This window comes from Gossypium raimondii, chromosome 13 (genome assembly GCF_025698545.1).
Source record: "Gossypium raimondii isolate GPD5lz chromosome 13, ASM2569854v1, whole genome shotgun sequence".
NCBI classification, from domain to species: Eukaryota; Viridiplantae; Streptophyta; class Magnoliopsida; order Malvales; family Malvaceae; genus Gossypium; species Gossypium raimondii.
The window spans coordinates 53,092,170-53,163,735 of record NC_068577.1 but is presented as its reverse complement, the minus strand read 5'-3'; the positions used below and the strand labels follow the sequence as shown (position 1 = coordinate 53,163,735).

The following is a 71,566-nucleotide window of genomic DNA, read 5'->3' as shown; positions in this document are numbered from 1 at the left end:
AAGAATCAACGCCTTTATAAATGACATTTGATCGAGTATTCATTTCTCTAGACTTCTTCGCTTGAGACAGAAATGACTTGCCCATTGATCTTTTTCTTGCATCTTGCTTCACTTTCCACCTTTTTTTTCTCTTTGCTCAATTCTTCAGCCTTGATAGCTCTTTCAACTAGTACCACTAACTCTTTAATTTCAAGGATTCCCACTAACAATCGGATATCCTCGTTTAATCCATCTTCAAACCTTTTGCACAATGTAGCTTCATTAGTTACACACTCTTGGGCATACTTGCTTAATTTGACAAATTCTCGTTCATATTCGGCTACCGTCATGCGCCCTTGTTTCAATTCAAGAAACTCTTTTCTCCTTTGATCAATGAAACGCTAACTTACATACTTCTTTCGGAATTCTTCTTGAAAGAAATCCCATGTAACTTTTTCTTTAGGCACCACTGACACTAAAGTTTTCCACCAATTATAAGCCGAATCCCTCAGCAATGAGATAGCACATTTGAGACTTTCTTCTGGAGTACAAGATAATTAATCCAACACTCTGATGGTATTATCAAGCCAGAACTCTGCTCTTTCAGGATCATCATTTACATTAGCTCGGAACTCTTCGGCTCCATACTTTTGAATTTTGTCCACTGGAGGCTTTGACAATCTTAACACTTCAGTTTGTTGAGGAGCTATAGGAACAGCTTGAGGAATAGAAGGGGCGGAGGAGGTTAAGCATTAGGATTAGTTCTAACAAACTCAGTATACCAATTGCTCATCATATGGAGAAAAGCTTCCCTAGCCTCATCTCCTTAACCCTGAGTCTCAGGTCGGCTTTCAACAGGTACATTACTTTGAGCATCATTAGCTGTATCTTGATTAGGATCCATTACTATTAAAAAAACATTTTAAGATGTCAGGAGTCGTCACACTATCATTATTCAATTATGGCATGTATAGATAGTCTATTACACTCGCTACGTTAGTCCGAGAATTGACTAAACCGTAGATCTGATACCACTAAATGTAACACCCCTTACCCGAGACCATCGCTGGAATCGAGTACGAGATGTTATCCAACTTAACTTACCAATTCGGAGCATAAAAATTTGCTTTTAAAATTAAATTCACTGTTCACAACAAAACTGTCCACCTGCGCGACTGTCACTAATTTAATTATATCTTGAGTTACGAAACTCGAAATTTAAATCCGTAAATTTTTCCTGAAACTAGACACATATACCTTCTTACCATAAAATTTTTAGAATTTTTGGTGAAGTCAATTAGTACAGTTTATTCATTAAAGTCTCCCCTGTTTCACTACTTGACAGTTCTGACCACTTGGCACTTAAAATCAATTATCCCATAATATAAAATTCCTTTGCCTACATCGTTTCTTTTATGTAAAAATAGACTTGATAAGCTTTAATTATATATATCATTAACTCTCTAATTCCATTTCTATAATTTATGGTGATTTTTCACATTCACGTCACTGCTGCTGTCAAAGAAACAGCTTCTTTGTATTAGCTACCATTTACACATACATAACACCAAAACATAATCTTTACTAACCATTTCAATAACTAATCTTAGCCATATCATATGAACACGCTCAAAATGATTAAAACTCTATACATGCAATAGTTTTAAACATTTTGAAAAGCACATAATACCAAGATGATTATGATAGTGTGATACGAGCTCCGACGATCCCCAATTCGATCAAGTTCAAATCACTATAAAACAAAGGAAACGAGAAAATGTGTAAGCTACAAATAGCTTAGTAAGTTACATGTAAACAATAATTACTCATTTAATAATTAACACTTTTAACATATAACTAATCAAAACATTTCTTAGCAATTTCAATCACTTACACATGCACAATCTTACCAATTCACTTGCATATACATTTTCACACTTAACATTTATCACATATGCTCAATTCTTTCAATTGTACTTGCATACACACTTCATTTCATATTCACTTTAACTCATTATTAATCCCGTTGAACACTCGGAATATACACAGATACAACACTGGAAATGTCCACGGGCCTGCTCACACAAGCTGTCAGGTGTCTGCAACACATGCTAGATCACCCAGCACCCGGGACTCACTGTAACACTGTAACACTGATCTCTAGTGACATGTCACTTGTATCCACTTCTATTCCTAAGTTCAACCGGGGATTTACACTTAACACTTTATGTTCAACACTTTATCACTTGAATAATTCATGAACAATTTTCCTTCCACATTCAATATTAATTCACATATCAAATATAATTCACAATTTATAAAAATATAACTATTATTTACACGTAACTTACCTCAGATGCAAAACGACTAATTTTGTAATTTAGTCGATAACTTTCTCTTTTCCCCGATCACTTCCACTATTTCTTCTTTCTTGATCTATATTAACACAATTTAATGCATTTTATCAATATTCCATTCAAATACAACTCATACACAATATTTTGACGAACTTACATTTTTTTCCCATAACTTTTCAAAAATTCCACTTTTGTCCCAAAGCTCGTAAAAATAAAATTCACTAAATTCTTAAATTTCAAACTTCACTAAATCATATTTCATGCTCATAACAGCCCCCAATTTCACAAAATCACAACTTCATTCACACTTTACCATCTTTCACATTTTAGTCATTTTTCAACATTTTCATTGAAATTCATCTAGTAAAACTTGTAATTAACACTTCAAACATTCATTATCTAACATCACTAATCAATTTACAATTATATCATGAATGTGTCTATTTTTAAACTTTAATTTCATTTAAATTAAATTGTAGAAACATGAAATTCAAGCTTCAATAAGCATAAAAATACGAAAATAATTAAAAACAGGGCAAGAAATCACTTACAATTGAGCTTAGAAAAATCAAGAACCCTAGCTATGGTGACATGAATTTTTTTGGTAGCAAACGTCTGATTTTGAAGAAGATGGACACTTATTTTCACTTTATTTTGTCTTTTTCTCAATTTGGACAAAAATGCCCTTGACCCATTACTTAGATATTTTTCTAGAATTACCCTTTTGTGTCCATATTACTAATTTATGGTCTAATTGCCACATAAAAACTTCCAATTTCATGCAATAATTCAATTAAGTCATTTAATCACTAATTAGACACACTTTGCATTTTTCTCAATTTAGTCCTAAAAATTCAATTAGGCACTAAATCATTAAAATTTCCTATCCATATTTTCACACAATATTTCAATCAATCGGTAATTAATAAAAATTTATAAAATTAAACTATTTCACTTCAAATTTGTGGTTACGAAACTACTATTCCGATTAGGCCCTATTTCGGGCTATCACAAGGACTGTTGTTGACTTGCAAATGTTACCTTTTTACGGCCCGAACAACCAACTACAATCATGGAGAAAAATTTCCCACCAAATGTTTTTTGCATTTGATCCATGCATTTAGAAATTTTCCCATTAGAAGTCACTTGATGAGACTTAGCTGTACAGGAAATATACACAGATCCTCCTTATTACGGTTGCACAAGAAAAAAATTGAAATGTGCTGCTAATAGCATTCGCCATTGTGGAGTTGAAAAAACAGAATCATGATAATTTTTCCTAATGAACTTATGGAGGTATGTTGTTAGACAATACAACATTTTCATCATTTTTTATAGATAAAAGGAAAAAGTTGTTGCGATTAGTCGTTCCAGTGTTCCATGAAGATCCATCTATTGCATCCGCCACATTGCGATAAACTTCAAAAAGGATTTCAAGAATGCGGATTGACGCAAACAAGTCATGAACATGAATAATTCACAGTTTCATTTCTTTGAATATATTTACAAACTATATAATGAAACGTAACATGTTTTAACGAAATACATACACAAGATACGAGCTAAAACAACACTGTTTCAAACCCGTGACTGTCCGGTCACGTAAAATGTCATTTTTTTCTTTGAAACTGTTAAAAAAAAGCTTTAACAAAATAAAATATACAAATAACAGGTTTTTGGCAAGGTTTGGGTTATATATAACGCACGACGACAACATCGATTAAAAAATATTATCATTTTTTAAACTAAAAAAAAGTCTTGAAAATTAAAAAAAAGTTGGAAAGCAAAAAACAAAAAAACAAAAACCTGTGATTGTTCGATCACGTTCGTGGTAGGCTGGCAAATCGATGTCACTTGGTTGCGTGATCAAAAAATCAAATGTCACTATTTTTTTTAAAAATAGTTTTTTTTTCAATTTTTTTCAAAGTAAAATAAAATATTAAAAAATTTGATTGGTGCCATTAAGCACAACGATGACACCATTAAAAAATATTTTTTACCGCGATATACCTAAAGAAATACAAATCTTTTTCATAAAATACATAACAATGCCGCCTAACATCTAACACAATGACAGTACTAAATTTTTTTTATTAAACTAATGATGGCTGCATGATTAGAGGAAAAAAGTAGGGTGATGCCTTCTGTGCTGTTCGGTTTACTTATTTTCCTAATTAGTTTTTTAACTATCCTATTTTGGTAATTATTTGTTTTTTTATGTTATCTGTGTAAAAAATCCTGAATTTTAATATCACGTATATATATAAACCGTGGGGTTTCTCAGGGTGGAGGGTGATGCTTGCACGGTGATTTCAAAAGTCATGACAGAAACACGAAACAAATCAAGAATCAGCGCCTTTATAAATGACATTGAATCTCTTGCCAGTTCTTTTATAGAGATCAAATTCTTGCATGCAAATAGGGAATGTAACAAAGTGGCCCATTAAATAGGCAAAGAAGGATTCAAGATGGAGAATAGTACCTTCTGGGTGGAGGAGGTCCCGTTGGAAGCGGACCGTTGCTGGGTGGATCCACCAGATTGAAGATGAGATTTTTCTGAGAGACACTTGGGCCAACATTTTCTGGTAGAGCTGGAAATAAGTGATTCAATAAAATACTAAGATCGTAAATTTTGCAAATGCAAATAAATGGAAATAGATTTTACAAATGTAAATGAACGGTGATCCCAATATAGTTATCATGGTGATGTCAATGCTATACTAAGATTTTGCAAATGCAAATGAATGGTGGTTGTAATGCAATTACTAAGATTTTATAAATGAAGAGTGATTCAAAAGCAATGCAAAGTAAGATTTTGCCAATGAATGTTGACGATTCCAAAACACTGCATTTAGCCATCAAAAGTTTAGAACTTTTATGAAATGACACTTATAGTTGATTTACTCGCTGTTTTCATTAGCCTTTAGAGTTTTTTTCATTTAAAAAAAATTAAAATTATTTGTATATAATAATACATTATATGAAAGACAAAATAATAAGTTTTAGGATAACTATTTACTCCAAAATAATCTAGAAATGACTTACAATACAAAATTATTTGTATATAATAATAAGCATAGGTGATATCCTTCCAATAGACAATGAGCTCATGTTCAAGCTATACAAATGTGTTTTAAAAATTTTAAAATATTAAACTTTCTAATTTAAAAAAATAGTAAAAATAGTAATTTTTTTATGTTATATATATATATATATAATTTTATGCTTTTTCTATTTTTAAAGAGTTTTAGATTTTGTAATTTCTAAATAATCTTTGTAATTTTTTTCATTTTTAAAGATTTGAAGGTTTTGTTTGGATGATGTTGTTATCATATGACACGTGGCGGCATATGATTGGTTGGATATCTCAATATATACTTTAAATGTCTAAAGGACTGAACCGGGAACATCTGATAACATTAGAGATTGAAGTGAACTAAAAAAAACTTGAAAGACTAAAATGAGAGCTAAAGTGTGCATTAAATCTTTTATTTTGCATATAAAAAATTGGAATAGGAACCATAAAATTAAATTGGTTGATACAAGAGAGTTTGATGAAGGTTGACATGAAAACGGTTCTGAAAGTTTGAAAGAAGAAAAGAAAGTTTTTCATTGAGATTGAGGGGATAGAATCGGAATAGAGATCGTAGTAGATGAGGCATGGTACTTTGAATGAACAAAATAGCCCCTTTCAGTGATGATAATGGGATATAAAAACAATGACTTGCTTAGGATTATGCTATGTAACATACGCTTCAATTTTCCAAATCCGGCATGCTTGAAGTTAATAAACCCAACACGAACAGGTTCTATTTAATTCCTTTTTGTTCATGAATAATCCTTTAAAATTTGTTTTTTTGTTTATTTTTGTTCGAGTGCTTAGTTTATATATATTTATTGTTTTTATAATGCAATCATATCAGATATAGGAAATTGATGAAATCGTTAGTTTTGTCCCCAGTTGATGAAATGGTTATCTAATTAGCTTGCAAACTTAAATTTGGGTTTGCTTCATTATCATCATCACTACATACCTTAATTTGACAAGAATGATACAAAATCCGGCCTTAAATATTCCCAATCGAGGACGGGCACAACATTTTGTTGATTCACGTCTTTGAGTTTGAGAATGAGGTGCTGCTCTTCTAATCACACCACAATTTCCTTTTCTCATTTGTTACTCTTCTCCCTCATCATTCTTCTTTAACATTTAAAATTCTGCTTTAAATCTCAATAAATTTATTAATTTACCCTTTTAATTTAATTGTTGAAGTTCGATAATCTTAAAAATTAAGGTTTTTAGACACTAATAAAATTTTGTTTAAAGACATGAAATTATTATTATACACTTATCCACAGAGAAATTATTTTATGGACTCTTCCCACCACATTATTCATTGTCCCTTCTCAATTATTTAATTACATTTCAACAATTTTTTCTATGTTATTGACACATAATTTTGTTAAATTTTTTACCTTGAATTCCAAACCCAAAACCCTGAACCTTAAATATGGAATCATGAACCCAAAACATAGAATCCCAAACTAGGGGCGAAACCAGAAATTTTTTTTAGGGGGGCCGAAATTAAATTGTAATTTTTACGATGTTAAAAATGCAATTTTATCATTTTAATATCCTCTATCTTTTATAATTTTTAAAGGATTAAATCAAATTTTTATCATTTTAGGGGGCCAAAGTGCAATTTTACCTTTACTAATTTAAAATTTTAAAAATTTTAAAGGACCTAAATAAAAAAATTTTCCATTTTAGGGGGCGAAACCCCTGGCACCCCCTAGTTTCGCCTATGCCACAAACCCTAAACTCAAACCTCGAACCCTTGAACTCTAAACCCAAACCTGGAACTCCAAACTCGTAACCTGTAACCTCGAATCCTTGAACCTTGAACCTTAAATCTCAAATCCAAACCTTGAACATCGGGGTTCAAGGTTTAAAGTTCAAGGTTCGAGGTTCAGGTAAAAAAATTACTAAAATTACGTGTCAATGACATTGAAAAAATGCACAAAAATTACTATTTTTTTAAAAAATTGGTTGAACAAAATGATTAAAATTTGTAAAAGAAAAAAATATTTGTTTATAATTTAAAAATTAGTTAATTTAAGTATTTTAATTAAATTAAATTAAGTTGGAGAAGATATTAGATATATATGAGTGTATAATAATAACTTATTATCTTTCAAATTTAATGATATAACACTATTTTATTAGTGCCTAAAAACTATGCTTTTTTAGGATGATTCTAATCTAATTAATTCCCATCTTTTAAAATAAAACTTTGCTCGCATGACTAATATTGCAAGCGTGAAAAGTCAAGTAAACAAATAAAATATTGAATATGAGAATGCAGTTGGATTCTAAATTTGGAATATAAGTTTCTTCAATAATCTTTTAGGAAAGTAATGTGAAAATTGAGATATATATATTACATGGCTTTCTAATGTCTATGAAACCACACTAAAAATTCGACAACCTATCAATTAATAGTATAATTACAGTGAGTAAAGATACTGTTCCCACGAAGACTAAAAGTACTAGTAATTATTGTCTTTCTATTATTTAACCGACAAATTAGAGAGATTGATTAAGACTAAAATTAACTAAATTAATTAACTAAAGAACACGACAAAGAACGATTCAGGAAAACAAATGATTAACAACCAAGAAGCAAAGCAATACCCAGGAGAGAATCCACTAGATTTCATCTGTCATTATCAATCTGAATTAAACAATTTCTTCACTTAGTATATTGATCTATAGAAATCCCTAAATTATGCTAATATCTCTTTCAAAGGTTAATTTACATAAATAATATAAAAAATTAATTTTTGAAATGGGTTGTTAGTGGGATTAATTACGAAAATGGTATGTTTTTTGGATGGAGCCTTTCTCATAGGCGCCACCATTTTTTATAATATTTTTTGTTTTTATATAAAAATATTATTTTATTGGTGGTGCCTTTCTTATAGGCGGCACCACTTGTATTTTTTTCTCGGTATAGTACATGACCTATGTATTTGTACGGTGGTGGTACGGGATAGGTGGTGCCTATCTGATAGGCGCCATTAATGACTCCTATCTAGTGGGCGCCACTGGTCCCTAAACCCTAAATCTTTGCCTATTTAAACTCACTTGAATATGAAATGAGTAGGAGAATTCCAAAAAAATTAGCAGAACAGAAGTAAGAAGATAAGGAGAAGAAAGAAAAAAAAGGAAAAAAAAAGGATAAGGTATTTTAGTTTATTTCTTTTTAAATAGAATGGAGAGTTTTGTTAGTAATTTTGTTATTTGAAAGTTATTTTGTTAGGTTATTAATTTTGTTAGCTTCTGATTTAAAAATTTTACATATTGTTATAATTTTGGTCTCTTTTTATTCATTAAAATTTTTATGCAAGTAACTTTTTTGCTATTCGAATTTGTTTTGAGAATTTTGAATTTTTTTAACGGATCTAGTATTGAAGATGGAGAATCAATTTTTCGTATGTGTTTATTTCGATGGAGAAATTTTGACAACTGCGGGCTGTATATTTGAATGTTGCCAACAAATAGCAATGAGATTTAATAGAAACATCTCGTTTGATGATATGAAGGAAATGATTAGTGTAAAAATTGATAGACATTATGGGAGAAGGATCTTAAAACTTTTCTACAAGTTTCCAGTTTCGACGGATCCCATAAAATTCACCGAAATGGAACTTGTAGACGATGAAGACGTGGAGACAATGGTCGCTATTTATTGTGGGACTCGAAACAACCAAAATGCACCGATTTAGTTATTTGCTGAGTTAGCTAGTGTGGAGCCAATTGAAGATCCCACTCTATTAGGTGAAGAACATGGAGCTCAAGAACCGTGTATGGTGATTCCAATATCATATGTTGATAGTCAATCGACTATACGCGGGATTGACATCGATCTTAACCCTGCACCTGAGACTGATGTGATTGGTGATGATGTATACCATAGTAGTGATTCTTCTGATCACGAGGTTGACAGTGATAGTGATCCTGACGTAGACGAAGTCCCGAATGATATTGACGACAAAGGCGTGAATGATGATAGAAACGTTAATGCGTATTTAGTTAGGAACCAGATTTGTCGTATTGTGATACACAATAATCCTGCGGCACACATGTCACGGATAGACTCCGATGCGATGCATGCGGCCGAGTTCCCAGAGTACCCTGAAATACTACTTACTCACCGGTTGGTTGTGGATTCCGATCCTAAGGAGTTGTTCGTGGGCTAGAGATTTGAAAGTAAGGAAGATTGTGTATTTGCCATTAAGCGGTATAGCATGAATATATCAGTGGACTACAAAATCGCTATGTCTAAACCGACAATTATATATTAGGGAGTGTTAGAGGTCAGCGGAAAGCTGCAATTGACATGTACGAGCTACATTTATCTAGAAGTCACAGATGTAAGAGATACGAAAATTTGTTGGGCCTCACACATGTACTTCAACACGTATGACAGAAGATCATCAAAAACTTAATTTCAAAACTATCTGTACGTGCATCATGCCAATGGTGAAAGACATACCAACCATTAAAGTTTCTGTACTGATTGCCAAAATACAGACACGATTCTAGTATCGAGTATCATACCGGAAGGTATTGATAGCTAAACAGATAGCAATGGAGTAATTATACGAAGATTTTGATGCGTCGTACAATGAGTTACAGAGATGGATAGCTGCTACGTGGGAGTATGTGCCAGGAACTGTTATTAAGTTACAGACATGACCTTATTACGGCCCGGATGACCAACTACAATCGCGAAAAAGAATTTTGCAACAGATGTTCTGGACGTTTGATCTATGCGTGCGTGTATTTCCCTACTGCAAGTCATTTGTGCAAGTAGATGGGACATGGCTATACGATAAATATACACAGATCCTACTTCTTGCAGTTGCTGAAGACAAGAACAAGAATGTGCTCCCAATAGCGTTTGCCATCATAGATAAGGAGAACATGGAGTCGTGAGAGTTCTTTCTTATGAACCTACGGAAGTATATTATTAGTAACGATAATATTTGCATCATTTCTGATAGAGGGAAATGATTAATTGCCGCCATTAGGCGTTTCGGTGTGCCAAAGGATTAATTATCACCATTAGGAGTTTCGGTGTGCCATGGAGATCCGTTTATTGCATTCGGCACATCACTGCTAACTTTCAACGAGATTATAAGAATGCAGACTGATGGAGACAAGTTGTGAGAATGGGTAAAGAATAACTTTATCCTTTCAATATATAACCTAATGTTTTAGGGCGAGACTGTACTTATATTTTCTTAATACATATATAACGCACGAGCTAGAGCCACACATTTTTTAGTAAAGGATGACTCGACTTGAGAGTGACATAGAGGGTCACACGAACACATCTTTTCGACAATGGTTGGGTACCATGGAGCCATGACAATGGGCTCAAAGTTTCGACAAGGGCTTTTGCTATGGTCGTATGACCACTAATTTGGCGGAGGGGTTAACTTTGTGCTGTTGAAAACACGACATCTTTCAATTTCATCTGTCTTCTTAGCTACATTCTACAGGTTGGTTACCTTGATGCCAAGAATGAGGCAGCACCAAGTCAACCAGATGGAAGCGGGATACGTGTTTGTCGAATATTTCAGGAATGCAATGGTTGCAAATCAACGGATGGCGAGGTCAATGAATGTAGAAGTATATTCATGATGTAATGAAATATTTTGAGTTACAAAGACCATCGATCATCGACCCGGTATACCACCTAGGTCATACGGAGTTGATCTCTGAAACAGACAATATAATTGCGGGAGGTTCCAGACACTTCATTATCCCTGTGCACATGTCATGGCAGCTTGTGCTAAAGCCTCGCTCAATGTTGAACAATTTATCGATGAAGTGTACACCCTCAATTACACGTTGCATGTATGGGAGAACAAGTTCCCTGTGCTTCTTAACTTATTTACATAGGATGTGCCTCCGACGACTTTCGAGCTTGTCCTAGACAAAGGGTTGCGTAGGAATCCAAAAGGTCATTCGCAATCATCCAGAATCAATAACGAAATGGACATTAGGGAGAAATCTGACGGGAAGTTGTATGGCGTATACAGATTAGCCAGTTATAATCGAAGTAAATGCCTGCTCCGAAACTACCATATTGGACAATCGTCGCGACCGAGTAGAAATTGAGATATTGTTCAAGCCCTATTAATTACATTCACTGCATGTAGAGAGGATTGAATCTAAAATTTGTTTAAAATTTGTTACAATTAATCTAATTTGAATTATGAAATTAGTCTAAAGCTTGTTGCTTTTGTATTTTTGTTGAATTAAATAACGTTTTTACGTAAATAATACAAAGTTTATTATTTAAATTACAAAAACCCCAAAAATTAATAACTGAAATGACGAAAAAGTCATTACATAAATACAAAGTTGACTATTTAAATTGCAAAAAAAACCCTAAAATTAATAAATGAAATGCTGAAAAAGTCATTACCTAAATACAAAGCTGACTATTTAAATTGCAAAAAAACCCTAAAATTAATTACTGAATTAGTGAAAAGTCATTACATAAATACAAGGTTGACTATTTAAATTGCAAAAAAACCCCTAAAATTAAAAACTAAAATGGCAAAAAGTCATTTTTTAAATATAAAGTTATTTAAATTACAAAACCCCCTAAAATTGATGGTTTAATGGTGTGGTTCTAGGGGTATATTTTTGTAGAGCTCGATGTTTACGTTGTGGGTGATTGTGGCGAACAGCATTCTCTTCACCCGCACGTGGGGTGTACGAAACATAGATGAAAAATTATATGTCTCAAACGCCATCGATAAACTTGAGCCGTAAGTAGTGGAGTACGGTGGTGGATACGACCCGGGATGAGTGGAGTGCGGCGGTGGATACAGGCCTAGTGAAGTGGAGTACTGAGGTGGCCTAAAGATATCAAACTCTAAATGATATCCGTGGCCTGATGAGCCCGGGAAATAGTCATCGCGCCCAAATTTGGATGATAAGAATTATCCCCAGAGTGTAGCTCTGGCTCTGGTGCATGATGCGGATCTAGAAGGGGTTGCCCAAGTCGTGTCATATGCGGGGGGACTACCATCGACCGCCTTCCAAACAAAAATGGTTTCCCTATCTTAAATGTACTCTAACGAGGGCTGTAGATCCATAGCACAATGCATCTGAGGTACCCTCCCAAACCAGTTGTTCCATATTGTAATATATTCTTCATGCACTTCTGCCCAATCATTTCCATGTTTCCCCCTCTTGTTAATCCCATGGATCTCCCTCAATCATACTGGCAATATCGGGATATACTATATGCAACCGAACTGTCGGAGTACTCGATCATCATGATACCACTCCACTGTCTGAAAATTGATAACGGGTGTGCTAATGCACCATAGGTTTGAGTGGACGGGGCAGATGAGGGAATAATTGTCATAATTTCTAGAAAATAGAATACGACATCCAAATAAAATGCACAGTTATTAACATGGTTATATTAACGCAGGTCGAGTGAGATAAAATAATAAAATTAAGTTGATATTGAAAAAACTTACCCCCTCTCTAGCATGATTCTCGATCATCAGACGGTATATCAGAACCGTGTATGACCTCTCGATACGCAGATTAGTGCTCCATCTACGAAAATAAATTGTTAGAATAATATAATCCGAAAAAAAAGTCAACTAATTGTTATAACGAGTAAAAATTATCACATATTAACGAGTGGAAATACATATGATTGGTGACTAATGGATGCCAATAATGGCATTCGGTAAAGCGCTCACGACTGCAGCAATATGAGGCATCCGCCTATGTCCATCGCAGAAATATTTGTCCTCTGACAAAGTTCGCGATACAACATGGCTAACATTGCAGACCACCAACTGTACGAACGGGTGTTATGCAAATGGGATAATAGGGGTAAGTACATCAAGTGGACCCTGTTGCCGTTTGCATCCGGCATGAGTACACCCCCTATAATGTGCATAATGTAAGCTCAAACGACCTACATCACCTCCCATTCACTGGCAGTACTCGGTAAATGCTCAAAATTGGCCTTTAGCCATGAAAACTTCAAACCCGTAAATTTTCCCTCATTAGGCGAGCGTCCAAGTAAGTCATAGCAAAGGGCAGCCGACCTAGAGATCGAACTTATGCCCGTGACCGTATTCCCGTTGATGGGGAGCCTAAGTTGCAGTGCAACATCCAGTTGAACGATGGTGCACTCCACGCACGACAAATGAAATATGTGGGTCTCCGGACGCCATCGCTCGACTAAAGCGAAAATCAAGTCGTATCGGAGATCAAAAGTTCGGATCAATACCGCTGATCCTAATCTGGCTAACTCTAAGTATGACATTAGGCGTTCATCTGGTAGAAACCCTACACTATTAACACGTCCCCTCAATGTGCGGTACAGGCCCTGGCATTATTAAATTAGCAAAATAGTTAATACAATCTAATTTAATTCCGCAAATACGTGAGTATCAAATAACAATTTCATTACTATCTCATTAATAGTACTTGATATGTTATTATCATTCTTAATCAAAGAACTTATTTGTTGCAAATCTACAATTAAAAAATGAATTCATTTAATTTATTGCAAAAATACAAGTAAATAATTTGAAATTTTAGAAACAAAAGACACAAGAAATATCTCATAATTTCCCATAATTTACCTACAATAAAAAAATTATGTTAGTTTAAAATAATAATATAAATAAAATAAATATATACTATCTAAACATAAAAACATACGAATCAAATAAAATAAAAATAGAAACATACCTTTAGTTTCTTTCAAACAACCTATAAAATTATATAACAACAAATTTGATCAACACTTCAATAAATCAATAAAAATTGTAAAATAAATAAAATTAAATTATAAAAAATTAAATTAATAAAAATCACAAAACACTAAACTAAACACTAACAATTTATATAACCTAATCATAAATTACTAACAAAATAACTGTAAATTTTAAAAAAATTACATTACTAAAAATCACAAAACCCTAAACTAAACACTAACAATTTATAAACTAATCATAAATTACTAAAATAATAACTATAAAAATATATATTTTTAAATTTACATTACTAAAAATCACAAAGCACAAAATACTAACAAAATAATTAACAAAATAATTTTACATTAATAAAAAATCACAAAATATTAAACTAAACACAACAATTTATAACATAATCCTAAACTACTAACAAAACAATTTTAAAACAATTATAAGAAAAACCAAAAAATTACATTCATAAAAATTATTAAACCAAAACCATAAATACTAAACATAAACAATTTATATATAATAATTAATAACAAAATTTTTTACAACATATTAATCAAACTCTTTAAATTAAAAACAAATTATTTACTAAACTAATACTTACCTTTTTTTTCTCTTTCTTCTTATTCTTCTCATTCTTCTCCTTTCTTTCCCTCTTTTCTTCCCCGGTGCATTCATATTATGGGGGACCTTATAAGCCATTTGAAGGGACATAACACTACTTAGCAGTGTGCACAGCAAGCAGAGGGAAGGCTGTCGTTCGGTTCAACAACAGTGTAGGGGCGGATGGGACTGGTCAGCACCAGTGCCGCCTATCTAATAGGCGCGACTGGTGCCGCCAGTCCAGGTGGCGCCACATATCACGGATAATTTTAACCCGTATTTTGACTCATATAAATATATATTTTTTTTAAAAATTATTTTTTATAAAAACAAAAAAATTATTATAAAAAAAGGTGGTGACGCCTATGAGAAAGGCTCCACCCAAAAAACATGTCATTTTCGTAATCAATCTCACTGACAACCCATTTCAGAAATTATTATTTTATATTATTTATGTAAATTAACCCTCTTTCAAGACTAAGAGCAATTGACTCTAGGTTGATTAATTGAAATTTCTTTCCAATTAAAACCCATATTGTTGCATTAACTCAATCTATGGATCCCCTTATTAGATTTGACTCTAATCCGATAGATTTATGTTGTTCTATTTCTAGGATTGCATGCAACTCCACTCAATTATGGTAGATCAACTCTTAAATAGAGACTTTTCCTCCTCTATTCAAGCACATCAAATATGGATCAATAGTCCAGAAATATTAAACCAAGAACTAAGCATACAAAATTGAGAACAAGATCCAAGTATTTATTGCGTAAAACAGAAATCAAAAGACAGAATTCATCATAGGGTTCATCTCCCCTAGGTATTTAGAAAATTAGTTCATAATCGCAAATAAAAACATCTCAAAGATAGTATAACCACAAGAAATAAAAAAAAACTCATAATAAACTTTAAAGAAATAAAAATGAGATATTCAATCTTGATGGAAATCTACTTCAGAATTGGCTTCAATGGTGTTTCTTGAGTTGTTTTCGTGAGTATTCTATGACGGTTTACTCTACTCTTCTTGTATTTGGTATACATAGGTTTTAGAATGGCCGAAAAACTTAAAAATTATATTTTTCCACGTGTTTGGAATACGATTCATGAAATCTACACGGTTTGACACATGATTATGTGGCAGCCTGTGTGGCTCATGAAACTTGCTCTGATTTTTCGATTTTTGCTCGTTTTTCGCTCCTTTTGCTCCCAAATGCTCTCCTAAGCATAGAAACATGAATTTAAAGGATTAGGAGCATAAAATTCACCATTTTAAATCAAATAATCATCCAAAAATGCAATAAGAATGAGAGTAAAACATGTTACTTTTAGCATTTATCAAATATCCCCACACTTAAGCGTTTGCTTGTCCACAAGCAAAATCCTAAACCGACATTAAGTTAACTTTCTCAATTTGTCATTTTCATCAATAATGTTTCAAGATAATTCGCAAACAATCATGCATCGAACATTCAACCAAAAAGACACTAAAAATTCAAGCAGTCCAAGCCGAATTTTTAAAGCACCAAAAACGTAGGTGTCTCCCATTATCTAAATAATTACCTTAAGTTCAAAATCAACAAGAATTGACATCCTCACTAGGAATCACTCAAGCACTCAAAGTGTTTACGGTTCATGAAAAATGCACTTAATAGTCAAACGAGAAATGTCATTACCATATGCTTGCTTGAAAATCAAATCTCCACCACTATAAAATGAAAAGACACATCAATCAAGAGGTCTTTGAAAGGTTGTAATGGGGCTTAGATTAAGGGTATGGAAAAGGCCAGAAAATTTGGTTACAATCGAGAATTGAGTTGATATATTGTCAAACTAGAAAAAAATAAAATGCTGAATTAAAATAATAAACATCATCAAGAAATAAATAATAAAGATGAACTTTTCAACACAAAATGAAACTTACTATTCAAGCTCAATAAAAAATTTTGGTTTTTTTTTTCATTTTTTTAGAACAAAAATAAACTTCAGCAATTTTTAAAAAATTGAAACATAGTTAGGCAACTAACCAAATCAAATCTCGACAAAAAAGGAGTCAATAACAAGGAATATTTTACAAAAAACATATGGTTACGGATTAACAACAACGGGTTAGTAAACCAAAATGTGTTTGGATCAAAGGGGTTTACTAGGGGTTCATTCAAGAGGTAAGCTTTTTACAGGTTAAATGGGGTTAAATCCTAAATGCCTCTATCACCTCAGTATATCAAATCAATAATGTGGTCTTGACATGTATAATCGAAGTAAGTTCTAGAACAATAAATCAATATAACTAAAAATAAAATGAGCACGAAATATAATATATATTCTATAGGCTCAAAAGCACAAAAAAAGTTATGATTTTGATGTTAAACTTGCAATTTCAAATTTTCAAGATAATAATTCACTTCAGGGAGACAACCTAAAATATTTATTTCTGAAAATAAAAGAAATTATAATGCTTGACTCTCTCGTGTCTTAAAGTATAAATCAATCAATACATAAATATCCAAAAATGATCCAAAACAACATCAATAAAAATTCCAAATAAAAAAATTCACTCTAATGGAGAGCATGAGAAAATTACTTAAACACAACAAATAGTTCAGGGATTTTATCACAAATATACAAAAAACCTCCGCACAGTTAAGATGTACATTGTCCTCAATATACAAACATATATAGGCATAGAATAAACACAATATCAAAAGAGAGGGAGAAAACTAAAATCGCCCAGAATTTGGATGAAATGCCAAAATAGAGAAATTGAAAATGTGAGCAAGTCTAAATGTAGTGTATGTTTTTGAGGAACTAATAAGAGAAACACAAATAAATAAGAAGAGAAAGAGATTACAAACTCGAGTAATAACAACCATCAAAATAATAAAAACAATTGCATAGTTCAAAATAAAATAAAGAAGTCTCACAACTAAAATAAAAAAACAACAACTAAAAACAAAAAAAAGTACAAGCACAGATAATATAAATAAAGCAAATAAAATGAAATAAATTAGTGATCGTCGTCATGAGAGGGGTCGAGATCGTGAGATGCATAATCGGGTGGAGAGATATGGAGGTGTTAACGAATCTAATGCAAATTCGCGTCGATGTTATTGAACCGCTCAAAGTATTACTACTCAAATCGGTCAGATTGCTCGGAGAGATCCTTAAGTGTAACAGTTCGAAAAGCAGTAGGGTGACTCAGAGGCGGAGAACGAGGTGGGTCTGCATGGTGAGGAGAATCATCGTCGGGAAACTCTTCATGCTCATCTTGAGGGTCGGAATGAAATAATATGTATCGACGTGGACCTACTCCACACTGTCGCTCGATCATCCTCATATGACTCATCCACTTGCGTCCTGTTCGATGTATTGTCAATCTAGACAATGACTTTTATATCTCTATCTTCTTGAAATCATCCACTTTGATGCCTAAGACAAAAAATCTCCTTAATTGGTTTTGATAGACAACATAATAGTTTCTCAATCGATTTGCTCATTCGCTTAGATTACAACCTGTTTAGATTGTAACACTCCAAACCCGGCCTGGACATCCAGACCAAATCCAAGGAGTTACATTGACATTACTGGAGAAACCCATTTTATAAACACAAATAAAGGAAATCGTTCGACAATTTCTAACAGTTATAAGGGTCAGCTAATAATCCGACAACCTTAAGGTCATATAACTAGAGTATGATGAAATTACTAATAATAATAAAGGGAAAAAACGAGTTGGTCGAGCTTCTGCCACACCGACCCGATCAAAACTGTGGGTTACCTGAAATTCAGTCAGAAAAAAATGATTTAAAAACTCAGCATATAATCGTAATAGGTTCAACTAAAAACACAACTGCAATAGTAAACTATTGAATCTCATATGTCAATCAGAATCAGAGAATAACTAGTGCAGATTTAATGTATCAGTTATGTGTCAGAACGATTCCAGTTTATATATAGTACAGATCAAAAACAGATGCAGTTATTCCTAACCCCACCGCTACACACCATCTCCGATCATCCCAACACACCATTAAAAGCATTTAATACTCATTCAACCCTACACACCAGAGGTGCCAATCTGACACGTTCAATGAGGTGCAGATTAGCTGCCAGATCGAAATGCAATAAAATGCCAAATTCACATGTAATCGTGGCTTTAGCCACTGAATTAGAATAGACCACTTCTTACTTTTCACATTTCCCGCCCAATACAAATGTAATCACAGATATCAAAATGTACACACAGTTATTCAGATTCAATTCATATTCAGATGGTACAGGTCAATGTCATCAACAGTCATAATATTCAGTATCCATTTACATGCTTACAGTTCAGTTTCAGATTTATCAGATAGCAACATATTCAATCTAATACAAGTTATCAATGCACTACGAAAATCGACGTTCGTACTACACAACACTTACGGCCTTAGAAATAAATTCTAGATCTAACCCATATACTCGAATAGCCCCACACGGCCTGACGCACGCCCGTGCCATCAGTTCGTGTGACCCTAAATTACAAATAGTGAGTCACACGGCCTGGACATATGCCCATGTCTCTGGCCCGTGTGGACTCCAAAAGTAATAGTGCGTCACGAGACCTAGACACACTCTCATGTCCCTAACTCGTGTGATCCTTATCTTGTACTTAGTGAGTTATACGACTTAAACATACGACTGTGTTCTTAACCTATGTGAACCCTGCACTAACCTGACCTCACACGGCCTGGACATACGCTAGTGTCCCTTGTCTGTGTGGTTCATTTTTAGAAGACAGTGAGTTACACGACCAACCACACGGCCAGGCACACGGTCGTGTGGCATCGATAGTCATGTTTTTTGGCATCTAAAATTCATAAAAACTCGAGTTTTTGGTATGCACCTAAAGAGATTTCAAAGCAGCAACAACGTAGAGGATCTCCGAAGCCTAAAATGACCATCCAATAACTTAATCAACCAACTTATCGACAATAATGCACATTTATTCGCAGAATACTTTATGTCGAAAGTTTCGACACGAAACCTTCAACAAAATCAAACTTACCAGAAGGTTAAAAACGATTACTCAAATTCTCGAGTTGAGATTCGCTGCCCTTGATATCCCCACCTAAGAGGAAACCAAACGACTAATTATCAAAAATTACACTATACGCTCGAAATGCCCAATTCATAACATTCTACGAAAAACAAAAAGGAAACCGTAGAATTTAATGAATTGATAGTGAAACTTACTTAGGAACATTTCGATCGATGCAATTAAGAGCATATAACTTTGACTAGTCCCGTGTTTACTTACGATAGCAATCAAAATGAAGAAAAATAAAAGAATCGAAAAAGAGAAAAGAAAAGGAAAGAAGAAGAACGATAAAAATAAAGAAATGAAATAGATGAAGATGACTATTTTTAAATCCTAATAACTTCCAATCAGATGTCTAGCACTTAGCAAAAATGTTCCCTATCGTGTACCCTGGGATTCAAACACATGACCAAACAGAATACAGAAACTTAACCAGTAAACCAGCAGACTCATTCTTGACATATGTTTACATTAAATTAAACTTAATTATGCAATTTCAGGATTGTGGTTGCTGAGAATAAAATAGCAAAATTCTAAAGATACGACTCGAACTCCTGACCTCGATCACATAAGCAGAGCACAGAACCACAAGTACAAAGATTTAATTATGACAAAATCCAACACTTAAGTATTCAAATTTTTGGGGCGTTACATAGATTATCTACTAATATAAGTTAACTCATTGCATAATGATCCAACCAAGTAATGCAACTTAATATTAGTTAAATATTAGATAATCAATGAACTAATATTTGCTTACATTTTACTTTGCATAATGGAGTTTTATTTAAACCAATTTGTTTGAAAAATTACAAGTATAAAATGATAAATATACTACACTTAAGGCAATAGATCCTAACAATAATATCTTAGATTCTTCTTAGTAAAAGAGGGAGTTTATATAGAAGATGAGCTTACTGCAAGTCCCTCTAAAAAGTTGTTCCACCATGTGAAGTTGGTTGTAGGGTCAATAGAGACCTCCACTAAGATATAATAGGATGTGACTTGATCATTTTTTGAGAGCTGATAACAGAATTAAAGGGGACTTTATTGCAAGTGGATTTGAATGTGGTAAAAGAAATCTTCAAATAGATTTTAGTATGATCTGCAGTGGTTCACGTGGTAAGCATACATGAACATTTACTTGAATAAATATGTTTTTGATTAAAGTGATTGACTTAGCTAAATACATTTAAAAAAAAATCTTTTTAAATGAGTGTAGCATCACGATTCTTAGTATTTGTTTTTCGATACAATGCCTATAACTACTCATGCCCCCTTTGCAACTCTTAAATAAGAGAATAATGCATTTCATCACACTGGAACCCAGGTCCTTTTGCACTGGTAATAATGTCGATACCAACTAAACTAAAGCTCAATTTATTAAATATTTAAAAAGAGTTATTATGCCTAACAAATATCATAAAACTAAAATGGAAAAAAAGTTAAATCAATGAGTAGCTTAGGTTAAAAAGAGTTATTATGTATAACAAATATCATAAAACTAAAATGGAAAAAAGTTAAATCAATGACTAGCTTAGGTATGCTATGTAACGTAGACTTAATGAGACATAAATAATAAAGGTCTCAGTTAAGAGTTTGTGATTGAATTGATGCCTACTTTAGGCAAACAGTTGTAGTTGTGTTGTAAACAATGAATCACATAGTAGCACAATGTCAATTTGCAAAGTACTTTTTTACTGGCTAACACACTACTTGGACCTCGATAGATGTAATAACACATGTAGGAAATTGATTTTAGCATGCATTAAATTGTTTGTTTTATGTACGGGTGAAAATTAAATTAATCGATTTAAATGAGACATTCGATTTTGTTAGTTTCGATTAAGTGGATTATTTTGTTAATTATATTTACGTTTTGATTAAAATAATTAAGTTAATTGAATATAAATTATTAGGTTTCACAATCAAATTCATCAATTTAAAAGATTTAATATATATTATTTGTTTGTTTTAAATTTATAATTTATAATTTAAATTAAACCTACTTCAACTAGCTAACCTAATCCAATTTTTATATTAAATCCAAAAATAAAAGTTAAAATATACTCTAAGTCCTTATATTATTTGTACATTTAAAATTTAGTTCATTTAATTTTATCTTTAAGAATTTAGTCACTCTACTTTTAGATTCCAAAATTCAAATCTTATTGTTGATATCATTACAATGCTTCTACTAAATTCTTTGGTATGACATTTTGAAATTAAAAATACTCATTGAATTATCATGTAACAAAGAAAATGACGTTATAATGAACCTTAATTATGACCCATTGTTGGAGTATGTCCAAATACCAATTATAAGATGATTTTAATCGTATACTTGTTCACCTATTTTATTAATAAAAGGCATTGTCATTATTATTTAAGTTTCTATTTCGTGTATTAAATAAATTGTTTAATGATAAAATCCTAAGAATAATATGATTATTCTTATATGTCCTTAGTCAAGTATTATTGTGAGTTTGGACAACAATAATTCATTAAGGTTACTATGTAATAGATTGATGACAATGTGCTGTCATTGACATATGGATGTCAAAGTTCAATGCACAAGTACATGTTAGAGAACAATGTATTGGACTAACTCGCCATGAGAATGTTTCTAGGATTATTATGTAATAGTCACAACATTTCTCATAGTGATAATTGTATGTATAATCCTTAGACTTGAGATCATTATTATTATTTTTATTATTTTAATGTTTATGGGATTATATTAAAGTCATATTAAAATTTCATTAAGAAATTTTGATGTTCATATAGTTAATTAAGTGAAAAGGACTAAATCATAAAAGGTGAAAAAGTTGAGTTCTATTAGTTAAAAGGGTCAAATGGTTATGAAATTTTAAATTAAATGGATTAAGATGGTAAATATACCAATTTAAGTGTTAGTGGATAAATATGGATAGGATTTATTGAAAATTTTGATTATTATTAAGGGTAAAATAGTAAATAAAACTAAAATAAACAAAGAAAAAGGATATCAGCTTTCCATTCTTCTTCTTGCTTGCCCGATTACACCATTGAAAGGGGAAAAGAGCTTAGTTTTGAGTTATTCCTTGCATGGTATGATTTTGAGCCCTATTTTTAATGATTTTTATGTTTTTGAGTTTGTTTTAACTTAATTTAGCTAGCTCGGGGGTTAATTTGTAAAATTGTTAAAGGTTGAGGACTTACCATGAATTTTTTTGAATGAGTTTTGATTTTATTTGATAGATTATGAATCCTTGTTGAAAAATGAACAAGTTTTGTTAAGTGATTTTGATGAATTTTGGAAATGGGGATTAATTTGTTAAAGGTATAAATTTTAGAGTTTTATTGTGAAATGATGGTATATATGGGTTGTTTCACAGTCCCTTATATCTATGGTTAACATGGATTTAGGTTAAAATGGTTAGATTTTAAGTTATGAGCTTAATGACTAAATTGTGAAAAGTTAAAATATTAGGGGCAAATTGATAATTTTGCATAAATATGAAATATGGATTAAATTGAAAACTAGAAGTATTTAATTATTGAAATTATCTATTTAGATCAAGATAAATCACGTTCGGACTTAGATCGAGGTAAAGCTAAAATTTCAGATTAGTACAATCTTACTTCTATGCCCCTAATTATCGAGGTAAGTTCGTATGAACTGTCATCGTTTTAAAGATATTTAAATTGAATGTTTACTAGTTTTTATTATTAATGAATATATATACCAATGTATTAATGCTATTGTGAATTGATAGATATCGAGTCCCGGTTGAACTTTAGGAATTCTTAGGATACAATTGACATGTCATTAGGGATTTCATGTTTTAAGTACTAGTCTTGAATTTTCTACCGATGGCTGAGGTCCTGCATTTGTTGCGGATTCTCCACAGCTCATGTAAGCATTGATATAAAGAAAATGTTACAGTTATATGTAAAGGCACACTTCATGTGAGCTTTCCCGAGTATCTGATGTAATTCTAGATGGTTCCATGGGTAAGAAAAGGAAAAGGAAATGGAAATGGTAAGTATGCAAATGCAATGAATCATGGTAACATTGATGGTGTAAAATGTTATGCCATACATGGTAAACCACATATCTTATGGTTGATTCCATATATATCATGAACAAGTATACTAACATGTGAGTTTGATGATGTTGTATAGGCTTATACTAAGCTATGGCATTGGTTTTGGTTTATACTTATTCTAGGAATTTTATTATAGAAATGATAAGTTATGTTTAAGGTTTATACGAGCTTACTAAGCACTCGTTGCTTACGTAATTATTTTCCTTTGTTTTATAGATCGTCGGAAGCTCGATTTGGTTGGAAGCTCATCGGAGACCTATCACACTATCCAGCAATCGATTTGGTAGTTTTTGAATATTTTGGCCAAGGTTTATAATGACATGTATAGGGTGTTTTGTAATAGTATTTTGGTGAATGTGTTAATGATGTTTTGGCATGTATAAGTTTTGAAACTTATGTTGGTTTGGTACAATTTGATGCATTATCAAATTATGTCATTTTGGTTACCTTATTATGCATGTTTATAAGGCTCTTTATGGTATGTTTAAAATGGTTTGATAATGGGAAATTTGTGGTATGTTTTGGTAAGTAATTGAGCTAAGTTATAATGCTTGAAATAAGGTAATGTTGACTTATGTTAGCATGTTATGTTTTGGTATATTTGTAGTGCCTTTGAATAGCATATTGGTTAGGTAATTTAGGATGCTTGAAATGGTATGTTTATGCAAGTTTGAATGGTGTTTTAACCCTTTGAATGTGTGCACAAATGGTTTAAATAGTTATGCGTGAAATGGTTTTGAAAATGCTTGATTGTAGGTAAAATTTAGGTTTATACGGCCTAAGACATGGGTTGTCACATGGCCGTGTGAGACACACGGCCTGGCAACACGACCGTATGTCATCTGAGAATTTCTTAGGGTTCAAGTTGTGAGTTACATAGCCTAGCACACGGCTTGACACGTGAGCGTATGGGGCAACTCAGAGAGTTACACGGGTGAGGAGACGGGCTGCGACATGGCCATTTGTCTCTTGTTCGAAAGTTACACGGCTTGGGGTTATGTCACACGGCCTGGCCATACGGTCGTGTGGCCCATGTTTCTAAGTTTTACTACTTTCTCTTAAACTTTTCGTTTTGCTTCAATTTAGTCTCGAACTGTTTTAAAGCTATTTTTAAGGCTTCGGGGGCTCGATTTAGGGATGAAATGTATGTGGTTGAATGGTTTATGATATATTTAAATTGTTGAATGTTATGGTGTTTAAATATTTTTGATTGTACGATAATGCTCTGTAACCCAAATTCAGCGATATAAATGGGTTAAAGGTGTTACATTTAGTGGTATCAGAGCTACAATTTAGTCGATTCTCGAACGAAACGTAGCATGTATGGAGTCTAGAAATACATGTCATTATATAAACTGTGATAGTGTGATACCTCTTGACTCAAATTGAACTATGTTTTCATATAGATAAGATGTCATCTAACCGAGCCGATTCTAATGAAGTAAAAAGTAACGCGCAAGGCTCCGTATACGGAGCAACTAGTGGTGGTAGTGGGCCCGTAGCTGAGGGCTGAGAAGGTGATGTTAAATAAGCCGTCTTTCAAATGATGTCTGAATGGTTTACAGAGTTTATGAGAACGAACCCAATGGCTCAACAACCTTCACCCCCTCTCGTACCCCAACCTGTCCCTGTTATTCCTCAAGGTTTGGAAGAAGTTCGAGCAAGCAAGCCTCCAGTTGATAAAATTCAAAAATATGAGGCTGAAAAGTTCTATGGTACAGCCAAAGACGATTCAAAAAGAGCCAAGTTCTGGTTGGAAAACACAGTGAGAGTTTTTGATAAATTATCTTGTACACTAGTTGAATGCTTAAAATGTGTTGTTTCTCTGTTGAAAGACTCAGCGGATCAGTGGTGGAACACATTGATTGCAGTAGTACCTAAAGACTATGTGAATTGGGAATTCTTTTAGACAAGAGTTTAGAAAGAAATATGTTAGCTAGCGATTTCTCGATAAGAAACACAAAGAGTTTCTAGAATTGAAATAGGGTCGTATGACTGTAGCCGAGTACGAGAGAGAATTTGTGCGACTCAGAAAATATGCTCGGGAGTGTATACCATCAGAGGATGTTATGTGTACCCGATTTGAGGACAGTCTAAATAAAGATATTAAGTTGTTAGTTGGAATTCTTGAGTTGAAAGAATTCATAGTTTTGGTTGATGGAGCACATAAATTCGAGGAACTTAGCAAAGTGAAAAGAAAGGCAGATTTTGAAGCTCGTGACACTAGTAAACGGCCTATGAAAAAGTGATTCTCATCTTTATCAAAAAAATAAAAAGAATTCCATAGTCGTTCATCAGTTTTAGGGGTAAATGTGGTTTTGTTAAGGATATTGTGTTGAGGTCTAGTGCTTTTAGTGTGGTAATTTTGTATTTATGTACTTGTGTTTTTCAAACAAATTGGTTTAATAAAATATTCATTAGTTTTGTTACTATCTGCGTATATTGTCCTCAACGATTTTTACACGCAAAGCAAAATGAAAGCAAATATTGGCTCATTGATTATCTAATGTTTAACTAATACTAAGCGATATTACGAAAAGATAACTTATATTAGTAGATAATTTAAACACCTCTTTAGTCTAATCGAAATTGAACAAATCAATTGATAGACTAATATGTCGTCTATTAAGTCTAATTGGGGAGATACCTTGTCTTGGGTATTGTAGCGGATAACTCCCAGAATATAGAAATATAAATATTACTGGCTGGACTAGCAGTAAATCGGATAAGACCCAAGTAGAATAGATCTTAAATTCGTTTATGGATTTATTCACTTGTAACGTTCATAGTGTGTCATACCTTAACCCAAAGTGGATTTATTCACTCATATATTTTGATGTAAATAAAAGTTTGAGTTCAGATAGATCAAGAACTAAAAGCTGGTACATTGGGTATACAACTTCTGCAGTATGTAGCATCATCCCACAATAGTGGAATTCATAGCCCAATAAAGGGTAAATGATATCCTCTCATTGACATTACATTTTAGATGAAAAGTAAACATGATCATAAGTCATTTGTCTTTGTGATAAATGATTTAATTACTATTCGAAAGGAATTAACTATTCATGAAAGAAGATGTAATGGTTATCATGAGCTGAAATAGGATCATATTAGGAGAATAGATTTATCCCAAAGAGATTAAAGATTTCCTATGAGGGTAGCACACTTATGAAAAGGTCATTGGACAAGCACTTATTGAATAACTTTCATAATGGTATATAATAAGGGAGAGCTTAGTTACGATACTTTAGTGGAATGACTTCGTGACTAAATAATGTTGTAATTAATAAACGTAAAGTCGAAACTCAAATACAAATTATTTGAGCCCTAATTATATATGTCCAATCGGTCCCTCCGCTAGCTTGAGATAACCAAAAACAAATTGTATGTAGAAGCAATAATATGAAATGAATGAAAACGGTAAAGTAAGATAAATAAATTGTATGTATCACCATCCGCAGTGAATACGTTTTCTCGCTAAGTATAAAAGATGACTTGAAAATTAGTTTAAGTTATTTGAATTATTTTCTAATTTATTGTAATTAAATAATTGAAATTTGAAGAAAAAATTAATTCGTCATTATAGATTTTTTGAATAAGGAAATTAAATATATTTCCTTATAGATTCTAGTACAATAAAGTTGTTATAACTTTAATAGAACTAGAATTGGGTTAAGAAAATAATTTAATTGAGAAATTAATTTAAATAATATTTTGGAAAATGGAAAATAAATATTGGGTTCAATAAATTATAAATGTTGAACAAAAATCCAGATAACACATATAATTGACCCAATACATGAGAGGCCCAAAATAGGCTCGACTAGTATAAGGGGTGGCAAACCTTAGTATTTATTAGGGCATGTTGTTGTACCCTATGCTCCTAATTGGAGTAAAAATTGTATTTTCTATTAAATATTATTATTTAATTAAGTCTTATTCGAATAAAAATCTTGTATTGATTCTCTATAAATAGAAATTATTACAACACTTCTCATATGTCGTTATTCTGTCAGAAAATAGTGGACATTTATTTTACAGAATAAATTTTATTTTCTGGAAAAAAACACATAATTCCAATTATAAAGAGAATTATCTTTCCTACTAAAAGTTAGGTTCAAGTTTTCATTCTGTGATTTGGTTTCTGTTATTCAAACCCATACTCGAGGTAATTTGTGGTTTAAGAATAGAGGAGAAGGTCGCTTGATAGAAAGTCGAGATCGACTTTAGACTATTTTGTACAAAGCATATTGTTGCGCGGAAGCTTGTAAAAGAGTAAAATTATTGTACTAAAAAATCACACTAAGTTCAATTCCCAGGAAAGAGAGGTGGATCACGAGGATCGCTTAAGTACCAGGTCTTTCCTAGCCATAATATCCCTCTATCGTAATTTAATAGCACAATAAATCACTACAATCACACTCGCAAAATATGCAAAATAAACAATAAATAACACTAGAATTTTAACGAGGTTCAACAAATTTTGCCTACGTCCTCGGGCACTACCAAATATATTTCACTCCAAAATACAAGTGAAAATTTACAAATAAGGAGAGAGAACAATTGCCTTAAGTAGAGAATGGCAAATGTGGGATGGAGAAAATGAGAAATAGCTAGGCCTATTTATAGTTGAATCTCAAGGATCAACTTGCAAAGTCCCTATACAATTAGGGACCAAAATTGCAATTATCCCAAGCTAAATTTCAACCCAAAAATCTATGCCTTAAATGCTTAGATTTTCGGTGCCAAATTTCTGACACCATCCATATCTTTGAAAAAGTCAAAGATGGTTGCTAATACATATATATATTTCGGTTAAATTTATTGCTATAAATAACACGACTCGATTTCAAAGAAAATTTTTAAACTTTCTCTATGATTAAAATAACTGTCTAATTTTTTCAATATACTGGTAGTGACTAAAATAATAAATGTTGTTGTAACCCTTTTCCCATTTGTTGTTGTTGGTTATTGGTGTTGAAGGAGAAAAAAGAAATAGCTAGGTTGTAGTGATAGTAGGAATCAGTTGAAAGGTCTTGGTTTTGCATGTTAGGGTTGTAATTATTAGGTGAGACATGATATTTTTTTAGTCTGGTTCTCACAAAAGGTGCTAATTATTGATACCAAATGTGGTGTTAAAGGTTAAGGCAGTTCACATGGTGTACCAAGAGCTACTCGTGGTTTTTTAGGAGCATTTGAAGAGTTGGGATTTGATTTTGGCAAGGTATAGGTAATGGGATAATATCCTGGAATCTTCTTAGTGCTGAAAAGAGTTTATATAGAAGATGAGCTTACTGCAAGTCCCTCTAAAAAGGTGTTTCACCATGTAGAGTTAATTGTAAGGTCATAAAATATTCTACTAAGATGTTACTTGATCGTACCTTGGAGAGTTGATAATAGAATTAAGGAAGACTTTATTGCAAAATGTGATAAAATGTGGCGATCCATGTGGTTAATTAGCATGCAGGAGCCTTTACTTGGAGGAGTCCCTCTTACATCAAAGTGTTGGCTTAACTAAGTACCTAAATGAAGTGATTATGTATAACAGATATCATAAAATTAAAAGGAAAATAAATTAAATCAATGACTAGCTTAGGTATGCTATGTAACATAGACTAGGTTTTTCAGAATGAGTTTGTGATTGAAACGATACCCACTTTAGGCAAACAGTGGTATTTGTGTTTTAAACAATGAATCACATGGTAGCACAATGTCAATTTGCAAAAGTACCTTTTTACTCGCTAGCACATTACTTGAACCTCAATATAACGTAGTAGTACACACACAAAATTAGGGGTGTTTAAACGGTTAACCAAATTAAACTAGTATTAATCGCAGAATTTTAAAAAAATTAATCAAACCGAAATATTTCGGTTAATTTGGTCGGTTAACCAATTAATTGAAATTTATATATATATTTTGCTAAACAAGTATAAAACATATAAAATAAATAAATTTATAATGTTCATTTGACCGAATTAACCGAACTAATAATAGCCTAATACATATAATATATAATATTATTTATTAAGTTTGATTAATTCGGTTAATTACCCAATTTTGAACCTAATTACCTGTTAACTGAAATTCCAAAAAATCTTTAACTAACTTCTAACCGAACTAGACCGATTAATCGAATTAGATCAATTCGACCGATTAATTCAATTTTAAACAAAGTTTTAACACCCCTACGCGAAATTGATTTAACATGCGTTAATTTGTTAGTTTTATGTAAAGTCGGTTAAAATTACATTAATCAATGTAATTGATGCATTTGATTTTGTAATTTACATTTTAAATTAAACCCACTCCAACTAGCCAACCTAATCCAAATTTTATACTAAACCCCAAAAAGTTAAAATATTTTTCAAGTTGTTTTAATCTCTTTAGTTTTAAATTTTAAAATTCAGATCCAATTATTAATGCTGTCAAAATGCTTGTACTATTAAATTCACTGGTATGACATTTTGAAATTTAAAAAAAATCTCTAGATTGTCATGTAACAAAAATAATAATGTTATAACGAACCTTAATTTAACAAATGAATTTCAAAAATATTAACAATTTGAGCTTGCATTTATAAATTCAAGAAGTAGAATAACTAAATTCCTTGAAATAAAAGAAAAACAACTAAATTCCAAATTTATAAACAATACAAGGACTTATACTATATTTTAACCAAAAATATTATAAGAAAAGAAGTTGATTAATTGACTTAACCGATGTTAAGTTGTTGCTTAAGCTTATATTAATCGATAGATTTGATTAAAATTAGAAATCGATTATTTATAACAATCCATCCAGCCAACAAACCAAATTTCATTAACATTAAACCCGCTAACTTTACCAATTACTCACCCTAGTATTGTGTACTATTCATCTAATTAGCTTGCAAACTTAGACTTGGATATAAGGGTGGCTTTGCTTTATCATTATCTTCATCTTGGATTCAATTGTTCAACACATTTCTTAATTTGTCAACAATGATGCTTTTGTTTTTATTGTCCAATTATGCAATATCTAGTTTAGAATATTCCCCCATCTAAGGACTTTTTTAATAAATGAGCACAAGTTTTTGTTGATTGACGACTTCAAAATGAGGTGGTGTTCTAATTTTAGAATTGTGGTGTAATAATTTCTTTTCAATGGGATGCCAACTAATTTCCACATTAGAAAGCATTTGCATTTGCATTTTCATTCCTTAATCATCTTCATTGTAGGCTCTACACACAACTAAATTTGTCCTTGAGTACCAATAAGAAGCTTCTTTTTTTTTTTTCTTTCTAAACTCGACTCAAGTTAACACTTAAATCTGTTTCCGATATTAAATATTTTATTTATATTATTAATTATATTTATAATTAAATACAATTTTTATTAAATGAACAATAATTTAAATTGAATTGAGTTAATTTGATAAAAATTTTATTCAGATCTAATTCAATTTGCACTCAAATAAGGTTAACATAAACAATGAACTAAAATTTAATTAAATCCTATTATTTAACTAAACGAAGGCCTACTTCACTATAATTCCATTGTCTTATCTCTTGACTTTTGAAGGATTATTCATTATTTGGATTTATGACTCATGCATTACAAGTAATGTCTCAATTAGTTAAGAAACTTTTAAGTGACATATTAACTTCCGTCACAAAAATATAATTTAATGTGTTAGATATAATATTCGTCACCTTTTGTTATTATAGTTATATTTTACGTGACAGTTTTAAGAAACAACATAGAATTATGTCACTGAATGTTGGTGCCAAGATTTTCCATTGAAAAATGGTGTGAATTTTTTACAATGTTCTAATTTTTATGTGATATTTTGTTTTAATTAAAAACTTACTATTTAAAGTTTTTGAAATATTTTGTTTTATGAATAAATTTGTATATCTCAAGTCATTACCATAAATATATATTTTAAGTAACACATTTGGTTTGTCATTTCTATAAAGAAATTAGTGGCATGAACCTATGTCACTGAAAGTTTATTACTAGTGACAACAAAATTTTGTCACCTAAATGTTTGATTTTATTTGACATTATTAGTAACATTATAATCTTTTTATATCAATGTGCAACATTGTTTATTCATCAATTGTCTATCTAATTTGTACGAAACTAAGAAGTGGATGGAAGTAGCGAAAGTTAACTTCTTCCCTCAATATTTGGACATATTGCAATCAACATTGTTGGGAGAGCTTTACTTGAATATCACCCCCAGCCTGAACAAGACTAGGCTCATTCCATAAAATAATTGAGGACATATGTGGTTATACCAGAAAAAAATTGTATGAACTCCATGAACAATGCATGTTTATTTGTGACGAATATAATACAAAATTGGTGTGAGTAAGTAACGTCACTAAAAATTGTGTACCATAGAGAAAACATTTACTCTTTTTTATTTAAACAAAAAAATTTAGATGGTAGGGACAAGAGTAATTTTTGGTTTTCTTTTATCTATATTACATAATAGATTATAATTTAATTTATAGTTTAATGAATATTGCAACGGTTATCTACTTGTCTAATTTATATCATTTTGTCATCTCACGAGAGATGCATCAACGATTATTTTTTATTATTTATTGCAACTTCGATTGGTGCTATAAACTCACCATCGACATAATATTTGGTTTAAGAGCTTCAAACAAGCTATTGTACTAACTATATACAAACCATTTTTTATATTTAAAACTTAATTTATTATTGTGTAACTGTATATATATTATCAAAAATTTTAAGACAACATTTTGGATTGAATTTAACTATTTTTGCAAGGTTTTATAATATTTTGAAAAGAATTTAAGAAAGATTACATTTCATAATCAATATAGAAATGATTATCTAACATTAGTGCATTATATTAGGTGTTGAATGATATCATTCACGATATGGTAATGCCACTGTCGGAAGTAATATTTTGAATTTATTATTAATGACAAGTTTAATGACTCGTCACTCTTTGTTATTATAGCTATATTTTCTGTGACATTTCAAGAAATGACATAAAATTTTGTCACTAAATGCTCGGTGTTGAGATTAAAATTGTTGAAATTTTTTGTGACGTTCTAATTTTTATGTGAAATTTTGTTTTTGTCGTTAATTAAAAATTTATTAGAACAAACTTTCAAATGTTTTGTTTTATGAAAGATTTTTTATCACTCGTCATATATTGTAAATATATTTTATAAAGCAAATCAATGACATACACATATGTCCCTAAAAGTTTTTAAACAATAAAACATTGTTGCCAAAATGTATGATTTGATGCGACGTTATAAATGGCATCATAATCTTTTTTATAACTATAAAATGTTATTTATTGTTGAAAATACCATTAAATTTACCTATAATTCATGAACAATCTATGTTTAGACAAATATAAAACACAAGTGGTAATGTCACTAAATAAAAAAATTCTATACTATAAAGAAAAAAAAGCTATTTTTTCCGGGTAGTGTCTACCATATTAGGTGTCGAAAATTACACTTCCGTCACTAGTATCTTGAATTTTATTATTAGTGACAATTTGGAAAACCAATGATAAAATTATTTGTAATTAGGTGATAAAGATAAGTTATGGACAATGTTGTAAAAACCAGGCCATTGATAAAATCGCCCAAGCCGTCGATTCTAACTTTAACCAATTGAATCATTGGTTCAACAATAATTTAAAATATATAAAAAAAAACTACTAAATCAAATCAATCAATTGAACTATTAGCTTTTTTGTCTCGGTTTCTTTTTTTATCGGTTCACAATAGTTTAATTTTTATTCGATTATATATCATCAATTCAATTGATTAGACCATTAATTTTTTATTCAACCAGTTGATTCGATTCAATTTTGACATCATTAGCTATGCCATAATTACAATTATATGGTGACGTTATCCATGCTGTCACTTTTTCATTTGTAATTCATAAATGTGATGATATATTATGTTATTAAAAATGTGACAGTGTTTCTTTCGTCATCTGTATGTTGAATGTTATTTCATTATAGATAACGATTTAACCAATAATCAGCAATGAACTTGTACATAACTTGGTGATAAAAAAAAGTAGTTGTCACTAAAAACTAATTAAAGGGTGAACATAACCTAATAGTTAGTAAAATGTACCATTAACTATAGGGCTAAAGTGACAGATGTGGTGTTCCGTTACTAAAAACAAATAGTGGCGCAAACATCAAATTTGAGTGATATTATTTTAAATGCTGCAAACTTGTTGTAGTGATGAGTTAAGCTAACTTTTAAGACTCAACCATGATTCAATTATTGAAATATTTTAATCAACAATGATTGGATGTCATCCCAATACATGATGATTATTCATTTATTATGCAACATATACATACATGCATCATGTGACACATATATGATCTTTTGCACGTATCTTTTTCTTGTAAATATTAATGAACTTATATAACCACCATATTTCGTGTCGTACATTTCTTCATGCATGGGATACTCTGAAATGTTTGCCCAAAACAGAATCCTCCCATAGCTAAGCTTTATTGCAATCTCATAAGAGACGAATTAATCATTGCATTTCCATAATTAATGCTGACATTCATTCTTCATATGTTCCATCATTTTCATTAATTAATGTTAATTATAAGTTTAAAACACTTTATTCAAACATTTAATAAATATAATTAACCTACATTATCTTAAGTTAAATCTTTTGGGATTTTGTTATGTAAGGCTTTCTTTTTAAGCTTACCATATATATGTAGAAATATGAAAATATCAAGTTGATCCATATGAATAAACAAATATTAACATCTCCAATCCCTAACCATAGAAATGTTATGCACATATACGTAAAGTACATAAACGTGGCAAAGATTGAGCTGAGAAACATGGACAAAAAGTTGACAACTAAGATCATAGTGGTTTCAGACAAGGATCCCATAATCGACCCTTTTTCCATTTATATATACAGATTATGAATATAAATATTATATAGTGATATACTGATACATGCTGATGTAAATTCCCATAATATAACACCAACTTGTTAAAAAATATGGAAAAAAGCATGATTATCCCATCTTTATTTTATTATTTATTTACAAGCATGGAAAAAGTGAAAAGAATCCAGAGGAATCAGCTCATATGATCCATGAAAAGGAGAGACACAATAAATTTTAATTGGCTTTGTATGGGGAAGGAGTCTGAACTTTGAGCTAAAGATCTGATAACATTAATTTAGGGAGATTATTGCATTATGGATGGATATCCCTAACTTAAACCAACCCCTTTTTTTCTAAATTATACATTTGGGGTATTAGATATTATTATCTTTGAATTAATGAATGGCCACTGGTTTACCTACTTCAACCTGTTTGAGAATTTAATGGAGCATTACTGCAGACAGATCCTTGTTCAAGGAATTGACTTTTGAAAGGGGGTGTGGGTGTGCTTGAATGGAAGCCATGCAGATTGATGAGTTGTAACAAACAACAGGTGTAGGGACCCCTAGTAAAGGGGATAGTAGGGTCCCCTAGCTGTGGGTTGTTTGCTGATGGGGCATTAGGCAAATTTCGTTGCTTCAAGTTTTGTTTTCAAAACGTATTTTGCCAAGCCCAAGACAAAATTACAAAACTGAAAGCAACTTTATTTTTTTTTTCTTTTTTTTTTCTCTCTCTTTTTTCAAGTGGTGACACTGACAAGCATTTGTCCCATGCAGAGACCAGGTGTTGCAAGAAATCCTCAACGATTTCACCCTCTTTCATGCAAAGGGGAGATGGATCTTTCTTCTAACTCTTTCCCCCTTATATATACATGGGGTTCACCATTGCTTCATTTCATAAGTGTCTTTTCTTTTCCTTTGCTTTGCTTTCTTTTCCAAGGCTAGCTTTGTTTCTTTAAGGGGCCTGACTATATACGTAGTGGTGGTAATATCGGCTCTAAAGAATTAAAGAAACAATGTTGGCTGATTTCATGCCATTCTTGGCCAATGTTCTGCTGCAAGTAGGCTATGCAGGCATGAACATTACATCAAAGCTGGCCCTGGAATCTGGAATGAAACCTCTTATTCTTGTTGCTTACCGTCAAATCTTTGCCACCCTCGCCATTGCTCCTTTTGCCTTTTTCTTAGAGCGGTAATGCTTTCTGATTTATTCATCAAGAACCCTTTTTTCTTTTTTCCTTTTGGAGCCATTTCCATCCCTTTGTTTCTCAATTCTGACTTAATCTGTTCTTTCTTGCACATTGCATATTGCATGCTAGGGGTCCATCTTTTTTCCTTCTTTTTTCATACGGATTTTTTTATCAATGGATGAAGAAGGGTTCGATTTCAATTTTCTGTGTTAATAGCTTTCTTGGAACATCAAGAAGGACAGTAGTATTGTTCGTTTGGTTGGTTTCTAAGAAACAACAGGAAAAAAAAAAGAATAAATTAAAGGATTATGTTAGTATCAAAGGGAACAACATATATACAATATAATACAGTATCTGTTCTGGGTAAAAAAGAAAAAAAAAAAACAAAAAGGCTCTACGTATGAAGCCGTGTCGCCTAAGTAAGACAGAGAGCTCTGTTAATCGATAGCTTAAAAGGAGTTAGATTATTTGATTTTTCAACTGCTTAAAAAAAAGTAGATTTAACTTCATGCATGGCTCCCAAGTCATTTTGTCTATTGCCTTTTTCTTTAATGTAACGTACTGGCAGCAACAACCATGCATGTTGATTTGCAGTTTTAGTTTTTGTGTGTGTATGTGTGTTTGTTGTGAAAACCTTAAATTTTCACTCTTTTTTTATGCAGGAAAACAAGGCCTAAGCTCACCATGCCAATTCTTTTCCAGATTTTCTTATGTTCACTGACAGGGTAAGCCTACTGTTAGTGTTGAATTGATCCTCATCATCCAAGCTACCTAGGTGGCCTTTTGCATGTTCAATTTGATCACGGTTCCTTTTCTTCCTTCTCAGCAAAAGCCTATGGCTAACATCAAAATGACCATTGATGAATGCAGGGCAACAGCAAACCAGGTTTTTTATTTTGTAGGGCTGCAAAATACTACTGCAACGATTGCATGTGCATTGAACAATGTACTGCCAGCAGCCACATTTCTCCTCGCAGCCATTTGCAGGTCCCAATGTCATATTTTGGTACTTAAATTCTACAAAAAAAAATTCTTGGGTTTCATCTGATAAATTGTCGAATTTGATGTTCAATATATAGACAAGAAGCTGTGGGGATAAAGAAAGCATCAGGGCAGGCTAAGGTAATAGGTACTTTGGTATGTGTTGGTGGAGCTATGTTGCTGTCATTTTACCATGGACACATCATCGGCATAGGTGAATCCAGCATTCACTGGAACTATGCCAATAAAATGGCAAATTCAAGTCCCAGCCCTAGTGGTTCAAACTTCTTCCTGGGTCCTTTCCTTGTAATGGCCAGTGCTGTTGCTTGGGCACTATGGTTCATAATCCAGGGACAAACAAGCAAGAGCTTCCCAGCTCCTTACACAAGCACTACTCTAATGTGCTTCATGGCGAGCATTGAGTGTACAATAATCGGCATATTTTCAGACCCCAAGCCATCTGCTTGGTCATTGAGCTCCAGCATGAGGCTTATTGCAGCTCTTTATGCGGTAAGCATAACATATATCTATATCGATATCGATATCGATATCTATATATATTATATTATCAGTTTCGTAATGGTTTATGTATGATGTATCTTTCAGGGAATTATATGTAATGCAGTAGCATTCTGCGTAATGTCATGGTGCATCCAGAAAAGAGGTCCTCTCTATGTCTCAGTGTTCAGCCCTTTGCTGCTTGTCATTGTGGCTATTCTAAGTTGGGCCCTGCTTCGTGAGAAACTATATGTGGGAACGTACGTTCGTACACACATTATGCTAACCCCTATCACCAAAAGTTAAAACTCCTTATTATTAATTAATTATTTATTGGGTATTGATTAAATTGCAATGATGGGACAGTGTTGTAGGGTCACTGCTGATAGTTGGCGGACTGTATGCTGTCCTGTGGGGAAAAGATAAAGAGATGAAACAGATGAAAGGCAATGAAAAAGGAGGAGGAGGAGGAGAGCAAGTAGTAGTAGAAGAAGGGGCAGTGGAAGTCACTAAAGCTGGTGACAGAGATCATGACTTGGAGATGCAGTTGCAGCAAGGCGGCGGCGCCCGTGGTTAACTAGGGCGTACGGAATCCAAAAAAAGAAATGTTAACATATATGTATGAATGTAGAAGGCTGCTGTGACACCCCAGCAGAGTGTTTTAGTGGGTTTTATTTTGTTCTTGGATCCAGCTGTTAAAGAGTTTTTAGTATGTTTAGCTATTATTAATAATAATCTTTCTTTCCTCATTACAAAACAAGGCAAAGCTACCTCCAAATTTGATGTTCCTTAAACCATATTTTAAATGATTGTACTTTCAATTTGGTCATATCCAATGTGATACCATCTTAAAATAACTTATATAAATACCCAAAGTGTTTGCCCCATCATATGTTAAAAAAATATTAGTATCCGTACTTACTTTGACCAAAATTGATTAATTTAAAGTAAAAAAATCTGTGAAAAAGACGAAGGTGATTGGGATTTCCAAAACGGCAGCGTTTGGATCTAATCAAAGGGCATCGCAACGTTTTAAGAAAACCTAATCTGAAATCACTCCCCCGCCTCCAGCTCCTCCAATTGCGTAATAAATAGCCCCGAAGCCCAACCCCTTCCCCCATTGAATTTGATATTTTGTAAGTGTTAAACATTGTTTGCCTTTCATTTCTTTCTCTATTCCTTGTTGCTTCCTCGGCAGCCTCTCGGTTTCTGAGTAATGTATTAATCTTATCTCTGTGTTGCTTCTGCATGTTTGCATTTGTTTAGATTTCTCTGTCTAAATAGAAGTCCTTCCTTGCTTTGATTTGTGTATGGGCCTTTCTCTAATTGATTCCAGATCTAGATCTGGATCTTGGTTTTCTTTGTTCTGCTTTGATCTGCTCATTTCATTCTATATGATATGATATTGTTGCTGATGTAGATCTGTTTGTTTAGATTTGTATTGCTTTGCAAGATTTTCTCAAATGAAATTGTTTTTAATGTTGTTCAACTCTTTATTTTGGCAATGTCATGCGTTTTTAAAATGAAAAATGGGGGCTTTACTGTATTTATTATGTGTATATAATAGGGTCCTATGGTTTTTGTTCCTTTTTTATATGGTATCAATTGGATGAATAAGTTAGGATTGACCATATCTTGTATTTCTGGTGTCAGCGAAGATAAAAAAGGATGGGGCTGTCTTTTGCTAAGCTGTTTAGTCGACTGTTTGCCAAGAAAGAGATGCGAATTCTTATGGTGGGTCTTGATGCTGCTGGTAAGACTACCATTTTGTACAAGCTCAAGCTCGGTGAGATTGTCACTACCATTCCCACCATTGGTATGCCCCATTCTTTATTAGATTTTTCCTTTTTTTATACATCTTAATGATTTGATCCTTAATAGTGATGCTTATGACAACCTAATGCAGGCTTTAACGTGGAGACCGTAGAATATAAGAACATTAGCTTCACTGTTTGGGATGTTGGTGGTCAGGACAAGGTAATACAACATTTACTTTAAGATTTGTGGAACAAAACCTTAAGTATTCAGACTTTTAGCGTTATACTGTTTTTCTGGGCCTACTGTTTCATGTTAACGTCATCTTTTGCCATATTATTTTCCTCTGCAATTGAAGTTACTGTAGAATTGATAGATGTGCTTATGGACTATCTTATGCTGATTCAATTTCATCGTCAGCATAGGATGTAATCATAAGCTACATCTACTAATGCCACCTTGTCTTTCGAGGTTTTCCTTTGATTGTATGAGGAAAGGCTATCCTTGCTGTGGCTGACACATAAAAACTGTCCTCTTCATCTTGCATATTCCTTGCTATTGGAACTGTTGGATGGGTTTATGGACTATCTTACGCCAGTTCAATTTCATTGTCAACATAGGACATAATCATAAGTCACATCTACTAATGCCACTTGGATGTGCTTATGGACTATCTTATGCTGATTCCATTTCATCATTAGCATAGACTACTCATAAGTTATATTTCCTAATGCCACCTTGTCTTTTGAGGTTTTCCTTCGATTGTATGAGGGAAGGCTATCGGCTTTGTGGTTGTTGCATAAAAACTGCCCTCTTCATCTTGTATTTTCCTTGCTATTAATGTGCTTATGGACGGTCCTGTGCTGATTAGATTGTTCTCCATCAGCACACAACATAATCATAAGCTACATGTACGGCCACCTTATGTTTTCTGTTGTCCTCTTCACTGAATGAGGAAGACTATTCATTTTGTGGCAAACATCACTTGCCTATTTATCTTTATATTTGTTTTCTTTCATAGTAGTTTTTTTACCGGTCATTGTTATGCTTACTAATGCTCTTTCTCTGATTGGATTTTCTTGTATCAATATGTAATTGAACCATAATTTATTTTGATTTATTGGGTGTGTAGGGCAATGTTTCTCTGGTTTTTTCCTTTTAATCAATAGTGTAGAGCAGCTGTTAGCTGAAGTCTTTACCTTTTATAAATATTAATGGTTTTATGTTTACGAATTACATTATAGTCGCTGCTGAAACATTATAATTTGCTATGTTATTTCATTGTTCAATTGAAGTTGATATTAAAACTGTTGGATGTGTTTATGGACTGTCTTACGCTGATTTTTGTTCCATAAGAAACATACAACCATAATCATAAGTTACATCTACTTATGCCACCTTCTCTTTCAAATGTTTCCTTTGAATTATACTGGGAAAAACTATCTGTACTGTGGCTGCCTTTAAAAACTATGTTCTTCTGTCTTGGCAGTTTTCTTGTTATTAATTGTGCTTGTGGATGGTCCTTTGCTGCTGATTAGATTGTTTTCCATTAGCTCATAACATGTTCATAAGCTGTTTCTATAATTTGCTGTGCTGTGTTATTTTATTGTGCAATAGAAGCTTATGTTGAAACTGTTGGATGTGCTTCTTGACGGTCTTAATCATCAGCATTTAACTATAACCATAAGCTACATCTACTTATGCCACCTTGTCTTTCAAGTTTTTCCTTTGAATTATACAAGGAAAGGTTATCCGTGCTGTGGCTGAAAACATAAAAACTATCTTCTTCTTTCTTGTAGTTTTCTTGGTATTAATTGTGCTTATGGACGGTCCTGTGCTGATTAGATTATTATCCGTCAGCACATAACATATTCATAAGCTACATGTACTGCCACCTTATGTTTTTTGTTTTCCTCTTAATGAGGAATGCTATTCATTCTGTGGCAAACATCACATAACTATTTATTCATGTATTTCTATATATTCATAGCACTTCTATTTAGTGGCCATTTTCAGCTTTTACTAATGCCCTTTCTGAGTGAATATTACTATATCATCTCATAACTGACCCTTATTATATCCTGATTTGTTAAGCATACAGAGTAATGCTTTGGGTTCTTTTTTCCCCCTCATATTTATAAGTAAGTGACCTCTTAGGGTTTCCCCCTTCAAATCAATGTCATAGAACAACTTTTAGCTGAAGATTATCTTGTTAATAAATATTAATGGTTTTAGGTTTAAGTTCATTATAGTTGCAATTCATAAGTTTGAGTGCTTATTGACGGTCTTGTGCTAATTAGATGTTCCCGTTTAGCACATAACATAATCATAAGCTATATTTAATAATGCTGCCTTGTCTTTCAAATGCTTCCTTCAGCTATGTTGGAGGAATGCTATCAGCATTGTGGCATGCATACATTTTTGTTTGTGTCTGCATGCATGATAATTGTTGCTCGTCATTCTTAACTTGTAAGAACTTGCAACAGTTTTAGTAAATTTTTTTTGTTGGTTGATATTTTTGGTTTTATTTTCCTATTTATTTGAATAAGAGTTAAAACATGAGTTTGGTAGCATGTAATGTTCTGAAAGCTTTTATGGACACTTTCAGATTCGACCTTTGTGGAGGCACTACTTCCAAAACACTCAGGGGCTAATCTTTGTTGTTGATAGCAATGACCGTGACCGTGTGGTTGAGGCCAGGGATGAGCTTCATCGTATGCTAAATGAGGTACTAATTTGCTCTAGGCATGTTGCTGTGTGGTCTTTGGGACTTGGAAGTACATTGTTTGAAACTGTGATATACCTGTCATATGTGTAGAAATTACGAAGCTGTGGTGTAAATTAGTTGATTATTATCATACACATGTAATAACCTTTTCCAATCATTATGTTACTTGTGATATGTGTAGGACGAGCTGAGGGATGCTGTGCTTCTTGTGTTTGCAAACAAGCAAGATCTGCCGAATGCTATGAATGCTGCTGAGATTACTGATAAGCTTGGCCTTCACTCCCTTCGTCAGCGACACTGGTATTATGTTATTAACTGTTTCCCTGTTTGCTTACTACTTATTAGGGTATTTGTTTGTTTGCATTTGCAAAATGTAATCGCTTGTATTCATATTCTTGTGCGTCTCTCACAGGTATATCCAGAGTACTTGTGCCACCTCTGGCGAAGGGCTGTATGAGGGACTGGACTGGCTTTCCAACAACATTGCTAACAAGGTAGGATGAGGCTCACAACTCACGTGCATCCTTTTTGTGGATATTGTTCAGTTGTAACTTATTGCGTTGCTTGTTTTGTTTCCATAGGGTTGAGGGTTGGTTGAATTCCAGTCATATCTTCAGGCAGCTATCCTATTATTTTCTGGTTCCTTTTTTAAGTTTTTACAGGAAATGTATCAGATTGTGTTATATAATTAATATATATTCACCGTACTACTGAAATTAGGCATTTGCCTGCTTTGTAGATTGATTTCTCAAATAATTTTTTTCTATATGATCACCTGAACTCTAATTCCAGAAAGCACACTAACGTATACTGTACAATTTTGATATTATCAGAGATGAAAAATGTTGACGGAAATCCAGACCTATATCAAAAGCAATGTAATGCAAATTATTTACTACCCTGGTTGAATCACTTATCTTCCCCAGCACCTGTATCCATTCTCTTTATTAATTAATCTAAGTCTAAAACAATTTTTCAAACCTTAATCCAAGCAATCACTGTTAAGATTCAATTCCCACAATTTTATTACTTGCTGGGAGCTTCGCATTGTTAACTCACTTTATTTGGTAGTATAAGTTATCTGAACATCACAAAAAAGGAAGGACAGACAGGGACGAAACTAAAATATTGTCAAAATATAATTTTCTCAAAATGTAATTTTATTATTTTAATAATTTATATTTTTATAATTTTAAAATATTAAATTAAATTTTATATATTTAAGAGTTACCAGGTTAAAATTTTAAAAATTTTAAAACTCCCCGAGGACAGAAGAAAGCAACTAGTAAGCCGAAAAAAAAAAACCCTTACATAAAACACATTTACAATGCTAGACTCTTGTTTTAAACTTTAAGATATATTTATACATGATCATATATATCGCCACCGTTGGCCACAAACTTCATGCAGCGGATGGGGCGCTGATATAGTGAACAACGCCAGCTTCCGACAGTGCTGCCAAAAATTGTTCAATCCCTCTTTGTTCATCCTCCTCTGCTTCTTCTGCTTCACCAAGATTGTAGTCGAGCGACGCATCATTGTAAATGTCCCACCATTTGGTCACCAGCTTCTTAATATCTTCCCTATCCATGTTCTCTTCTTTCCCAGTAAATCTCCATGGCTTGGACCCAGCTGCACAGTAGTGAACCACCTTGGCTTTTTCTGCATCAACGTTTTCCGGGTGACGCCATAGCATGGCCATCACCAGGTTGTAAATTGGTGGGATGGGCCTGTATATGTCCCTAAAGAACTTGTTCAGATAATCCTGCATCAAACATAACAAAAGCACATTAAAATTCAGGACTCTTGATATAGGAAGTTAAATAAAAAAAGAAAGGTCGAATATAATTGTTACCTGTTCAGCAAAAGGTGTAGGAGGGGTAACTTTGAGAGTGGCCAAGAGTTGATAATAAGTAGAAAGGTTGGGTTCATATACAAACATTCCAGCGTTGAAGTAAAGAGGGGGTTTAGGACCCAAGTGAGCAGGCCACTCCACCTTGTTACGACACTGCTGGCAGTAACCTATCTTGTACTGTGGGGTGTGGCTCCATGTTTTCTCACAGAAACAATCCATCACAGCATAAAAGTAACCATCTTCCATGTCAAACAAGTGATCTATGTTGTCAAACACTTGAATGTCTCCATCCAAGTATATCATCTTGGAATACTCCACAAACTGCAAATTTTAAAGCATTATGTGTAAGGTTACGTTACGCTTTTAGCCACAGGCAAAAAAAAAAAAAAAGAAAGAAGAACAACATACCTTCCATATACGTAGCTTGGAATAGTTGATGACGTAGTAGGCCATGGCAAACTGGGTCTGGTTCTCAGGTGGGAGGACGGGTTCGATCTCCTTGACTATGCACCCTTGAGCCACCAGAATCTTTCTGTGATCCTCTGGCACGTCCGGCAAGACCGCCACCACGAGTGGGTACTTGCTCTTGACTTTCCTTAGACCCTTGGCTAGCCCCACTACACCCTTGACGTAGTCACCGTTACCTGCCAAGAACGTAGCGTAAGCCCTTTCGGGAGGGGTGGGAGCCTTGGTCAGAGCCCGGACCCTGGAGGTGACAGTGGCAGCTCTGCTGCTGGTAATATTAGGTGCCATGTTTGAAATTTGGAACAAAGGTGAGAGAAAAAGATGTTATGTTTTGATAGGATCAAATGGGGTATGACAATGTTTAAGGTGTTGAAGAGTGTTTGGTTGGAAGGAAAATGATGACTGTCTTGTAAACTTTGAGAGAGAAGTGTTTGTATGTATATTGCAAGAGAAACTTTGATTGCCTTGAGTGAGGTTCTTGGGGGGAGCAAGTGGACGTTTATATAGGAATTGGATTGATCCTTTTTCTTTTTCTTTTTCTTTTTTAATAATGAGATTTACAAAATAATTAAAGAATCCAATCCAAGGTTGCATTAAATTCTATATAATTCTGATTTTAGTCCCTCTATTGTGTTGAAACTCAGGATTTAGTCCTCTATTTTGTTTTGACTATTCTTTTGTTGTTATTCAATCATACAATTAAGGCATCATTCTTAACTCAATCACATTAATAGCAGCTCTCTACTTGAATTCATATTAAATAATTTGTTAAAATATTAAAATTTAAGTAAAAATATATCAATATTAATATAAAATATATTTTTCATTTTTCATTTTAAATAGTAAAACAATTTATTTGAGTAGGTCTAGCATGGTTAAGCTCAAGCTTAAACTTGAATTTTTTTTAAATTAGGTCATGGTTTGATTTGGTACACAGACATCTCTCAGAATAATTAATAGTATCATCAATCTGAATCTATTAATAATATTACAGAAAAAAAAACCAAATTATATTAAATTAAAATAAAATTTTCTCAAATTTCAACATAATAGAGGGACTAAAATCAGAATTAAACCCATTAAGATTTTATACTAAAGTGCGATTAACTACCCTAACCCAACCCAAACCCCACACCAGCAGGCAACATCGCCGAGAAATAGGGGGAGAGATCCACCGACCACAGCCCTACAAGAAATTAAAAGCCCCATACAAATAGCACACGTGGATTTCCCAAACACACGTGTCGCACTGTTCAAAAGTGGGAAATTTCTGGTGGACCACGTAGCATGGGGTCCACTGTATATCGCCACGTAATCAACCCGAATCAAGGTGGCACCCTCAGAGGGGTAGGTCATTTATATGTTGTATGTATATTTTGTAACTCTAGTGGCAAGTGGCAAGAAGGTGACGTAGGGTTCGCTACACCCGTTTTCGTGTCGATGGTGCTGGGGGAGGGGTATTAATCGGATGCCACGTGCCGGCATGAAATTGAAAGGTCGGCGAGTTGCCACGTGGTAAAATGCGTGTGCCTGTTTGAATCAAACGGTCCATTCACAGCCGTTGCCTTGCCTTTCGTTAAATTTTGCAATATTTGTTTCTAGTTAAGTTAGTTAACCCTAACCCAAAACATACAATTGCAGGTTTAATTCTTCCCCCAGTCCTTGGATTCTTTAAAATCTTAAAATTTAGTCCCACTGCTTGTATTTCCAAGAATTTAGTCTATATGCTTTTCTAATTTAAAAATTAAAATCTAAGTGAAATTTTTTTGGTTAAATTTGAATATGTGACATTTCAGTATCCAAAGACCTAATTTAAAAATTAAACTTCAAATGATAACCACATATTCATATTTAAAATAAGTTAATTAATAGTTTTATTAATTGAATTTTAATTTTTAAATCAAACATGTAGAGAAACTAAATTTCAAAGAGTATAAGGACTGAAGCACAATTAAACCAACCATTGCATCAAGATAATGAAAATGATGTTGGGGACTAACCGACCAGATTTTTCGGATAATGTTTTAAGAAAAATCTTTTTCACTTTACACTTAACTCCCATCCCTTTGTTCTACGTCCAACTTTTGAGTTTTCAACAGTTGGAATGGGAATGGGAATGTACTACAAGAATCTTTTAATAAGGCATAATGACATTTTTCATCCTCAATCTTTCTCTAAATAATCAAATTAGCCCTTAATTTTAAGAAAAATCTTTTTCACTTTACACTTAACTCCCACCCCTTTGTTTTACGTCCAAATTTTGAGTTTTCAACAGTTGGGAATATACTGTATGATTCTTTTAATAAGGCATAATGGCATTTTTCACGGTCAACTTTTCTCTAAAAAATCAAATTAGCCCATAGAAGGTTGGGGGTTGATTTAGCTTGCATTGATTATAGAGTGGGTTAATGGTTGCTCTATTGGGTGGGCTAAATGTTGGTTGGCTGGGTTCCTAGTTTGCTTGCTGGTGTGGGGGTGTCACTGTGTCAGGTCGACTGCTGTTGCTTATTGGCTCTATTAATTTTTAGGTATTGTCGTAACTGGATTTAGCCCCTTAGGCCCATACCGTTCCAAACTGCCTCAAACTCAGCAACAGCTTTAGCGTTTTAAGGTTGAAGAAATTATAGTCGACTTTCACTCGAGCATCACATGTCATATCAATATACTCTATTTTCATTCAAATCATACATATAGTCAAATTTATGAAAAATTTTGTGATAATTAAATGTTAAATGTATATATTATATTTTTAATGAAAGATGTGGATTCAAATTTTGAAAATAATAATAATTATGAATTTTGATTATAAACCATAAAATGAATATAAAATTTTACAAACTAAAATTGCTGATTTTTATGAACTAGATTAGTTACGACTCCAAGGTTTTCTCGCATTCTCTAAATCTAATGACTTATAATATTCATTTATTAAGAAGATAATAAACAGATTAAATATTCATAAATTCAGATTTAGATTATGGATGAATTTGGATGCATTTAGCTTATTTCTTATTTCACGTTATAGTATTTAATTTCACCGTCACTACTATTTTTATACTAATCGCAGCTAAACGCACCGTTCATCCAAACCCACCCTTAAATTCTGTCTCAATTTAACTGCTCAAAACGAGCGTTGTCTTCAAGGGAATGTAAGTCAAAATTTTGAAAACAGAGAACCTAGCCAAAGATGACAGTAATGCTCGGTTTTAACTTAATAACATCCACATAATTAGTTATTTCAATTTTAGTTTAATCAGGTGAAATAGGTTGGTCGATTTTGATCTCGTTTTAATTGATTTTCTCGATCAATTCTTATGTTTTAAAATTTAGAATCTAATTGGCAGGAAAAACTGATTTATTTTATATTATCTTTTAATTATTTAAAATTTATTTATTATGATATATAATAAATATATTAACATATAAACCCGCATCAATAACCTTAAACCCAACCCAAAAATTTTGGATCAATTAATCGAAAAAACCAATCAAATCGACTTAATCAATGTCAGTTCGATTTGACCGGTTTTCTTAATTAAAGTCGGTTGGGTCATTTTCTTATATTAAAATCGATCAATTAACCTAATTGCTCTCCCCTAATCGTTCAAATCAGTACATAACATTTAGATCCTTAATCGATACTAATAATATTTGGTTCCATTCTAATCAAGAATTCAATGCATTACAATTGTTCCTATATATTTCTACTCGTTTTGACAAATATCAACTTATACTGATGTGTGCACATACCGATTGATACAAAATCTTAATATTTTACAGCGAAATAGTTGGATGCATGTAGACCTGTTCATGAATTGGATTATTCGCTCAGACCGGAGGGCTCGTCCAAAATTTGGGAGAGTTTGCACAAAAATATTAGGCCCGAAAAATGGGACTAGACAAAAAATTAGGCTCGTTGAAAATATGAGTCTGGCTCAGGTTTGAACATCCAAAGTCCAAGCCTGGTCTGGCCCGACTCATTTTTAAGTTTATAATACTTTATATTATGTTATTTTTATATATTATGTAATTTAGAACATAATAAAAAAATAAACATATACTAAACATATAATATTACTCTAATGTAAATATTAAAATAATATTAAAATGACTATATAAAAAATTTTAATAAAAAAATATAATTATTTATTAATATAATATAATATAATATAATATTTTGAGTGCAACCGAATTTATATAAATATAAAATATATTAATATTATACTTTTAAATCGACATAATCACCTGTATGCACATATTGATTATGTTCTTCATTTAATTTTGAAAAAAAAAAAGCACTCTTTCATTAACTTAAGAATTTAAAAAGAAAAAAAGTATGTATTGTTGATTAAACCTGCTTGGTGGGATAATACGAATTGCAATTGCTGAATTGTTGTTGGCTAGAAAGGGTGAAAGAGGCAGATAAGAAATCAGACATGTTGCAGTGCATATTTCTTCTATCTGATTCTGGGTAAGTCGTTTCTTTTCAATTCAATGCTTCTTCCTTTTTACAGTCTTTTCAACTTCAATTTCATTTCGATTACGATTAAATTAAAACTAAAAAAGCGAATTTGGATATATGGATCTTTGTAATTGACAGAGAGGTGATGCTAGAGAAACAGCTAACTGGGCATCGCGTTGACAGATCAATATGTGATTGGTTTTGGGATCATGTTATTTCTCAAGGCGATTCCTTCAAGGTACCCTATTTCCCTATTTCCCTTTAATCTTCCCTCTACTATCTTTATACCCCCAATTTTTATTTATTTTTTGTTCAATCTCTCACTCATCTTTATATTCCCAATTTTACAGCCAATTCAGGTTCTTTTGCTTGTTTATCCAATTCTGATTTCTGGATTTATTCCATTTCCCAGTTTCTTCCTAGATTAATACCTTTGTTCTTCTCTTTATTGTTTTTGTAAATCATTCCAGTTGGTTTAGTTGTTTTCCATTTTGTTTTTTTAATCATTTTCTTCTCAAAAATTTTATTATTTTATTGTTGCTTGTTTGTACAGTCACAGCCAGTGATTGCTTCACCTACTCATTATCTTTTCCAAGTAGTTCGAGAGGGGATTACATTTTTAGCTTGCACCCAAGTTGAAATGCCTCCTTTAATGGGCATCGAGGTAAGTAAGTTAACATTATAATCCTTTGTTATGCTTATGTATGCTTGAACCAATTGAAGTTCTCGGGCTTTAACTGTTTGAATTCCAGTTCCTTTGCAGAGTTTCGGATGTCCTCTCGGATTATCTTGGTGGGCTGAATGAAGATGTGATAAAGGATAACTTTGTAATTGTTTATGAGGTATTTCTTACTATATGTTATGTGCTTATCAGAATTTCGTGGGGAAGGCAATCAAAGTGGCTTGGTCTTTTGTGTATGCTAAGATGAATGAGTGTAAAAGCTAATTGTGTCATTCTATGTGCCTAAGCAGATTGTGTCATTTTACATGATGTGCCTGTTTATCACTAGGTGAAATGTGTGTGTTCCATGAACTAATATGTGCTGCCCAAATCGAGCTGAACTAGCATGTTTGTTGCAGCTTCTGGATGAAATGATAGACAATGGTTTCCCTCTCACAACAGAAGCAAACATTCTAAGAGAGATGATTGCTCCACCAAATATTGTCAGCAAAGTTCTGAGTGTGGTGACTGGTAATAGTTCCAATGTAAGTGATACCCTTCCTGGTGCTACAGGGTCTTGCATACCATGGAGAGCAGCAGAACCAAAATATGCAAACAATGAAGTTTATGTTGATCTTGTTGAAGAAATGGATGCAGTTATAAACAGGTGAATTCTCTGATCTGGCTAGAGGTTTCCTTCTTATTAACATTGGTCTTTTGGATTTAGGTTAAAATTTAATGTGCAATAGTGGAATGTCTAACTTGTTTGTATGCATTGTTTTACATTCAAAGTCCTGATCCTCTTTCTTTTGTATGTGCTGTTTAGGGATGGGGCGTTGGTCAAATGTGAAGTTTATGGTGAAGTTCGAGTAAATTCCCATCTTTCAGGTCTTCCAGATTTGACACTTTCTTTTGCGAACCCATCAATTCTAGATGATGTCAGATTCCATCCCTGCGTTCGCTTTCGTCCCTGGGAATCCCATCAAGTTTTGTCATTTGTACCTCCTGATGGAGAGTTTAAGCTTATGAGTTACAGGTTCTCTCATACATTTTACCCTGTGCTAAGTTTAAGCTGATGCCGCTGTATATATTATATTTAAAGTGTCTTGATTTCCATGCAGAATTAAAAAGTTGAAGAGTACTCCCTTATATGTGAAGCCACAGCTAACTTCAGATGCTGGGAAATGCCGTGTTAATGTGTTGGTTGGTATAAGAAATGATCCTGGAAAAACAATTGACTCAATAACTTTGGAGTTTCAACTACCTCCTTGTATTTTATCAGCTGATTTGAATTCAAATCATGGAACTGTAAACATCCTCGGCAACAAGGTATTTACTGCTTTCTGAACTTGATACAGAACTTATACCTTGATTTAGAGTATGATAGTGATCAGTATAGTTGGTAGATGCTAATAGTATATAATCTACTGCTGTATCTGATTATTACATGTTTATGACATGCCTTTGCAGATATGCTCTTGGACAATTGGTCGGATTCCTAAGGATAAAACCCCATCGTTGTCTGGCACATTGTTGCTTGAGACAGAGCTAGAGCGTCTTCATGTTTTTCCCACGTTTCGAGTGGGTTTTAGGATTATGGGTGTTGCGCTCTCCGGCTTGCAAATAGATAAACTCGATCTAAAGACTGCACCGAGTCGTCTGTACAAAGGTTTTCGAGCTCTGACACGAGCAGGGGAATTTGAAGTGAGGTCATAATTTGAATGTTTGCATCAAGTTGAGTTGGTGAGGGACATGCTTATCAGTATTTTGATGCTGCTCCATTTTTTGAGTTACTTTACTTACATTGCTTTGCTGATTCAGAAACTGATGTATTTGGTACTTCTGGAATTTGAGTACCTTTTGACAAAAACTATATTTCTTGAATCATACAAGATTAAATCAATGCCATTCACCAACTTTCTTGTTACCATCTTTAGCTGGACTACTTCATCCCTTGTATTTAAGACAAGCTTATTTAATTTTGTTATATTTCCATGTATTTGGAGGATCTTTTGAATGTCATATTCATAATATTCAATATGGGTAGTCTTGCATGATAACCAAAAGTTGAGAATAAGTATCGCTTCTTTGCAACTAAAAGGACTTACAATAAAAGAATAAAAATCTCATCCAATGGAAAAAAGGTCTCAAGATAAAAACTGATCAGCCAGCCACCTTGTTCACTCTAAAAGAATCCATGACTTGCCTCAGATCATTTTCTTCTTCTACAAATACACTTTCGGGTGTTTGTAATCTCAGCTCATATAACCGGTTGTTTTCAACACCAAGAACAGAAAGGTACCGCCGGTTCCATTCCAATCTAGGTACTCTGTCTTGTGGCATCACAGCAAGTTCATTGGTGTTTGCATATGATTTTATATTCACCTAAAGCAAAACAACACAATCATCACATACATAATCAAACATCAACTATGTGTTATAAAAGATGGTAATAACACAAAATCTGACTCACCTCAACTTGATAATATAGCTTCCCATCATCTGCAACTCTTGAGGATGTTGAAAGTATATTTGATTCACGTCTCACACCAAGCCTTGTCGACATGAACTCTGTCAGGTACTGCTTAAGTACTTTCTTCCCAGCTTCTTCTGGAGGACCTAAATCTTCAACAGTCTTATACCTGGAAGATGATGGAGAGGATAACTCCACTGAGAGATTTTCATCAAGAACATAAGGGTCCCTGAAGAATATATCAGCTCCAGCACCTCGAACTTGAATCCAGTTCTGAGGGTACTTCAATGAATACCCATCAAATGTATCTATGTACTCTCTGAACCCAACAGATGGTTCAGCAAATGCAATATTATCATGTAATCCAACTTCTGAGAAGATGTATGTTGATAAGATCAAGGCCATTGCATTCCTCCTTGGGATTGAAAAAGCTTGAAACTGATTATATAATAGGGAAGCAAACATATGTCATGTAAGCCAACTTGCAAAAACCAATTCAATTAAACAAATCTGCTATCATATGACTACTGGAAGTTCTTTTCATTGAATTATCTGGGACTGAGAGCCTGTTTTTCTACAATGACTGACCCACTTACAGAAACAGCTCAAAGATGCTTTCTTTTCACTCTTTTTCATTTATTTTCAACATGAAATCGCTAACTAGAAATGCAAAGTTCACATAAAGGAATGCATGGAATGATAATTACCGCTACGAAATGAAAGAAACATAAATGACAATGGTGGGGAAGTAAGGAGTGTGAAAATGGTTTACTGATTGGTTTCTGCGAGTGCAAAGACGAGAAGCAGGAGGGGGGAATGGCGTGGAAAGGCGAGCTGGAAGGGTGGGTCGACTCAGGGGCAGGAGCGAGTCAAGTATGATAGCCATTTTCCGATAGCTCGCATGAGTGGCAGTGGCAGCAGGCGAGGACAAGAGAGGGCAGCAGCAAAAGGATAGAGTTTTGGGTTGGATAAAATTGTGTGATGCGATGCGTGCGTGGCAGTTTCTGATTGGTTATCTTAATTGTGTTGTGGCTGATCCAACGGTCAAAAACAGCTCAATTTATCTTGATTTTCAGCTATGTTAACATATTGTTGATTTGCCGGAGAAATAATGCGTAGTAAAATGACGCTTAATATATCATTTTTTATTTTTTTTAATGTGGAATTTGAGTTTTTCTTTTTTCTTTTGTATTTGATATTTAATGGTAATGGTGTTAAATTTTAATGTTTAATTCGGATTTTAGTATTGATTTGTGAAAGTTAATTGCTAATTCTATTAAATTTGACTTTTCATGATTTTGTTAATAAAATAAATTTAGTTTTGATTGTGAATTTATTTAGTTTTGCATTTAATTTATCAAACAAAATCTTATAAATATGATTTATTTTGGGTTTTAAGATTGATTCGATGAAAGTTAATTTATAATATTATTAGTTAATAATTTTCATCAACTTAATTCTAAAATACGAATTAAACGCTAAAAAAATTAACATTGTTACCTTCAGGTACCAAAATGTATAACTTTTGTAAACTATAGGTACCATATTAGACAAAGAAAAATACAAGTATCTGACACGCCCCGGCCTCGTGAATGATTCCGAGTCGTTTTTGTTGCCCGATCGTTCTAACGATGAAGTTTCGTTCGACTTGATTCAAAAGGTTATGTTTGTCCAACAAAGACGATAATGGTTCAATCAAGGTTAAAATGGCAATGGTATATATGGTACTTCGGCTAAAAATGAAAGAAAATGTTTATTAAAAGGTTTGGAGTTTCGTTTTAAGGTAGAATGGAAGGAAAGCTTAAAAACAAGAGTGAACCAACTTTAAGGGTTTAAGTTGACCCGATTCTTATATGTCTTTAAGGTGGATTAAGAATGATGTAAATAGGACCTCGACCCACTATCTAACGAAGATAGGAACCTCGGTATAGTCGAGCATACACTTGGTTAAAAGTGATAAGTTCGGGTTGCAAAGGACAAAGGTTGACGCCACTAACTAGTAGATAAGCCAACTAAGTCTTTGGACGAAATTGAGAGAAGAATTCCTCACAAAATACTTAATTCAATATTCAAAATGGCAAAAGTCCTTTGACAAATTATCAAACAAATATTTATAGTAATCCCTAGGCTAGCCGAATAGACACACTTAATAGCTAAGGAAAAATTCATGAACATTCCAGAATTAATTCACTAGTGAGGTTCGACTGAATGAGATCTCCAAGAGGCAGCTTAAACATTAAGGAAATGAACCTTGTAGAGATGAATGCACCGTCAATTAATTGGCCATGACTAGGTTCGCCATGCCCTTAAATAACTCTTTAATTTGGCACTTGTTGGTGAAAAGATAGCTACATTAAAGAGAGTTGTTGAACACCACACAAGTGTGAAAAGTCGGTTTGGAGAGTCAAATATGTGTGAACACCATCAATGAATAGTCCCTCATGTGAACACTTAAAATGGGCTGCATGTAGATGTTTGAGTTGGCAAATTTGGTGAACATTCCTTTGGGGTACCATGCATGTATCGACCAAATGCAATGAACCTAAGGTGCATGCACCCATGCCGTCAAGAAGAATTCTGCACCAATTTAAATCAACAAATTAATTATGTTTTAAACACATTAAAATGGGCAGACAAATGAATGTAAGAATCGCTAATAAAATTCGGTGAACTAATCAAAGATTTGTATGAGTTTAGGACATATTCAAGACACCAAACTAGGTAGGACATATTTAATAACACTTATTAATTATTTGACCAAGATTTAACTTAATTAATTAGCTTAACTAATTTAACTAACAACTTAAATAATTATTCCACAAAATAAATATTTAAGCATAAATAAGCTTAAGTTGAGCTAGGAGAAAAAAAGCGAAGACAGTGAATGAGCTAAAGATGAGCTCAATGAACTATGGTTGAGTGAATGAACTTGAAGTAGGATGCATGGTTTGCTCATATTGCTAGCCCATGAGCTTTCAAGTAAACCACTCGGATTCACCCCAAACTCGATCCACCAAGGTTGAAATTGCATCCTTGAACTTCTTGGCCCTAGCTCGAGTAATGGGTCCTTTGGGCAGTTCGATAGAAGAGCCATTATCACTAGGTAGCTCATGGATCTCGTTCGCATCAGTATCACATTAGAAAAAAAATGTCAAATTATATATTAAACCTAAAAGGAAAGCTTAAATGATAAAAAGAACCCTTTGTAAAATAATTAAAATTACAATTAATTGAGTCGTTAATTGAAAATTAATTGGCAAAACGTATAACTCCTTTATGCTTATAAATGAATTGAGTTTAAATGAATGAACTTCTATTTATATTCATTTGTTTATTTTTAAAATGTATTCATATTTGATTCATGCTTGTTAAGGATTTCAAATTTCATTCATATTCGTTTATTTAAAATTATATGTATATATATATATCATGTTCATTCGTTTAAGTTGAATGAACATATTCATGAACACATAATTGAATATATTCACAAATAATGTTCATGGATAATTAACAATAAATAAATAAACAAACATATATCTTATTTTTAGATATAAAATAATCAAATATAAGTATTAAAAATTATATTATAAATAAAATAAGCACACAAACAATAATAATTTTGTTAATATATAATAATCGAATAATAAACTTTAAATGATTTATTAAATGAGCTTTAAATGAACATAAATAAATTGAATAAGTTTTGTTCGTTTAATAAATGAGCCTTAAAATCTTGTTCATGTTTGTTTATTTAGTTTGACAAATGAACATAAATCAAACTATTCATCAAACGCTTTATTCATTTATAGCCTTTTAGGACCCAATTTGAATGAAAGAAGACAAATTTAAGAAAATACAAACTGATAAAAGGAGAAAAGAGGAAGAAGAGAAGTCAATGAACACCCTTCTTAAACAGAGGTGGCACAGAGAAATGGTAGCAAGTTAAACATGTCGAGAAATGTGAGGGTTTTTTGGTTCCAAAATTTTCTTTACTTGCTAGTGCAAAACAAGTTTTTTTTTTTTTAAACGGCGCACCTGAACCCACATCATCCTGTACTGCACTAATAATAATATCGATGCTAATCAAACTAAAATTCAATCGATAACAACAATATACAATGAACTAAGAGTTTGCTTTATGGTCGATTGCTTGGTTACTAAAAAGTAACTGGTAACCTCCTTTTTTTTTTTTCTTTCCATCTTTCTTCCCCTTCCTTCCTCATTCCTAAGCTCTCTCAAAATAATAAGGCCTCTTGTTGTGGTTTTGGTAGTTGTCGATGATGCCAAGCTATGATTGGGACGATGCCGACGCCGTTGCCCTCGCTTGCAAAGGGTCTTGATTGCAACATTTAGCTTTTCTCTCTCTTTTTATGAGATTGACTTGATCCTTAAGAACTTTCTTTTCTAATGGTTATTGTCTGGACTTGACATTTTTTTTTCTAATTTAATACCTAAATTTGACACTTTTTCTTAAGTTGGTACTTAAACTTTTTGGGTCTAATTTGGTACCTGAACTTGACTCGTTTTTCTAATTTGGTATCTAATCTTTTTTTTTGTTCGATTTGGTACTTGTCAAACGTTTTACAAATTACTCCAATATACTAACAATGTTATTTTTTATGAAGTAGCAAAAATAATCAATGTATGATCGACATGTGACAGATGATATAATATTTTTTATATTTTATATGTTCAATTACTTTTAGTTTTATTTATTTAATTATTTTATTAATTAAAATAATTAATTTATTTTAATTTGGGGTTTTAAAAACAATTTTTTCTTATTTAATATTAATTAGTTAAGCATACCTTTTTTAACATGAATTTCCTCTAATCTTGACAATATTTTTGTAGCACAAAAAAAAATCGTTAGTATTTTGCATAATTTGTATAACATTTAATAAATTTAGGTGCCAAATTAGGAAAAAAATGTCAAATTCAGGTACTAAATTGGGCCCAAAAAAAGTTTAGGTACCAAATTAAGAAAAACTGTCAAGTTCAAGCATCAAATGTTATATTAAGCATTTTTATTTTTATTTCTATATTTTGTGCCCTCAGCACTATCTTGATAAGATTGGAACAATTACCACCTTGTGTTACAGGTTTGCATTTCCTGCTACTACTATATACTCATCTAACAATTATGAAATATGTATTGATAGCTTATTTATTTTGCATATTTTATGTGCTCAACTCGACTTGTTCTTGAATTAATTATTGCTCACTGATGAGTTTTATGTCAATAACGAAATTCGGATGTAAATAATAATAAAAAGCAAAAAGGGGATTAAATTGAAGCATGTGAAATAGAAGAGAGGCTGAATCGTAAATTTGAAACATTTGAGAGGTTGGCCAGATTTTTGACATTATAAAAGCCAATTTTAGAAAATAAAATATGATATTATTTCATGTAATTAGTGGGTAGGTGAAACAAGCCTAATTTTAATATATATATATATATTTATTTATGTATAACTAGGTGGTATGGTACACTTGAAAAAACACACCTTAATTAGTTGGAATTGTTTTTTACTGCGTCAGTAGGCATACTGCCACTTTCATTTCATTTTCTTTTTCTTAGCAAATTTGTTTAATTATTTCCAAATCCCTTCCCCTTTCCATCTTTCTCCATAACCATTAAATCTACTTCCATAACCAACAAAGTATGATAAATTTCATGCTTCACTAAATTCAAATTATTTTTAGGCTGATATTCTTTTCGGTCAAAAATAGTGAGAAATAGTATCTGCATTAAAAATCATTCAAATCGGTATTCACCATCTCTTCGAAATATCGGGATTGACAAATTCATCGCTTAAATTTAACTCGATTTCAATTCAAAAAGCGCTTTGGGTTGGAGTTGTTTTGGCGTACAGTTAGGAAGACGAGTCAGTCGTGCTGCATTCGGATTTCTGCGAACAAGTTAAGGGAGATTATGATCGGATTTAAACGTTCCGCGTGGTTGAGATCGTTAATCCGAGTTGGGTTCTTCAGAACGCAAGGCTTCCGGGGTCTTAAATTGTGAATGCGTGTATCGCGGTTAAACAATTGGTAAGGGTTGGTTTGCAGGGCGTATCAGGATCAACTACGAGAAGATGAATTGACGATTAGGACGTTCTTAGCCGCTATAACCAACTTATTGTTTGGAGGAGAAAATTAATTTTTGAGAATCGATTTAAAAACCAAAATCCACCGAGTCTAGGGCTAAGACTTTATAGCTCTGTTTACAAAATATGAATTTATTTCCTAATTTAATTTTATTTTCAATTTATTTAATTTTTTATTTATGCTATTTCATTTATTTAATTTCTAGTCATTTTGAAACTCCCCTAATTTATTTATTTTTCAACAGGTCATTTGGAGTTGTGGGCATGTCTATTGCCACGATTATCGGCACGAAAAAATTTTTGCTCACGAGAAAAACACGAAAGTTGATCATAATCACCAATCCCTTTAGAATCGACCTTATTACTCTTTACTACTGTTTAGAGTTATTTTATTGTGGGGATTATTTTTATTTGGTGGTTTTAACGCCCATCATGTATTATATTTTTAAACACAATTATCAAATACAAAATAGTTAATTCAACTTAATTAAATTACCCTAGAACATGTTATGATTAGGGTAAACTATCAAAATAGTCAATTTTGTTTGTCTCAGGTTACTTTTTAGTCACTTATGTTGTTGTGTTGTAACATTTTAGTCACTAAGCCGTTAATTGTCGTTAACGGTGTAACGGTAAACTAATGTGGCACGTTAAATCATCATTTTAAACAAAAAGTTTAAATTATACAATTGGTCCCTATATATTTTTTTATTTTGAACAATTTAATTTTTTTCTTTTATGTTCTTTTAACTCTTTTGTTTTTCCATTCTCTTCCGTTTCTCCCTCTGTTTCCCCCCTTCTCCATATCTTTTATATTCTTTTAACTTTATTTTTATTATTCTTTTATGTTCCCTTCTCCTTTCTCCATATTTTAATAGTGCTTTCAAGAGTTACCTCAAATGATTTTTGTGCAACCAGACCCTTAAATCCATCATATGGTTAAATGCTACACATTAACAAGTAATCTTTAGTTGATTGTTTGACATAGTTTGCATATTCCGCATGTTTGAAATCCCAATTCTTTGAATTAATTATTAGATCATTCAAGCGAAACAACTTTGCATATGCTTCATATTTGAAATCTCATTTCTTTGAATTAATTATGTGGAAAATAGAGATGGAGAAAGGAGGAAAACAAAAGGAAGAAGCAAAAGAGAATGGGAAATAAAAAAAAAAGTTAAAAGAATATAAAAGAAAAATTAAAATGCACAAAATGAAAAATATTGGGACCAATTATATAATTTAACCTAAAAATTTTGTTTGAGATGATAATTTAATGTACCACGTCACTTACCGTTAATGGCAATTAATGACTTAGTGACTAAAATGTAACATTTCAAACATAAGTGACTAAAATGTAACATGCGATAAACAAAATGATTATTTTAATAATTTACCTTTATTATTAAAAATTTTTCAATAATATTAAAAAATAATTTCATTAAAAAAACTACTATTTTATTTTCATTTACATTGATTGCTTTATATGAAAATTTATATTATACAAATTTTAATTTAATTTACTTTTACTAATTAGAGGGTTATGGATAGTTTTAAGTATTGTAACAAAAAAAATTAAGACTCGTAATCTGCACTCATATTAAAGGAAATAGAAAAACTATATTATTTATTCAAGAATTAAACTTACTACCATTCTACCCCTGCACGAGAAGAGTTAGATTTATTCAAGAATTTAGCCTCAACTTGTAATTTCGGTTTTAATGTTTATAAAGAAATCGGAGTAAATACAATTCTTAGTTCTCAAACTTGACAATTAAATCCATTTTAATATATAAATTTAACAACTAAATTTAGTTAACTTAATTTCCATTAACAAACCTTATAAAACTTTTATATTATCCAATTTCAAGATTATATAAACTTAATTATCAAGTTGATATACCAAACCCCCCCAAAAAAAAAAGCAAATATTAAGGTGGACTAAATTACCAATTTTGTTCCCCTCAAAGTTGGTTAAATTTAAAGCCATTAAAAGCTTGCTTGCTCTTCTTGGCAAGGAAAGAAGAATGAGTAAAAAACAATAGCAATAATATAATAAAGAAGGAATATAGATTTTGCAAATGCTGAATTGTTGGAAACACGCGGAGAAATCAGACATGTTGCATTCCATATTTCTTCTATCAATTTCTGGGTAACTCTTTTTTATCTTTCCAATTCAATCTGTTCAATTTCATTTCGGGTATAATTAAATCCCAAACAAAATATAGCGAATTTTACTGATTAATCGCTGCAGTTTCTTTTGTTGATTATGAACGCTATGAATTTCATCATCAATTCCACCATGAAGCTTCCCTCAACACTCCTAAACCTCAGAAACGCTTTGTTTTTGGGGTCCCGACATCGGTTTAATCTTCCTTGTTGTGAAGATAAGCTTTTCTACAAGAGCAAAGCTTCTCTATTGAATTTCAGTAAAAACTCTCAATTCCACGACTACCCTTCTCGATTCGTAGGATTTCAACGTGTTATCAACAATGCCCAGAAGTTTAATTGTTTACCAAGTTCCGTTTTTGCCCGACCTAGGGCGGTTCCGATGCCTAACGGTTTCTCTGTTCAAGCCGTGGTAGCATCAAAGGTAAGAGACCTCTCAACATCTGTCGAAACAGGTATAAACGACAAGAATTTCGAAAGAATTCACGTGCAAAACGGAATTAATGTGAAGACGCTTGTTGAAAGAATTGACACTGATAAGAACCTTGTAGGAGGAGAAAATCCTCTAACTGAAGATGGAAACAACGTGAAGAACATTGGGGAGGGTTTGGGAAATGGAAAAAATGGAGTTTCAATTGATAGTGCCATTGAAAAGGAGGCATGGGATTTATTGAGAGATTCAGTTGTGTCGTATTGTGGGTTCCCTGTTGGTACAGTGGCTGCAAATGATCCAGGTGATAAACAGCCTTTGAATTACGACCAGGTCTTCATTCGTGATTTTGTGCCTTCAGCTTTGGCTTTTTTGCTTAAAGGTGAAGGAGAGATTGTCAAGAATTTTCTCCTCCATACTTTGCAGTTGCAGGTATACATACTCGCTTAAGGTATATTGTATAACTTTGTAGCAGCATTAGTAGTGCATTTCCTTTTTTGGTGTGACTAGTCATTGATTGTTTGATATCCATTTGTTTATTTGTGTATTATTTATCATTCAGATAGCCTAAGTACTTGTTTTGTTGATGTATCATCATTTGTCATTGATTATCTTTATGGTTTGGTGGCTTGGTCCTTTCCCAACATTGTGTAAAAACAAATCCAATGCACATATTCACCATAAAGTTGGCGAATTGTGCTTTTAGGTTCCTTTCAATCATTGTAGGACTTTGGGCATTTATTGCTTAATGTAATCAATTTCATGCCTCTTTTCTCCGTGCTGGTAGTTTCAGACACATCGAATTTCAATCCAGAGGTGGATATGGGTTTGCTATGTACTATGTAGGTTGAACATTTCCTTGTCAGTTTGCAAAATTAAACCTTTAAAACTTAACCAACTATTTTGTTGTCTTTGATCTAGAGTTGGGAGAAAACTGTGGACTGCTATAGTCCTGGACAGGGTTTGATGCCAGCCAGTTTTAAGGTTAGAACTGTACCAATTGATGACAATAAGTTTGAGGAAGTTCTAGATCCAGATTTTGGAGAATCAGCTATTGGTCGTGTTGCACCAGTGGACTCCGGTTAGTTTATTGCAACTTTGTAGACCATTTACTATAACAACTTGCTAGTTAATACGAGGATGTTGAATCATTCAGCTTTAGCATTCATGATGCTTTTGTACCTTGAAGTTCACATGTGATTCTTTTTTTTTTTTTCCTTTTCGAAGTTATTGCTCAAAGAAAACTGATTGACTTAGTTCATTGAATTGACACTCAAGAGGGAAAATTGATAAAGTGAGTTTATTGAATTGACTTCTTTGATAGGGTTATGGTGGATTATATTGTTGAGGGCATATGGGAAAATCACTGGTGATTATTCATTGCAAGAGAGAGTGGATGTTCAAACGGGAATGAAGCTGATCCTCAACTTGTGTTTAGCTGATGGATTTGATATGTTTCCTTCTCTGTTAGTCACTGATGGATCCTGCATGATAGATAGAAGGATGGGTATTCATGGTCATCCCCTTGAGATCCAAGTGAGTTCATTGCTAGAAGTTTTAAAGTTTCCGAACAAAAAACAGCCAAAAAGGTTGCTTTATGTTGCTCTTGTTAATCATATCGGATTTAACCTGATCTCAAAAAGTTAGGTTGCTGTTTTATCTGTAACCTCTAAAAAGGATGCTATATTAACTTTTTTAGACCATAATTGCTTTCTGTTTTCTTTACTCATTATCTTAATTTGCACATGGTTTCTCATCCTGCCTCATTTTTAACAGAGGCTTTCGTTTGCCCTTTCTATGTTGAAATTGTTGTCCTAATTGTCACATGCTTGGTCCACAGGCTTTGTTTTATGCTGCTCTACGTTCTTCTCGTGAGATTCTCTCAGTAAATGAGGGTTCCAAGAATTTGGTGAGGACTATAAACAATAGACTGAATGCACTATCATTCCACATCAGAGAATACTATTGGGTTGACATGAAAAAGATCAATGAGATATACCGTTATAAGACAGAAGAGTACTCCATGGATGCTACCAACAAATTCAATATTTATCCAGAGCAAATTCCTTCCTGGCTTATGGATTGGGTACCTGAAGAAGGTGGATATCTAATTGGCAATTTACAGCCAGCTCACATGGATTTTAGGTTCTTCACACTTGGGAACCTCTGGTCCATTGTTTCATCACTGGGCACTCCAAAACAGAATGAAGGTATTCTCAACTTAATTGAAAACAAATGGGATGACATTGTGGGGCATATGCCTCTCAAGATATGCTATCCTGCAGTAGAGAATGAAGAGTGGCGCATAATTACGGGCAGTGACCCAAAGAATACGTGAGGGCCTCTCTCTTTATCATGAAGACTTTCCTCTCTCTCTCTCTCTATATGTGTGTGTGTGTGTGTGTGTGTGTCATCCTACATATTATCTATTGACGCTGGTGTGCTTGATGAACTTATGCAGCCCTTGGTCATATCATAATGGTGGATCTTGGCCAACACTTCTCTGGCAGGTAAGCTTGAATTTTCTTGGAGTTTGGAATACCCTTTGTCAAGAATGGCCTCTTTTCTGTTTCAAATATCCAACTTTGTTCTATGATGCTTGTTTGAATACCTTGAATTAGTTAATGTGGTTCTACGCTCGCTCTAAATCTTAAATTACTCTTTCAGTTTACTTTGGCATGTGTCAAGATGGGCAGATTAGAACTAGCCCAAAAGGCCATAGCTTTGGCAGAGAAGAGGCTTTCAAGAGACCATTGGCCTGAATATTATGACACCCGAAGTGGGAAGTTTATCGGAAAGCAATCTCGACTTTACCAGACATGGACCATTGCTGGTTTCCTGACCTCTAAAATGATGGTGGAGAACCCAGAGATGTCTTCCTTGTTATTCTGGGGGGAGGACTACGAGCTTCTTGAGATCTGCGTTTGTGCACTTAGCAAAAGCGGCCGGGTAAAATGTTCTCGTGGTGCTGCTAAATCTCAGATACTCGTGTAATTGAACACCATTATATGGAAGGTGGAGAGCCTTGTTACTGTACAGCTACAAGTTTAGGGCAGAGTAAGATTTTGTGTCTGATAAGCAATTTTCAATACTTATCAACATACAGGTTTGTATTACAAACTAGTTTAGCATATGTTATTTTTTCCGATCAATCATGGAAGTTGATTGGCACTGAAAGTATAAAATTTTCTCCCATATATTGGGCCCTTGGATGACCAATTTATTGCATGTTTCTTACTGGCCATTGATTTTTCTTGTGCTTTCTAATTGAAAGAATTCAATAGGCAAAGGGTCGTCCCACTCCATCAATAAATTCCCAGAGCTATGTTTTCATAATTGGTTATGGTCGAAAAATAAGATTATTGGAATATAATAGTACTTTAGCATATTAGTGAATATGGTATTTGGTTGGCGAAATGCAAAAGGACCTAAAAGCGCATCTATTAAATTATCTCGATAGAATTTACTATACAAAGGCTGAAGCTTATAATATTTTATTTTATACCTTTATTTAGTAAATTAATTTCAAATAAATAAACTGTATCAGAGAACTTTTTAATCAAAATGACCGGAAAGAAAGAAGAAAAGTACGTGTCTATTTTATTATTAAACCAGTGATTGGTATTGTTACTATTGCAACAATTAAGCGCGCTTAAACACGCATTTTTCTCCAATTTAATGGTGGAGAAGAGTTATCTATGAGTTACCAAAATATATACGATAACAAAAAATGTTGAATAGAATAAGTACGTATTGCTTAATGATGAAAAATCAAATTGATTTTTTAAATATTATATTCAAAATAAAATATTTAATTTGTATCCAAAATTATACAATATCATTTTAATAAGTCTAAAATTATGAAATAAATAATTTTAAAATTAAAATTTATTATCATCAAACGACATAAATATATACAATATTAAAAAAGTCAATCTAGTTATTGCTCACGTAAGGGCTAAATATTTCAAAATGGTTATATAAAGGTCTAACATTTACAAAAATGCTCAAATAGATGCTAAACCTTTCAAAAATGATTAGAAAAGGGCCAAATCTTTTGAAAAGTGCATAAATAAAAATCATATATCATGCTACAAGTTATGTTTTTATTATTTTATTTTATTTTCAAGCAATATTTGATTCAACTATCATGTGTTTTTTTCTAAGCACGCCAACATTCATCTAATTTTTACTACAAACTAAGTTGAAGTGCATGAAAAGTCTTTATTTGAGCACTTTTGTAATGGTTAAGTCCTCATATGACTATTTTGAAATGTTTTGATCCTTATCTAAGCTACCCCTAAAATGTTAAGCCCTAATTTGAACATTTAATCATACATTTTCATACTTAAATTCAAAAAAATTATTATTATTATTTTTAAACAATGAAAAGGTGATATGGGAGGGTTGAGCCTGAACCTTTTTTTTTTTTTTGAAATCAGGCTTTAGCTCGACTTAGTCCAATTTAGGTATGAACACATTTTATGGTAATAAAATCTCCCCAAAGTTATAAAATCTATCCGTTAAGTGCATATTGAATTGAATTTAAGCAAATTTTTAAATTTAATTTGGATAAATTATAAAATTAATTATAAATTATATAAAATATCATATTAACATAATTTAAAAATATTTTAATCCTTTTAGAGTTTGTATCATAATTGACACTTTCTTTTTTGAATTTTAATATTTTTCATAAATTTTAAAAAATTAAATGAATTTTAATTAGTTTTATTTTTAAATTTTGGAAAGGAATTTAAACAATAATTTTTTAAACATTTATGAATTTATATTAAAATGGGAAGTAAAATCAAATTTTATTTTATTTTATAAATTTTTTTGTAGTTTGAAAGTGTAAGGATTGAAATGAGAAAGATAAACATTAAGAGCTAAAAGAGAGTTATTTCAATAGTAAAATTGGATGGAGTCTGAAGACTTTTAAATAATAAAATCTCAAAATTAAAATGTAGAGGTTAAATTTTAAATTTAAAAAATTAGAGGGGGTTTTGAGGAATTAAAAGAAGTTGCGCTTGCGCAAGGCAGCCAGTGGAGGAAGCTGCCCTAAAGTAAAAGGAAGAAAAAACGTGACTTTGTAATTTGTATTACTCCGACACAAAGACCCGTCACTGGGTTGGGTTGGGTTGGGTTGGGTTTGGTTTGGTTTGTGTTTGGTTGTGTACTATTAACACCCTAAGAAACGTAAGTACTATAAATATCGACTGGGTGTTGAGATCATTTTACACAGATCAGAAGATTCCCATAGATTTTCCCCGCCAAAAGATCCATCACTCCACCCCCACCTCCCCCCAGTACAGGGAAATGACAAAACGTAAGCCCACCACTGCCCCCGCCACCAACGACCCTCCTCACCTGCAACCTGGTTCCCAAGTGGAGATCAGTTCCAACGACCCTGGGTTCCGTGGTTCATGGTACACCGGCGTCATCATCAAGCGCCCTTCTTCTAAAAAGCCCAACAAATTCCTAGTCCAATACACCCACCTCTTCGAGGACGAGGCTGGTACTACACCCTTGAAGGAAACCATCGACGCTGTGGATATACGCCCTCTGGCCCCTCGAGAGTCGACCAGAAAGTTCAAGTTCAGTGAAGAGGTGGATGCTTATTACAATGACGGATGGTGGGAAGGGGTGATTACTAAGGAGTTGGAGAATGGTAATTTTCATGTTTACTTCAAGAGGTCCAAAGAGCAGTTGGAGTTTGGAGAGGAGCAGTTGAGACTTCATAGAGAGTGGATTAATGGGTCTTGGACGCCACCATTGGCTGGAGATGAGCAAGTTAAGGAGGTAAAATTCTTTTGGGTATTTCTTGTTTCTTACTATTTCACTATTCTTTCGTAATTGAGTTTTTTTGTAGTAATTCTTATTCCTTTAGGTTTCTTCAGATAAAAAATTTGCTAGAAATTGGGATTTATGATTTATTTATTTGAATGTAAAGTAGTTCAGAATGTTTGTAAACTGATATATGTTATTTTGCGAGTTCTGCATATATTTTAAGTCTTATATTGTTCAAATGCTCCATTTGTTGTAGGTTATTAGGAGTATTAAAGTAATAGGTTGTCTGTTTGAGGATCTAAGTATATCACGTGCTGAAGATAAACTTTAATAAATATGCTCTTTGAATTAGATAGATATCCTGGTTTCAGAAAACTGGTACTGCTATTCAATATTCTTGATGATGACTTATTTTACTGATTGAATGTCTAAACTTGGAAGTCATTATATGAATTTGTTTCTCAAAATTGTTTGTAATATATGTTACCTTAGGTGTTCTAGATTGTTTGTACTTTTTGAGTAACAATTGATGGATTCCTAATTAACAATAAAATAAATGGAAAAAAAATCAAGTCTGACAGAGCAGTGACCGAAGCAAAGATGAAATTTAACAAAGTTGTCACCCAAGAGAAGTTGAAGCGTGATAATGCAGCAAGCAAAAAAAAGTCAAAGTCTGTTTTAGCTGGGAGCGGAGAGAAATTGGGGTCTGGGAAAATAACAATGGATAAAATTTTTTGTAAGGGAGCACATGTTGAGGTAACCAGTGATGAAGATGGTTTTGAAGGTGCTTGGTTCGCCGGAACTATTGTTAAAGTAGTGGGGAAAGGCAGGTACCTAGTTCAGTATGAGAGCTTGAGAACTGACGATGACACTGATTTCTTAAAGGAGGAGTTTGATGATCTGCACATTAGACCTTGTCCACCAGAAATTGTTATGGCTGATCGGTTCCAAAAGCTTGATGAAGTTGACGCTTTCTACAATGATGGCTGGTGGGTGGGTGTGATTTCTAAGGTTCTTTCGGATTCAAAGTATGAAGTCTATTTTAAGGCTACCAAGGAGGAAATGAAGTTTGAGCACTCTGAGTTAAGGCTACATCAGGACTGGATTAATGGGAAATGGGTTGCAGCTTTCCAGGTATGACACTATCCCTTTTCAATATCATTTTAGATATGTGTTCTTGAATGGTGTTTGCATGACGTTTGCTTGAGAAATCAAAAACACAATCCATCTTTTTCTCGACTTGCTAAGTTCTGTATGCATTTGTTGTGCAAGCATGGATTCAGGCCTTTAGTTCCTGAATCTTTATCAACTGCTTAAAACTTTGATTTGTTAAAATCACATTCCTTTATTTTCTAAACATCTGTATTTTAGAAATTCTTGAATGAATGCATGAGAGGCTAAGAGCGATATGCATGATTACATTATCACAAGGGGAAAAAATGAAAGATGTGTGATTAAACACAAGTTGTCAATTAACAAGTACATGCTTGCTAATCAAATGATGGAAACTTGTTTGTTGTGTGCACTAGAATAGGGCCAAGGCTAAGGGTGGTGAATAAAAAACTCCTCCTTGGAGGAATCTATGGTGGAAAAAGCTAATGAAGGTTTTTTAGGAGACTTCATACCTCAAAAGAATAGTAGACAAACTTTTCTACTTGCTCCATTTCTCTTTCTCAATGGCTTTTATATAGTAAGCATTACGTTGTTTAAAAAGGAAAATTTAATAAAATTGCAGACTTATAGGAGCTAAATTGTTAGCAAGAATAGTTTCAAATTTGCATAGATTAGGCTTGGTCAAATTCTATCCTATTGATCACTTGAGTATGGCTTTTAGTTTCACTTATAAAATTGCAGACTTTTAGTTTCTTTTAAAAACTGAGGAGAGAGACATGAAATAGATTATGTTTCTTGCTGGTAGGCGGAAGGACCAACTGATTGGCCATAGGGCCATCTTGTTGTAGGATTTGGCTTTACATAGAATTTGGTGAGAGCTTTGGTGGAATGTGGAGTAGCCAGTTTGTTACTGCCTTGATTTTGCTAGGAGTTGTTGAAACTCCACTAGCTGAAATAATATGCCCCAAGTATGCCACCTGTTTAGCTCCAAATGTGAGTGATGAGCACGTAAGAGTTCCAAGGCTTTCTTAATGTGCTGGAGGTGTTCCTCCCAAAACTTGTATGCTAAAATGCTGCCAAAGAAAACGAGTACAATTTTTTGTAGATAGAGTTGAAATACCTCATTCATCAATGCTTTGTAGGTTGAAGGGACATTTGTCAATCCCAGTGGCATGATTGAGAATTTGAACTGATCATGGTGGGTGTAAAAGACAGTCTTTTGGTTCACTCTAATTCGATGATAACTTGATTTGAGGTCAAGTTGGTGAAGATTCAATCTTATGTGGTTCATCTAGTAGCTATTCTACTACCGAATTAGAAATTTAACTTTGACACCTGAAATTAGAAATTTATCTTTGACACTTTGGGTATTCGATTCTCTTTATGCAAAATTTCCTCGCACCATCTTGATTTTGAAAGAGAGGATTGATGAAGAGAATGGAGATTTACAGGGCTGGATAATTCCTTGGCTCAACATTTCAATGTATTGCTTTTCAATTTCACCCTTCTAGAGATGTGGTTAGTGATAAGAGCAAGCTCCCACAGGGCCTGCTCCTAGAAGCATGCATATCTTGTGGTCACATGCTCAAATTGGAGGAGCTCCAATAGGCTCTTGGAATAAATCTGAAAATTCTACTAACAAGTCTTCAAATTCGTAAATTGTATTTGTGTCTCTTAGTGTATGAATCCCAAGATGGATTTTTTATGGCAAGCCATGGAAAATCACATTCTTCATTTAACTCAAGTTCCATGGTTAGAGAAGAAAAATCCCATAATATTGAACCTAATATCTCCAACCATTTTGCCCCCCAAACAACATCAAACCAATCTAGTGAAATGAAAAAATAAATCAGCAGTGAGAATGTTGGGCTAGTTTGAAGTTTATCAACTTACAAACCCCCAAGCTAGTTATTTTTGCACCATTTGCCACTTTCATACCTACACTTCTGTTGATTGGAAGTCCCAATATCTTGGTTGCATTTTCACTTTGCTGACAATTTCATTGTTTTTGAATGTCGAACTCTAGTGATTGCATGAAGGGAGATTCTCTCATTAGAGTTTGGATTATGTTTATCTAGGTCCCAATCTTTTATTTCCAGCTTATAAAGTCTTTTGCACTGATGCCCAAAGGTGTAGGATTCATCATGATTGAAACGCAATCCTTTGGCCTTGCGTTCTGCCATTTTAGCGCATGTCAAGCGCTTGTTGCTACTCTTGCTTGAGATTGAGATTGAGATTGATTTTGCTCCCGCTGGACTTGCCATTTGCATTGCAGGAAGCAGTGTGAAGGAAGCCTTTGATGATATCTAAATCTTGGCTAGTTGTTGTTTATATTTGATTGGACAACTCTTCTAGACGTCCTTTTGTTTTCTGTATGTGTGTGTCCATTGTTGTCTTCCATTTGGGATCTCCCATGACAACTGGTAGCACTGAGAGCAGTTTGTTCTATGCTCAGAACAGAATTGAGTCACAGGATGGTGAACAGGAAAATCTTTCTCTAAGAGGGTGAATGTACTCTTGTTGGTGTTGCCTTCCTTCTTGGAGGAACCTATGGAGGAAAGAGCTAATGAAGGCTCTTTAGAGGGAACTGTTTGACCTCAAAAGAATAATTGACATAAGAGCTAATGAAGGCTCTTTAGAGGGAACTGTTTGACCTCAAAAGAATAATTGACATACTTTCTCCATTTCCCTTTCTTGATGGCCTTTATGTAGTATGCGATACATCGTTTAAAAAAAACACTAATAAAATTGCAGAATTATAAGAGATAAATTGCTAGCAGAATAGTATCAGATTTGCTTTGATTCTTGCTCTGCCAATTATGCCATTTGTTTTGGCAGATTTTATGCTGTTTATTTTCTATTGAAGACTTGATCAACAAATGCATCCTTAACATTTGTTTCATCTTTTGTACATGGTTAGCAGTTGGAATGTAGCTCTCATACCGTGTCTTATGCAACACTCATTTCTTTCTTCCAAGTTTTAATTTGACTCTTAAACAGTAAATGGATTGCACCAATTATGGAAGCACAAGCTTGTACTGATTTTTAATTGATTGTGATTTGTTTCTACTCAGGCATTGAAGTCATAAGTACTGCAGAAGGGAGAGGTGTCAACAATACTCATGCTTGGGGCCTTTTGGTCAGAACCAAAGTAAAGCCAAATCTTTTCTGGTTTCCAGCTATTGCATTTGGTGCTGGTGAATGCTTCTGTAACCAGTTTTAGGCATTCTTTAGAGACTTAAAGTTACCTTAACAAGCAAAGTTGAACTTAGTAGAACTTACTTAAACGTCAATTTGTATGAATGGCATACCACATGCCTAGTCTTTTCTATGAAGGATTAATAATGATGCATTACTTTTATCCCACATTGTGTGTGTGGCTTGCTTCATGACATCTATGATGGTAGTGAAACTCAAATCAAATCATGGAGGTCGTTCAAGCATTAAAATAAGACTTGTCTATCTCAATTTAAAGGTGGCATTACGTTTAAAAGCTGTATTTTATTCAACAATATTATTATGGGTGAGCTTCACGTGAGTTTATTAAATTATTAGTAAATTTATGTTTTGATTACTAAAAGTTACAAAAGGGTTATTAAATTGTTCGAAAGTTTTTATTTAAATTATTAGGTTGTTAAAATTATTATCATATGGTTTTTTATTGGCACGGTCTATACCGATCAAAAGTTTTTTTTTTGTTTTCTTTCACAATTTTTTTCCATGTAACAACTTAGAAAGTCATAAATTTGTAAATTAAAATCTAACATTTTCTTTTCGATCTTTGACATTGATCATTAAATTGATTTAGATCTAAGATATGTTTCTAGTCGTCAATGGGTATTAATCCATCGTATCAATCGTCAAATTAGACTTTAAAAAATAAAATTTAACATCTTAGTGACTTAGCTAAAATTTTCAAATAATTCAGTGATTTAAATGAAAATTTTAAATAGTTTAATGACCATTGTGTAATTTTTAAAGTTGAGTGATCAAAACGTAAATTTAATAATAGTTATAATT

General features: G+C 33.0%; 7 protein-coding genes across 9 annotated transcripts; 5 read left to right on the top strand and 2 right to left on the bottom strand.

Moving 5' to 3' along the window:
- The first annotated feature begins 35,765 nt into the window (after window positions 1-35,765).
- On the top strand, window positions 35,766-38,298 carry LOC105782783 (WAT1-related protein At1g09380). Its single transcript, XM_012607763.2, has 6 exons — window positions 35,766-36,061; window positions 36,722-36,784; window positions 36,930-37,046; window positions 37,139-37,550; window positions 37,647-37,798; window positions 37,905-38,298. Exons 1-6 carry the CDS (start codon window positions 35,886-35,888, stop codon window positions 38,113-38,115), a joined length of 1,131 nt encoding a protein of 376 aa, XP_012463217.1. The 5' UTR covers window positions 35,766-35,885; the 3' UTR covers window positions 38,116-38,298.
- A 291-nt stretch (window positions 38,299-38,589) lies between these two features.
- On the top strand, window positions 38,590-42,737 carry LOC105782784 (ADP-ribosylation factor 2-B). 2 transcript variants are annotated; one of them, XM_012607769.2, is made up of 7 exons: window positions 38,590-38,756; window positions 39,192-39,354; window positions 39,445-39,515; window positions 41,902-42,021; window positions 42,203-42,321; window positions 42,434-42,515; window positions 42,603-42,737. In XM_012607769.2, exons 2-7 carry the CDS (start codon window positions 39,207-39,209, stop codon window positions 42,606-42,608), a joined length of 546 nt encoding a protein of 181 aa, XP_012463223.1. In that variant the 5' UTR covers window positions 38,590-38,756; window positions 39,192-39,206; the 3' UTR covers window positions 42,609-42,737. The 2 variants fall into 2 exon arrangements, with proteins under 2 accessions (XP_012463223.1, XP_052482581.1); XM_052626621.1 differs by lacking the exon at window positions 42,603-42,737 and having other exon boundaries at window positions 42,434-42,524.
- Window positions 42,738-43,290: 553 nt separating this feature from the next.
- LOC105784428 (galactinol synthase 2) lies at window positions 43,291-44,824 on the bottom strand. The gene is made up of 3 exons (XM_012610311.2): window positions 44,285-44,824; window positions 43,877-44,197; window positions 43,291-43,786 (listed from the first exon to the last, which is right to left on the bottom strand). Exons 1-3 carry the CDS (start codon window positions 44,627-44,629, stop codon window positions 43,424-43,426), a joined length of 1,029 nt encoding a protein of 342 aa, XP_012465765.1. The 5' UTR covers window positions 44,630-44,824; the 3' UTR covers window positions 43,291-43,423.
- A 3,784-nt stretch (window positions 44,825-48,608) lies between these two features.
- Window positions 48,609-51,391, top strand: LOC105783510 (AP-3 complex subunit mu). The gene is made up of 8 exons (XM_012609010.2): window positions 48,609-48,812; window positions 48,942-49,041; window positions 49,357-49,467; window positions 49,556-49,645; window positions 49,884-50,131; window positions 50,291-50,500; window positions 50,586-50,793; window positions 50,935-51,391. The coding sequence occupies exons 1-8, from the start codon at window positions 48,778-48,780 to the stop codon at window positions 51,178-51,180; spliced, it is 1,248 nt and encodes a 415-aa protein (XP_012464464.1). The 5' UTR covers window positions 48,609-48,777; the 3' UTR covers window positions 51,181-51,391.
- A 140-nt stretch (window positions 51,392-51,531) lies between these two features.
- Window positions 51,532-52,886, bottom strand: LOC105783511 (psbP domain-containing protein 1, chloroplastic). Its single transcript, XM_012609011.2, has 3 exons — window positions 52,710-52,886; window positions 51,938-52,375; window positions 51,532-51,849 (listed from the first exon to the last, which is right to left on the bottom strand). Exons 1-3 carry the CDS (start codon window positions 52,821-52,823, stop codon window positions 51,628-51,630), a joined length of 774 nt encoding a protein of 257 aa, XP_012464465.1. The 5' UTR covers window positions 52,824-52,886; the 3' UTR covers window positions 51,532-51,627.
- Window positions 52,887-60,014: 7,128 nt separating this feature from the next.
- Window positions 60,015-63,862, top strand: LOC105783826 (alkaline/neutral invertase A, mitochondrial). 2 transcript variants are annotated; one of them, XM_012609499.2, is made up of 7 exons: window positions 60,015-60,196; window positions 60,299-61,075; window positions 61,565-61,724; window positions 61,968-62,179; window positions 62,484-62,977; window positions 63,105-63,153; window positions 63,311-63,862. In XM_012609499.2, exons 2-7 carry the CDS (start codon window positions 60,314-60,316, stop codon window positions 63,635-63,637), a joined length of 2,004 nt encoding a protein of 667 aa, XP_012464953.1. In that variant the 5' UTR covers window positions 60,015-60,196; window positions 60,299-60,313; the 3' UTR covers window positions 63,638-63,862. The 2 variants fall into 2 exon arrangements, with proteins under 2 accessions (XP_012464953.1, XP_012464952.1); XM_012609498.2 differs by having other exon boundaries at window positions 60,015-61,075.
- Window positions 63,863-65,880: 2,018 nt separating this feature from the next.
- Window positions 65,881-70,912, top strand: LOC105783256 (protein AGENET DOMAIN (AGD)-CONTAINING P1). The gene is made up of 3 exons (XM_012608600.2): window positions 65,881-66,445; window positions 67,007-67,567; window positions 70,621-70,912. Exons 1-3 carry the CDS (start codon window positions 65,963-65,965, stop codon window positions 70,633-70,635), a joined length of 1,059 nt encoding a protein of 352 aa, XP_012464054.1. The 5' UTR covers window positions 65,881-65,962; the 3' UTR covers window positions 70,636-70,912.
- Window positions 70,913-71,566: the final 654 nt, after the last annotated feature.

Coding starts and splice junctions, on each gene's coding strand:
- LOC105782784 (XM_052626621.1), top strand. CDS start 39,207: ATGGGGCTGTCTTTTGCTAAGCTGTTTAGTCGACTGTTTGCCAAGAAA. Junction 39,516..41,901: donor ATGTTGGTGGTCAGGACAAG/GTAATACAACAT, acceptor GGACACTTTCAG/ATTCGACCTTTGTGGAGGCA. Junction 42,322..42,433: donor TCCCTTCGTCAGCGACACTG/GTATTATGTTAT, acceptor CGTCTCTCACAG/GTATATCCAGAGTACTTGTG.
- LOC105783826 (XM_012609499.2), top strand. CDS start 60,314: ATGAACGCTATGAATTTCATCATCAATTCCACCATGAAGCTTCCCTCA. Junction 62,180..62,483: donor GTCATCCCCTTGAGATCCAA/GTGAGTTCATTG, acceptor CTTGGTCCACAG/GCTTTGTTTTATGCTGCTCT. Junction 62,978..63,104: donor GGCAGTGACCCAAAGAATAC/GTGAGGGCCTCT, acceptor GAACTTATGCAG/CCCTTGGTCATATCATAATG.
- LOC105783256 (XM_012608600.2), top strand. CDS start 65,963: ATGACAAAACGTAAGCCCACCACTGCCCCCGCCACCAACGACCCTCCT. Junction 66,446..67,006: donor GAGATGAGCAAGTTAAGGAG/GTAAAATTCTTT, acceptor AAAAAAATCAAG/TCTGACAGAGCAGTGACCGA.
- LOC105783511 (XM_012609011.2), bottom strand. CDS start 52,823: ATGGCTATCATACTTGACTCGCTCCTGCCCCTGAGTCGACCCACCCTT. Junction 52,376..52,709: donor GCACTCGCAGAAACCAATCA/GTAAACCATTTT, acceptor TTATATAATCAG/TTTCAAGCTTTTTCAATCCC. Junction 51,850..51,937: donor AGCTATATTATCAAGTTGAG/GTGAGTCAGATT, acceptor GTTTTGCTTTAG/GTGAATATAAAATCATATGC.
- LOC105782783 (XM_012607763.2), top strand. CDS start 35,886: ATGTTGGCTGATTTCATGCCATTCTTGGCCAATGTTCTGCTGCAAGTA. Junction 36,785..36,929: donor TTCTTATGTTCACTGACAGG/GTAAGCCTACTG, acceptor TGATGAATGCAG/GGCAACAGCAAACCAGGTTT. Junction 37,799..37,904: donor GAGAAACTATATGTGGGAAC/GTACGTTCGTAC, acceptor ATGATGGGACAG/TGTTGTAGGGTCACTGCTGA.
- LOC105783510 (XM_012609010.2), top strand. CDS start 48,778: ATGTTGCAGTGCATATTTCTTCTATCTGATTCTGG. Junction 49,646..49,883: donor ACTTTGTAATTGTTTATGAG/GTATTTCTTACT, acceptor TGTTTGTTGCAG/CTTCTGGATGAAATGATAGA. Junction 50,794..50,934: donor TAAACATCCTCGGCAACAAG/GTATTTACTGCT, acceptor ATGCCTTTGCAG/ATATGCTCTTGGACAATTGG.
- LOC105784428 (XM_012610311.2), bottom strand. CDS start 44,629: ATGGCACCTAATATTACCAGCAGCAGAGCTGCCACTGTCACCTCCAGG. Junction 44,198..44,284: donor CCAAGCTACGTATATGGAAG/GTATGTTGTTCT, acceptor TAAAATTTGCAG/TTTGTGGAGTATTCCAAGAT. Junction 43,787..43,876: donor CTACACCTTTTGCTGAACAG/GTAACAATTATA, acceptor TGTTTGATGCAG/GATTATCTGAACAAGTTCTT.